General features: G+C 31.6%; 6 protein-coding genes and 1 long non-coding RNA gene across 8 annotated transcripts; 2 read left to right on the forward strand and 5 right to left on the reverse strand.

Annotated features, from left to right (window-relative positions):
* Positions 1-1,132: 1,132 nt before the first annotated feature.
* Positions 1,133-2,737, forward strand: LOC106350494 (transcription factor MYB114-like). The gene is made up of 3 exons (XM_013790375.3): positions 1,133-1,355; positions 1,861-1,990; positions 2,154-2,737. Exons 1-3 carry the CDS (start codon positions 1,235-1,237, stop codon positions 2,644-2,646), a joined length of 744 nt encoding a protein of 247 aa, XP_013645829.2. The 5' UTR covers positions 1,133-1,234; the 3' UTR covers positions 2,647-2,737.
* A 33,855-nt stretch (positions 2,738-36,592) lies between these two features.
* Positions 36,593-40,062, reverse strand: LOC125588522. Its single transcript, XM_048759911.1, has 3 exons — positions 39,903-40,062; positions 36,947-37,089; positions 36,593-36,862 (listed from the first exon to the last, which is right to left on the reverse strand). The coding sequence occupies exons 1-3, from the start codon at positions 40,060-40,062 to the stop codon at positions 36,593-36,595; spliced, it is 573 nt and encodes a 190-aa protein (XP_048615868.1).
* Positions 40,063-40,191: 129 nt separating this feature from the next.
* Positions 40,192-42,143, reverse strand: LOC125588861. 2 transcript variants are annotated; one of them, XR_007325066.1, is made up of 4 exons: positions 41,823-42,143; positions 41,515-41,748; positions 41,107-41,164; positions 40,192-40,437 (listed from the first exon to the last, which is right to left on the reverse strand). It is a non-coding gene; the product is annotated as an uncharacterized LOC125588861 (long non-coding RNA). The 2 variants fall into 2 exon arrangements; XR_007325065.1 differs by having other exon boundaries at positions 41,515-41,729; positions 41,823-42,100.
* Positions 42,144-43,171: 1,028 nt separating this feature from the next.
* LOC106351956 (calcium-binding protein CML24) lies at positions 43,172-44,011 on the reverse strand. The gene has a single exon (XM_013791661.3). It carries the CDS (start codon positions 43,852-43,854, stop codon positions 43,393-43,395), a length of 462 nt encoding a protein of 153 aa, XP_013647115.1. The 5' UTR covers positions 43,855-44,011; the 3' UTR covers positions 43,172-43,392.
* Positions 44,012-50,523: 6,512 nt separating this feature from the next.
* LOC106348200 (calmodulin-1) lies at positions 50,524-51,756 on the reverse strand. Its single transcript, XM_013787883.3, has 2 exons — positions 51,559-51,756; positions 50,524-51,081 (listed from the first exon to the last, which is right to left on the reverse strand). Exons 1-2 carry the CDS (start codon positions 51,632-51,634, stop codon positions 50,708-50,710), a joined length of 450 nt encoding a protein of 149 aa, XP_013643337.1. The 5' UTR covers positions 51,635-51,756; the 3' UTR covers positions 50,524-50,707.
* Positions 51,757-54,574: 2,818 nt separating this feature from the next.
* Positions 54,575-57,315, forward strand: LOC106348198 (probable serine/threonine-protein kinase PBL7). The gene is made up of 6 exons (XM_013787881.3): positions 54,575-55,414; positions 55,500-55,757; positions 55,855-56,036; positions 56,111-56,190; positions 56,284-56,431; positions 56,833-57,315. The coding sequence occupies exons 1-6, from the start codon at positions 55,015-55,017 to the stop codon at positions 57,187-57,189; spliced, it is 1,425 nt and encodes a 474-aa protein (XP_013643335.1). The 5' UTR covers positions 54,575-55,014; the 3' UTR covers positions 57,190-57,315.
* LOC106348199 (probable fructokinase-6, chloroplastic) lies at positions 57,289-59,409 on the reverse strand. The gene is made up of 6 exons (XM_013787882.3): positions 59,136-59,409; positions 58,735-58,937; positions 58,445-58,657; positions 58,017-58,352; positions 57,801-57,917; positions 57,289-57,618 (listed from the first exon to the last, which is right to left on the reverse strand). Exons 1-6 carry the CDS (start codon positions 59,296-59,298, stop codon positions 57,484-57,486), a joined length of 1,167 nt encoding a protein of 388 aa, XP_013643336.1. The 5' UTR covers positions 59,299-59,409; the 3' UTR covers positions 57,289-57,483.
* Positions 59,410-72,089: the final 12,680 nt, after the last annotated feature.

A 72,089-nucleotide genomic window follows, 5' to 3' on the forward strand; every position in this document is an offset into this window, starting at 1 on the left:
AGAGGGAGGATGAAGATATGGAGTGAATGAAGAGGAAGAGGAGTGCTTGTATTTATAGTTTAAATCTTGCCGACAGACCGAGGAAATTCCGACGGAATTCCGACGGAAAAGGCTAGTTCGTCGGAATTTCCTCGGAATTTTGTAAAATCCCCCAACGGCTCTCCAACGGCTATAATATTTCCTCGGAATTCATCGGTTTTTTCCGAGGAACCCATTTTTCCTCGGAATTTCCTCAGAATATTCCGACGGATTGATATTTCCTCGGAATTCCGTCGGTATATTCCGAGGAAATTCCGAGGAAACCCAATTTTGTGTTTCCTCGGAATTTCCTCGGAAATTCCTCGGGATATTCCGAGGATTTCATTTTCCGTCGGAATGTCCGTCAGAATACCGATGTTTTCTTGTAGTGAGAATCACTCCATATTTGACTTTGCTTTCCAATCTTTACTGCTTTATGTAACTTGTTAACTAGTCTGATCTGGTTTGGGCTCGCTTCATTTCACCTAACAAAAAGGCTAACGTTAAATATGAAAATCTCTAATCAAATGATTATGATGAATTTCACCAATTTTATTGTTTTAATATCAAATGATGTATTATATTTTGAACTCTCTGCCAAACGTACATACTCAACAACGTTAAAATACGGAACAATTTAGATATCTTACAACAATTTGCAAAATAGTGATTTGTGTACTCATAATAATTCTAGCTGATATTTGTGTACACAAATTTGTTGACAGAAAAAAATAGTACACTGCAAATTGTGTTCTCATACATCCACCCCTCTCCTAATTCTATTATAACTCTGGTGCGTGAAGTTGTTCCATCTTTTAGTCATATAAACCATCTTCCACCAATCATTAATAGTACTTTCTCTCCTAATTGTTAGGAGACATGTTTTTTCTTTAAAGTCCTGAAAAAGATGAAGATACTAGGTGCTATGAACCTTTTCTCTATTTAGTCTAAATTTTTTTTTGTCGGCTATTTAGTCTAAATCAGTAGCAGAACATAAATAGCGAAATTAGCAAATTAAACACGACAACAAAACATTAAATGTGGATGTTAGACATGCACGTCATTCCCCTTTGCCCGTCACTTGTATAAATAAAGTCCTCGAAGGATTTGTCAAGCCACAATAATAACCCTTTTCCTCAAGCCTTTACCTATATATATATATATATATAACTTTTATAAACTTTGGTTAGATACTTATATTATATATCGCTGGTCCATGGAGGGTATGTCCAAAGGGTTGAAAAAAGGTGCATGGACTGCTGAAGAAGATAATCTCTTGAGGCAATGCATTGATGAGTATGGAGAAGGGAAATGGCACCAAGTTCCTTTAAGAGCTGGTATGTCTTTTTTTTTGATAAAATAAGAGCTGGTATGCTACTTTTATTAATTTTCACACACACACACACACACACATATATACATATACATATAACTAATAAGTACGTATATTCTTTTTATTTTTCAGTACATTTATTCTCTTTCTCTCTGTCTACTATTAGGAAATTAATTAACACCGGGGTACACAATCATTGTTTTTCTTTTCGTTTTAATGAAGGAATCATAGATTCAAATGTTCCAATGTTTTTCATGAGAAAAAAAAAATATTTGCGTTCTTCATGTTTAAGTATAAAGCGAGAAGGCAACTCTCTTTATTGATTCGTAGTTTTTTTTGGAGAAATAGCTTTTTTTTATTTGTGAAATTTTCTGCACGAACCAGTGTGTTTGTGTGGAATATGTTGTTTATGCTGGTGTACTTTGATTCTTCATGATAAAATTTCAGGAGACGCGAATGCAGTTTTTGCTCGTTCTTTTAATAATATTAAATGTCAATCGGTTTTGTAGGTCTAAATCGGTGCAGGAAGAGTTGTAGACTAAGATGGTTGAACTATTTGAAGCCAAGTATCAAGAGAGGAAAACTCAACTCTGATGAAGTTGATCTTCTTATTCGCCTTCATAAGCTTTTAGGAAACAGGTTTACATTCAAGACACAAATTCAACTTTATTTCGTATCCTCATTCGGTCTAATCTAATCATGTGATTTGTTTTTTTTGATAAAAAGTACTTAAATTTATTTCATATGTAAATGATCCATTACTAAGTCATATATATCCCTAATTTTTCAAATGCATGCTTAGGTGGTCTTTAATTGCTGGTAGATTACCCGGTCGGACCGCCAATGACGTCAAAAATTACTGGAACACCCATTTGAGTAAGAAACATGAACCAGGTTGTAAGACCCAGATGAAAAAGAGAAACATTCCTTGCTCTTATACCACACCAGCCCAAAAAATCGACGTTTTCAAACCTCGACCTCGATCCTTCACCGTTAACAACGGCTGCAGCCATATTAATGGCATGGCAGAAGCTGACATTGTTCATCTATGCCTTGGACTCAACGACACTAATAATGTTTCTGAAAATATAATCACATGTAACAAAGATGATGATAAATTTGAGCTTGTTAGTAATTTAATGGATGGTCAGAATAGGTGGTGGGAAAGTTTGCTAGATGAGAGCCAAGATCCAGCTGCGCTCTTTCCAGAAGCTACAGCAACAAAAAAGGGCGCAACCTCCGCGTTTGACGTTGAGCAACTTTGGAGCCTGTTGGATGGAGAAACTGGAACTTGATTAGTGTTTCCACTGTTTGTTTGTGCTTGTGTGTGACATAGTGACTTTTGCATTTACTGTTGTATTGTTTCTAAATAAACCAATTAACTTATGTTTGTGACATATATATATATATATATATATTTTTTTTTTTTTTCAAATGAAAAGGATAATGTGTCATGATAAACAAGGCCTCAATTGGTATAACTGATGAGAAATCATTAGCAATATACTCAAAAAACAGTATGTTGCAAAAGTTATATGCCTTCATTAATGTATTTATTTAAATGATTGGTATAACATTAAATGATTCATATATAATTTGTTCATTTCTAAATAATATATATATATATATATATATATATATATATATATATATATATATATATATATATATTAATTCTACATATTTTATTTTAAAACAATATATCATATTTAATTATATATACTAATATATATTTTTAATTAGATATATTATTATTTTAATTGTTTTTTAAATACAATTTTTAATATGAATATAATATTTTGATATTATAATTTTTTTTTGTATTTTATAAATGAAAATGTTTAATTAAAATCTCTAAATTAAAGCATTGAATGCTTTTTTTATATGAAAACATCTTCTAATTGCTTTTCTAAATGCTTTTTCTGTAATTATTGATTAGATAATAATTAGCATAATGTTCTTGCAAGTAGTTTGCCAACTTTAACCAAGGTTTATAAGTATGTTTTGTTGCTTTGATAATTATATAGATTTTCTTCTTGGGAAATATTTTATGAGCACCATTATTCCTGTGTAAGAGTTCTTACAAAATAAAAGTATTAATATTTTATTTAGGCAAGTATGTTTTTAGTTCTTTTAATTTAATTAGGCGAATAGCTGAATAGCATATAATATGTTTAGAGTAACTAGGATTTCTCAAGAAAGAACCCCATTAAAAACTTCTTCTCTCCTCATTTATCAAAAAAAAAAACAAATATTCGTCTCTCCTCTTTCTAACTTTTTATTATTTTGTTGTATTTTGTAGGTGAAGGTGTCGGGTGAGAGAGCTTGCAGAGAGTGCCTATGATATAGGTTTTGAGGCATTGGTCTCTGGGACCTCTCATATTTGTTAATTTTGACCCCTCGGATTTACTAATACTCATAAGTAAAATGCTAATATAGTTACCAAAAAACAATGTATTCTTTTAATAATTTTGTTTCAAACATTCATCTCTATTTCTATTTATTATTGTGGACACCAACCATATTTTTAATGTTGAAAACTTCTTCTCTGTATAGAATTTATATATATATATATAAAAGAACTTTTAATGTTGAAAACTTTTTCTCTGTATATATAAATTCCCACTAAACAAATTATAACCTTTGCCATTAGAAGTTTGTATAGTTTTTCTTTCATATAATAATTTAAAATCCGAATAAATAAATAAATAACAATGATTTGGTTTATTTTTTTACATTTTAAAAGTTATTATTACACTATTATTACTATTTATGTTATAATTTAATGTAAAATAAATTATTTTTTGCCTTAGGCTCCAGCTACTCTAGGCACGGCACTGAGAGCTTGGCGTTGGAAGTGTTGACTGTCAAATCCTTCTTTAAGCAATCATGTCATGTTTGTGCAAAAGTGTTGACATCTTCGTTTACAACTTAAAGCTGTTGACTGTTGTCGTCTAACCGTGTCATCTTCTGATTACTAGTGAAGTGAATTATCCATGCAAGCAACTCCGGTGAAATAGCGACTCTTAAGGGGTCTCGATCCCCAACTCTATAATTTACTCCATAAATGAAGTGAGAAATTGAGCATGAACAAAAAATAAAAGAGTACTTTATAAATGAAGCGATTTTTTAGTTTTTGTTTATATTCTATTTACCGCTTTTTTTTTGGAATAAATTATAAAGTGGAGATGAAAATGGTCTTATCCATGGCAATATGGACATTTGCCATGGATCCATGGATCTATAAATTTTTTTGTATTATTTTAAAATTCCATTTTAATCTGTTAAATTATCAAAAAAATCTATAATTAAATAAACTTAATTTATTTATCAAAAAAATAAAACAATAAGAAATTTTTATTCTCACTATTAGCTTTGGGGATATTATTTTCTATTTGTTTCACGTCTTAGAAATTAAGTTAAAAGAAATGCAATGAAAAAATATAGAGAATATTTATAAAAAGATCCATATTCAGTGTTTCGTCCGTGGATATTATATTGGTCAAGACGAAGACGGTACTGCTGAATCCAGCTTCTTTGGAAAATATGTCCATTTGAATAGATTTGTTGACTATTCCACCATAGACGTTTTTATGTAATGTCAAATTATAATTTGTTGATATTGGTACCATATATATATATATATAATATTTTTTTTTTAAGTATGTGAATTATCATTGAAAATGATGCAGTGCAAATATTTCCTCAATATTAACAAAAGTTCACGCTCCCTAACAATTTGTAGCTCCCGGTTTAAAATTATCCAGTGGTGTCAATTTAATTTATCATGTAGCACCGAGATCAATAACAGTACAGTAGCATATGCAAGCAGTTATGAGTGTTATTTTTTTTTTTTGGTCAAAGCATTTGTGAGTGTTATTATTCGGAATCTTTATTGTAAAAATCATTATATTTCTGTGAAATCATATGGTGACCTAGATGTATAATTTGAATCATACAAGAAATAATTTTTATACATATCTTTTACCAAAAAAAATACAAGACAGATTTATGCGTAAATTTCTAGACCCTATGATCAATTTTACATTATGTTGAAATCAACATCAGCCTAAACCAAAAAATATATCTACTTCTATATATATATATATATGTAATAATGATATACTATATTTTTATCAAAATAAATAAAGAATCTATATTATTACTAAGAAGTGATTTTTTCGCATTTGAACTCTCATGTTAAAAGTTAGATTGATTAAAGTCTATGTTACCCTTAATAAATTTCTATATATAATTTATTATTTAATTAAAAAATAAATTTATATTAATAATAATAATTTTATATGTTTTATTAGGTAACTGATCATAATTAGTATAATAAAATTATCAAAAATGCATATCTAAGAAAATGAGAATTTTATATTGTGTTATTATCTAGAAATAATATTTTCTATTATAAATTTAAAATTAAGATATTAAACATTTTACTATTAAATATTAATCAAATAAAAACATTTTATAAAGATATTTTCTAAAATTTATAAAATGTGAGTAATTTTCAAATTTCAACACAATAGTAAATATATATTTTGATGAAAAAACTATGTCATATATAAATAATTTGAAGTTTGATCAAAATTGTTTGAGAAAATTATGATTAATAAGACATCGTCTATTAATTAGTCATAGGAAAATTATGTCCGCACATACGGACAAATACTTAGTATACTATATAACCAAAAATTATACACGATAGAACAAAATGCTGTTGTTCCGTATTTACCATCTTTCTTGTTGTAGTAGCCTTACTTTACTGTTTTTAAGAAAATACTAGATTTTGATCCGCGCAACCGCGCAGATATTTGTTTTCTTTTTCCTATATATAAATTATTGTTTTAGAGCATAAGTCGTATATATTTTTAACGGTAATCATATACTTAAATGTTTATATAACTATTTCAAATACAATAATTTTATAATTTACATGTTATAATTAATCAATTTTTTAAAACCGTATGTATTTGTCACTTTTTATTAATATATTCATGAGAAAACATATTTGAAAATTATTTTGTATTTAATTTATGCTAAATTTGACTCATCTTTCAAAGCTTGATTTCTTTTACCAATATTTTTAAGCTTATTCATTTTAGATAATATATTAATTTTTAGACATGTATTTTATAGTTTGTTAATTTTAACCCGTTCTATCATCATATTATATTTTTAAAATAAATAGTTAATATTTATGAAAATAAATTTATAAATTTATCAATTGAATATAATTTTATCATATTTATTTAAGTAAATAATTGTATTTTAACATGATCATGACTATAAAGTAGATAAAATAGGATATAATTTATTTATTTTTCATTTTATAAACGATAACTTAAAATACTTTAAGTTATTGTTAAAATATTTACACACAGATTTATTAGAATTTTTAAAATATAATATATAAATTTAATACAATTTTATTATATTTAGCTCAATATAATAATTTCTTTTAATATGATTGATTATGATTATATAATAGATAAAATATTATAGAATTTTTTATTTTCATTTTATAAACGATAATTGAATATATTAATGTATAATAATATTTCAAACTAAGTTCAAAATTAGTGAGAATATTTAAATATAATTTCGAAAATGAAGATCTTGTAAAAATCTTTTAAAACAGATTTGTTAGAATTTTAAAATAAATATATTTATATTTAAAATGAAAAGATATTATAATTAAAATGTTTTAAATATTCTATGTATTATCACACATGAAAGAAGCGATGATTTCTATTTTAATATATAAGATTGTAAAATTCTATCCATATTTTTGTTAACTTAACATATATATTTAATGTCAATCTATGAAATATTGAAATAATTCAAAAAAATTCACTTAAAACTTGGGAAATTGCTTCAAATACCTTATTCATAGTATCACTTTTCATGTTTACACTAATCACTTTTATCCTAACTTTTAATGAAGGATAAAAGACACTTATACCCCTAGGGTTAACTAATCTAGACTTATGGTTTAGAGTTCAGAAGTGGGGTAGGGTTTTTGAAATGTGAAATTTAGAATTCTAATAAATATATAAATAAATACTTAATTTTTTTTTTTTAAATATAGTTTCAAACATAATTTTCGATTTTCAAAAAAAAAAATTTGAAAAAAATAAAAAAGTTCAAAAAAAAAAATTCAATAAAAAAATTTTATAAAAGAAATCGAATTTGAAAAAGTATAATTCGAAAACATAAAAAAGTTATTTATTATTTATTTTTATTTTTATTATTTAAATAATAATTTATTACATATATATATAACAAGAATATTCTTTTGCCGCTTAATAAATAAGATATTTTTGAAAATGTCTTTTTAGTGGTGGTAAAGATGAAAAATAGTACCATGAAAATGGTAAACATAAAATTTTCCCATAAAACTTCACGCTCACTAAATTTCACATTCTCAATTCTTTTTTTAATATATATTTACAAAATAATTCAGAAAAATACATTTTACTCTCTTTCTGAAATCTCCCAAAAGTATATTCTCCGTATCTTAGAAATCTGAATTATTTTCCAAATTTGTCACTGATAAATATCCAGAAATAATTAGTGGATTTTGTTTCTGCTCTACATGTGATACAATATTTTTTATTCTTTAATTTCGTTGTGACTTATAATCATCCTAGTATCGCTTATGATACGTATAAGAATAAACTTAATTTTAATACAGTTCCTACAGAAAATTATCTCCAAACAATAGTAAAAAATATTTTAATACAATTCAACTGAAATTTATGAACCTTCAACTGAAAAAAGAAACTTATTTTTAATACAATTCCTTCAGAATATTACCTCGAACAATAACAAAAAAAAAATTTTTGGTTAATTACAGAAATAGTATAAGAAGTTTAGTCTATGGGTATCTTATAGTAATTAAACTTTTCCCCAAGATCCATTTTCTTCGGAGTGACCATAAATGCATGGGACAAAAACAAAAATGCATTGAAACTTTCGCCATCTTTTTTGTATCTTTGTTCGTTGCTAACCCATTGTCGTTACTACTATAGGTTATGGACGGGAACCGGTTATGGACCATGTAAGTTATTGAAGTTGTCTTGTATGAAATTAATTATATACCATACGTGTATTTGTATTGCGCATAATGAAGCAGTAGGGGTATAACATCCGGAAACGTATATATCATTTTGACAGGACATGCCAACTTGTTCTAGTCGTTCGATCATAATTGACGTTCTGCAACTTTTCTTTTGTGTCAAAATTTATGACTTTCACAAAAGTTTATACAACTAATAATAAGAAAAGTCTTTTTTTTTTCTACAAAAAAATAAGAAAAGTCTTTTTGTATCTTTATAAAACGAGTTGGGATGGGATCTGGTGCATTAGTTTGGTGCATTAGTGCTGGTATGATCGATCCCCACAGACGGCGTTACTTAACCCTTTTTCCTACTAATGCTCAAATTACAATTATTCAAAAAAAAAAAACGAGTTGGGATCAACATCTTTTGCTAAATAATTATCTCTAGTAACAATGATATGACAAATTAAACAATAAACACTAATGAAAAGGTTAAGATATCTATTACATTAGGAGTGTGATTGGTGGACAACAGCTGAACTCAGAGTACATGAAAAGGGAAATAATAAAGGGAAGAGAAATGTTAAAATATCGGTTGCGCCACGTTTTTCTACATGTACGTGGAGTGAAACTCTTTCTAAAAAGTAGCTAACTTGAGAATTTTTATGCTTTTATTATTTTATCTTTTCTATCTGATTGGTGTGAAAACAGAGTAAGTCAGCGTTAATTTTTGTTATCCCATATTTGTTACGCTACAAGCCTTGTTCGGAAACTCGCTAAGCGCTGTACGTACGTTCGGGTTGGGCCTAGCAAGTTGTGAAAAAATCGGAGATTAATCGGAGATTGGTTTTGTGTGTTATTGTTATATATCTAATTATATGTATACGTTTACCAATTATTTAGCGTTGTCTATCGGTTTGTTTTACCTAAATTTCAGTGACATAACCCGGGTTCAAGAGAGAAAGATGTTTTTTTTTCTGTTTTTTTACCTTTTTTCTTTAATGAACACAATTTATTAAAATGTCCCTGTCTTCTTCTTTTCGTCTGTCGAACCAGAAACCTTAAGTGCCGCATTCTACCTCTGTTATTCTTTTATTTTCAACTGTTTTCAATGTTTTTTGATCTGATTATGCCAGATTTTTACCCAATCACAAGATTATGACCGTACAATTTCTAAAAAAGATATTTTTTTGCTAAGGAACCGAGTTTTTAAGCGAATTGGATCAAATCACCACGGCTCCTTACCGAATAGCGTTTAAACGCCGATTAAACAGGCAAGACGGCCGCGTTTTAGAACAAGGGCTACAAGTGCTTTTCAGTCACACCCTATTTTTTTAATTGGTGTAAAATGTCGTAGAACGACTCAGGGAGTATTTATTAGCAATGACGGATATTTAATTAGATTTAAACGCATGTGCATAGTGCACGTATAATAATACAATACTATAAGTGAATTGGCACGTTTCATGAGTTTTGCTAATATGAGCTTGTGATTGAATAGTGGTTTATTGACTTAAAAGATTACACGTGTCTCGCAACTGGATGTCCAGATCTACCAAATAATTCCAACTAGATTAAGATCCACACCTTGCGCGGGATAAAAATTATATATAAAAATTATTTTATGTATTATATGTTCTTACATATTATGAAAAAATAAATATATATTGAATAATTAAAAGTCAGTAACTATTACATATATAATTAAATTGGTGCGAACGTATAAATCAATTTTATTAATCCAAACAATTTTTTAAAAAAATTTGATAGGATATGTACTTAAATTTAAATGATATTAACATATATAGTATATTTTTAATATTAATGTCTATATTTTATTTTTTTAAATGATGCTTTCTACTCATATATTTTTTTGATCATTTGTATCTTTAATAGCAAAAACTTTAAATTACTCATAACAAAATTTTCATTGTGGGATTAATAATTTTAGTAATTGATAATTTTAAAAAAATTTATCAATGTTAGTTCAAAACTTTTATCAGAAAAAAATTATTCAAAGTAAATTTTGAAACTAAAATATTTATTTATTCAATATGGTTTATAGTTTAATTTAGAATGATATATATACATATATATTTTAAATCTTAATGATTAATTAAATTAGAATTTTACTTATATGATTTTGTAATTATTTGTATTTTGTCATAACAAAAATTTTAAACCATGGATCGCAAAATTTGAATGTGAGACTTTTAACAGTTTTAGTAATTTATAGTCATTTTTTAAAATTCAAAATATAAAATATACAGAAAAATCTAAATTTTTATAATATGGTTATTGTGTTTTTTAAAAGTTATTTTAATAGTTTTAAATTAAAAAAATTTGATAGAAGATACATTTTTTTATCAGATCTTTATTATTCAAAATCATTAATTGTCATATATACTTTATCCACATTAGGCAATTCCGTAATCTTTATTTAAGGAAATAATAAATGACATTAATAATGAATTTATGGTTAGTTTAATAAAAAGTTTATTATATAATTAGATGGACCAACCTATTTCTCTAGTAATTCTAAGAATCATCCTAGTGATGACATGTGGCTACAAAAAGAAGTTGTAATGTTTCACAAATAATATATAGGGGATATGTTCAACCTCCAGGGCCATTAGCCCGTAAGTTCGGTTTTTTCGGTTAATTCGGGTTGGTTAGTTCAGAACTCGTTTAGTTCGGGTTAGTCAAAATCTCGTCGAAGTGAACCCAACAAAATTCAGTTCGGTTCGATTTTTGGTTAGTTTGGGTTCCAAATTTTTTACTGAAATTTTGGTTTGCGGTTAGCTCAGTTAAATTTTAGGTTTAAATTGAATAAAATGCAGAAATTTTCAATTAATTTGGGTTATTTTGGCTAGTTTGGTTGTTCTGATTTGAATTTCGATTAGTTCCGTTAGTTCAATTTGGAATTCCGGTTAAGATCGGTACTGCTTCGAATATTTTTTTTAAACTGAACTAACATATTACCGAACAAAACCGAAAACTAAATTTTTTTTAGTTGCCGAACTAACCGAAAACTGAACATTTCTGGTCGGTTCGGTTCAGGTAATAACCGTAGGCCTAGCCATGCTCATGTGTAGAAATGCCTCAAGCCTCCACTTAGTATATTTAATTTTGGACCCCAACTTTTATATTTCTATTATTTTCATTTGGTTTTGAAATATCGTATTATTTTTTACTTTTAAATTTTAGGGTGAATTTGCCTACGAACCATTATGAGAACAAAAATTAAGGAAATATCCATTAGGCTTGAATTTGACAGGTATGCACATGAATAGACGTTCTTCCCCTTCAGCAAGTGAATGCGTAATACTATTCTATTTTTGTGTAGAAATATAATAGTTTTGAAGGGGAAATACAAGAAAACAAAAAGAAAACAAAAAAGACATTACACATACTTATACATATGTAAGGGTATTATAGCAATTAATATATATTGTATAGCCTATACTCTAACCATCACCTTCCTTATGTTCATTTACTTAATTATAATTTTTTTTTTGTGTCATACAATCAAATTTTCCTTTTTAATAACAGTTTTTACAAATATGTTTGTCTTCTTATATTTCCTATCTTAATATGTACTAGATTTTAGCGCGGATGTTTATTTTCATTTTTCTATACATAAATTATTGTTTTAGAACATAAGTGCTATATCTACTAATAATAGCAATTCCAATTAATTCCAAAAGTTGTGAATCCACTTATGTTGAAAGGTTGTGTCTTTTGTAAAATATGTGTAAAAAGTTGTGTCTTTTCTAAACGTTTTATGTTGGAAGGTTGTATATTTTCCTAAAATTGTCTAAAAATTGTGACTATTCATATAAGTATCTTTTAAAAAGTGAAAAATTGGGACTATTCTTATAAGTATCTTTTCAAAATAACTACTTTTAAATTAGAAGAATGTAACTATTCAAATCGAAGGGTTGTCACTATTTAAATAGATTTTAAAATATATAAATAGTCTCTACCTTTAAATCTTTTCAATTTTGATGTTATCTGTCCAGCATTAAAGCTCTTACTTGCAAAAGATATAAGAATAGAAGCATACAAATGATTCTTTTTTCTTTTTCACTTGAGTATATATATGTTTATATCAAATTCGTATATTACATTATTTTTGGAAATGAAATTTAGTTGTTATGACTATCTTTGTATTCAACATATATATTAAAATATGTGGATATTTATTTTTATAAAATGAGTTTCCGTGCGACATTGCACGGGTTTCTTACTTAGTATTTTTAACGTAAATCATATACTTAAATATTTATATAACTATTTAAAATACAATAATTTTATAATTTATATGTTATAATTAATCAATTGTTTAAAACCGTATGTATTTGTCACTTCAAATTATATATTTATCATATTGTATTTGCATTTAGTTATTAAACAAATTAATATATTTATGAGAAAACATATTTAAAAATTATTTTGTATTTAATTTATGCTAAATTCTGATCCGTCTTTCAAAGCTGGATTTCTTTTTACTAATATTTTTATGCTTATTCATTTTAGATAATATATTATTGTATATACAAAAGTCTAAGATATGTTAATTTTTAGATATGTATTATATAGTTTACTAATTTTAAGCCATTCTACCATCATATTATATTTTTAAAATAAATAGTTTATATTTATGAAAATAAAAATTTATAAATTTATCAATTGAATATACTTTTATCATATTTATTTAAGTATAATAATTGTATTTTAACATGATCATGACTATAAAGTAGATAAAATATGATATAATTTATTTATTTTTTATTTTATAAACGATAACTTAAAATACATTAAGTTATTGTTAAAATATTTTTACACAGATTTATTAGAATTTTTAAAATTTAATATATAAATATATATTATATTTAAAATGAAAATATATTATGATTAAATTAGTTACAAAGATTTTATATTATTAGCTTTAAAGAAATACATGTTAATGTTTCTACATGTATTATATAATTTGCTAATGTCAGCTCATCTTACCAACGTATTAGATTTTATTTTTGAACATAAATATTTTATACTTACAAAAATAAAATTTATAAATTTATAAATTTAATTCAATCTTATTATATTTAGCTCAATATAATAATTTCTTTTAATATGATTGATTATAATTATATAATAGATAAAATATTATAGAATTTTTTATTTTTCATTTTATAAACGATAACTGAATATATTAATGTATAATAATATTTCAAACTAATTTCAAAATTAGTTAAAATATTTAAATATAATTTCAAAAATGAAGATTTTGTAAAAATATTTTAAAACAGATTTGTTAGAATTTTAAAATAAATATATTTATATTTAAAATGAAAAGAATATTATGATTAAAGTATTTTAAAGATTCTATATATTATTAGTCTTAATAAAATACATTTAATATAATTTTTAAGTGATGGTACAAATTAAAAAATCACACATAAAAAAAATCATGACTTCTATTTTAATATATAAGATTGTATCTAGGGATTCAACGAATATAAGAAGTGAGAACATTTCAATACAAATTAATATATTATTTTGAATTGATGATATATTGCGTGAGATATTCTTCTTTTCAAAATCTAATAACTATTACTTTAACTTTTTGAACGAAAAAAAAACATTTCTTGGGTAAGATTACCTTCGTGGGATGAAGCCAAAATGAAATCTTGAAAGAAATCAACGATCACACAAAAATGGAGACTTTTATATCATTATATGATGTCGACGTGACACCTTATAGCTTTTATGAGAAATGTCTCATTTGGAACATTGTCCGTGGACGATGAGCATGCACGTTCCTTTCCCTTTGTCTACAAGAAAAAAGAAACAAGTAATTAACTCTTAGTATTTCCTTAAAAAAATGCTAATGTATCATTTTCATGAACTGTATATTATTTCACAATAATACATAAATAGTTTGTTAAAACCTCACTTGTTTTAGTGTTAGACCTCGCATAACTTTGAGATATATATGGAAATAGCATTGTCATATTAAAAATATCATGTTATGAGAAATATATTAGGTAAAAAGATATATATATATATATATATATATATATATATATAATGTTTAAAAAAAGAAGAGAAATATACCAGATATATTTTGTATTTAAAGAACAAGTATAGCGTGTATGCTTTCAAAAAAAAAAAAAAACAAGTATAGCGTGTTAAACCTTTAACCATTTGAACGTATTTTGTAATTCATCTACCTCTATAATTATTTACATAGTAGTTTTACCAAAAAAAAATAAGACTATAGTTTTGATTTTATTTAACTTCTATGTTGAGAGTGACACAAACGTAACACCGATTGACGTCTGAAGAAGTCGACGTACGATTTCGAGACAAAATAATAATTAATGAACTGTCTTCATATTATTGCAATCTCCGCTCACAGTCCATTCTCATTGTTGACACAGAACACGCTTCTTGGATTTTTGTTGGTAACAGTCTCTGTCGACCATAAGCGGTGGTTTTGGTCTGTTGTGGCCCTTTTTTTGTTGGTGACACGACATTTTTAATATGACATTGCTATTTCTGTTATAAAAATAAAAAAAAAATTATCTTTATTCATAACATAAAAGTTCATTATATATGAGATTACACCGTCGTAGATAAATGAAAAGATTACAAATCATAATCTCTTGGTTATGAACCATCCACAATCTGGTTCATAACACTCCACCTTGGATGCCATAACCATTTAGAGCTTGTAATGTGTTTTAATGTTGTCTCATTAAAACCTTACCAGAAAAACCCAATTGAGACAAAACCATGGTGAAGAAAAAATAGTACAACACACATTACTCCCCCTGATTTGGACATTACTGAAGGTCCCTTGGACCTCTCCAATTTTCTGCAATCCGTGGGTGATGAAGATCTTGGGCAGAATATGCTTCGTCCTCGAACATGATAGTTGGTTCTTTTTTACCATCGGCCATGCCACAATCTGATCGAACATATTGAGTCATCGACCTCAAATACACATACACGAAATCTTGGATGATGTTGCTGTGATATGCGTGTACCACCATGTGTAAAATATAACCTGTCTGAAAACAAATCAACAAAACCAAATAACCACTCTTTGGGCTGGTTAGTATAAAATAAACCAAAATCAAAGGCTTCTTCATCGTCCTTCTTATGGACCAATCAGATCGGTGTCTAAAACAAGACTTCTGCATCGTCCATCTCAGGACTAAATGAACTTCTTTATCGTCCACCTTTGGACTGAATGGATAAGTGTCCAAAACAAGTGATCTCACGCCCATGTACTAGATAATGTGTGAGACTGGTCCATATTAAATCTCTTGGGTACCCTTTTCTGTATATACTATTTGATGCACAAGGATTTCATAGTTAATGTATTCAAGCTGTAATCCCAAACAAAACTTTGTTTTCCAAGATCTTTCATCTCAAACTCTTTCTTGAGATATTCAACTGTTTGGGAAATTGTATCCAGAGGTTCCTAGGATATTCAGATCATATACTTTGATGATTATCAATATTGTTCTCGAGAACTTGTTGTACTTTCAGCTCAATACCCTCTAGTACTTTCATTATCCAGTGGACCATATAAATATGCAGTCACTACATCAACTTGCTGCAAGTCTAATTTTCTCTCTTATATAGCCAGACTTATGAGAAATCTAAAAGTAGTTGCATCCACCACATGGGAGTATGTCTCCTCATAATCTATTACTGGTCTTTGTGAGAATCCTTGTGCAACATCAGCTTTATATCTCACGATTTCTATTCCTCACAAGACCCATTTATATCCACTGGTTTTAACATCATATGGCGTCTTAATCATATGGTCAAATACGCCTTTCTTCCTTAAACTATTTAACCCACGTTTCCATTCAATCCAATATGTTCTACGAGTGCGCACTCTTATATTGACGTGGGTTCATGATCCTCGCTTATATTCATAAATTCAAGTGCTACCTTGTATGCAAATAAATCATCTTATGTCGACATTCCTTATTGGTTCCATTATGTTCCAGACATGGTATAATCGATTGAGATTCATTATTATCAGAACCTTTAATACTTTGCAGCTTGGCATCCCAAGCTACATTGTTTGGTACCTGTACCTTAGAGCCGATCGGCCTTATCTCCATGTCTGGGATGGTTTCCTTAGTAATCTCGGATTTGGATTTTGATTATCATTCTCTGCACCTTTCTTTTGCTTCCGAGGATTCTTATCTTTTGGAACCTATTGGTCTACCACGTTTCATACGTTGTCCAGACTCTGTAGCAACTTGACTGTGTCTCTTCTTGGACATCAAATTCATTGGTGCTTTACAAGCTGGTTTATATATGACTTAGTCATTCTTTTTCGGGTCAGCAAATGTGTCTGGCATTTGATTAGCTAGCTTTGTGAATGTAAAATCTTTGGACGTCTTTTTCACATTCTTTAGTCCGAGGATCTTGCCAAGACATTGATGGTTGATTTCATTCTATTTCTTTTACCAGCTTTATTATTTTTCTCCTCCTGGTCTTAAAATAATCTGTGTACTTGGCCTCGAATATAATCACCCATAGTTGGCTCAAAGTACTTTATTATTCTGGGAGAATCATATCCAACATATATCCCCATCCTCCTTTTGAGGTCCCATCTTAGTTCTCTGTGGTGGAGCAATTAGTACATAGACAGCACATCCAAATGTCTTATGATGGGGTATGTCTGGCTCTTGACCCGTTAATAATTGTGATAGGGGATATCTATGCTCACTAAATGGCCTGATGCGTATTAACTTAGGTGCATGTAAATTTCGTGTGGCCCAAGCTACGAATGGGAGTTTTGACCTCATAAGTTATGGTCTATCAATCAGCTATTTGCGTTTTAAAAGATTTCGGCCAAGCCGTTCTTGGTATGGACATGTATCACAGAATTGTCCACACTTACCCCCATGGACATACCATAATCATTTAAACGCTTGGAACATGTATTCACCAGTATTATCTAGACATATAGTCTTTATTATGAAAAAGGGGCTCGTAGCTGTTTTACTGGTGATGGCCTAATGAGTTTCCCTTGCGTACATGCTACACACGTGAGATTCTTTGGGATAACTCTTCTTATCTTTTAATGTGTGCCTTTTGAATATCAATTTTTGCATCATGTCTAGACCAGGATGGCCAATCCGGTCGTGCCATAAAGTGTATATTTTCGCAGGCTTTTAGCCTCTATCATACTGATCTATGCATTGTCTAGGTCAGTAGAGAATGCAGGTATAGTCTTTAGGACTTATTATGGCCTTGGGCGATTTTATACATATATCTGAAGGAACTCTTTGTTTCCTTCGCCAATTGTTTCAATATGGAAACCATTCATTCTTATATCTTTAAAACTCAATAGGCTGCTCTTGCTCTTAGAGCTGGGTGAATATAAGGCATCATTGATTTCTAGATGCATACCCTTATGCAATAATATATTAGCATAGCCATAGTCTTCTTTCAGACTGGCGATACCTGCTTTAGTACTTATATTGGCGTTTTTCAGTGTACTCATATAGAAAAATCATTCATTCATTTAATCTAAGCAGACAATGTAATAGAAATAAATTCAAGGAGATAAAAATCAGAGAAAGCATACAAGCAAAGCAATCACACAAGTTTGATGTCGAAATCAGATTATCAACTTGATTCTTTTAGGCAATCATAAGTCTCATATTCCATAAGATCATCTTGATCATGTTCGAAATTATTTTCACCATCTTTATAGACCAAGTGGATTTCAAGATTCTTCCCTTTCAGACTCTCTTTGGGAGTCCTTCATATCTTAGCCCAATGGTTTCTCATTCCACATCTATGGTACACTAATTTGGTCAAGCTTTGTGGTTTAAAGGATATACCACGGCCACTGCCTTGACCATGTCTCAAATTGGGTTGATACCCACGGCCTCTACCATAGTGATTCCCACCGCCAAATGTGTTATAGTGGCCATGGCCACGTCCTTTCCACCCTCCACGGCCATGACCGTGTGGTCTATCATTCTGGATGTGGTTACCTCTTCTTTTTTCTTCTGTGGCTTTATTGGTATCAGGTAATGAGGTTAATCCAGGAGGTCTCAATTCATTGTTTCTCATCAGTAATCCATTATTTTGCCCAGCTAGCAATAGACTCATCCACAGACTTATAGTCTTGGATTCTGGGATTCCTCCAATCAAATAGGGTCTTTGGTAATAACACCGTTCTTTGGTGATCATATCTCAATTTTTAACTCTGTCCAAAGGTCTAGAGGATTCTCTATAGTCAGATACTGATCTTTGAGACTCTTAATAAGATGATGGCTAATAATTAATATTGCCATGTATTAATCTTTCTCATTGGCATTATTGCCTTCTATGATATATTCACCAAGTCTTTTTGATTTTAGGATAATCTTTGTATCCAATGCCCACCGTAAATAATTATCTCCAGAGAGATTTATGGCAGCAAAATCCAGGTTGATTTTCAACATCTCAAATCATATATCACTCAATATTTAGGTATAATTTCATGCGGCCTTACTCTTAAAAACAATCAATTCGGATTTCAATCTTGTGAGGACAATGAGACTATCAATCTTAAAGGCATTTAATCAATCAATCAATTTCTAGCAAGTCTCAGCAATACTATTTCTATGTGCTCATAATATTATAGTTTATCAAGACTAGCAAAAACGGATTCAATTAATCATGCAATTAGGGTTTAACAATCAATGAATTTTAGCAAGACTAGTAAAAAGATTTATTAATCACTCAATCAGTTTCAAGGCTGATTTTAGCAATACTAGAATATAGATTTCAAGCATGAATTTCAATGAATCAGTTTCAAGGCTGATTTTAGCAATACTAGAATATAGATTTCAAGCATGAATTTCAATGAATCAGTTTCAAGGCTGATTGGTATTTAGCATAAACCATGTGTAAATAATTTATCTAGTATCCGAATTTATCAAACCTCAAAAACATATAATCAGATCAATCGATTTAATCGAACTTAGCATACAATCTTAAACCTCAAGACATTAGATTTTATCATGAATCTATCAACATACGGATTCTCAATTCTCAAAGACATCCAAATCAGATCAATATAACCTATCATACATATTATTTAGGGTTTCTATTTAAAACAGATCAGATTACAAAACTATCAATATTAGCAGATGATATTAAACCTCAAGAATCATGCAATCAGATCATTCTGATTTTAAACAAGTAAACCTCAATCAATCTATCAACCTATCGAATTATATAAGCAAAGCAAGCTAGCAACCTATCGGATTCAATCAATGTTTTAACAGACTGGTCGGTTTAAACAACTTTAAATCAGATGAACAATTAACCAAGCAGGATGAGAAAATAAATCTATCAATTTAACGGTCAAACAATTCTAGCAACATAGCATCAGATTCAATCAGATTTAAAACCTCAATGATCAAAACCGAAAACAATTTTGATTTCAAAATATTCGATTAGGGTTTTAATATGTGATTTGATAATTATAGTATAATTAATTCTGATACTTATATTATTTAGGGTTTATAGATATAGGGTTAGGGTTTATCGGATTTTAACTTGTAAAAACCGATTTGGGGTTTTAATCATGTAGGAACATGATTTAGGGTTTGGGGTATCGAACTTTTAGAGTTTCGATTTACTCAATTAGGATTTTTGATCTATTATCCTATGGTTTTGATTCATAAAGATTAGAGTTTTAGGGTTTCATTCTTTATCAATCAATCCATGTTCAATTATGGGTTCTTAGGTTTTGAATTACCTTTTAACCTTAGATGATTGTTGAATCGGACCACCAAAGGAGTTGAGCCGCGAGCTGGACACGAACTGGAATGGATCGAGTCGCTTCTATCGGATCGCGGACGTCCTTTGTTGCTTGATCGGGAACGCCTTGATCATCGGACGCGAGCTGTCTGATGATGTCGCGAACGAGGAAGAGATCGCGTGCTGGAGCTGCTTTCGGGTCGCGAACGTCTGAGCTAGGATCAGGAACGCCTTGGGCTGAAGCTGATCAGGGACGCGAGCTGGAACAGATGCGGGAACAAGAGACACGATCAGGGTTTAGGGTTCGTCGGATCGCCGGCTACGGTTAGGGTTTTAGGGTTTTTCGATTTGGGTATTAGCTTAGGGATTTAGAGTTTCGTGCTGATAACGTGTTATAAAAGTAATGGAAAAGTCTATCTTTATTCTTAACATAGAGGTTCCTTATATAGGAGATTACACCGTCATAGATAAATGGAAAGATTACAAATCATAATCTCTTGGTTATGAGCCATTTACAATCTGGTTCAAAACAATTTCCCTTTTTTGTGGCTCTTTTTTGTAAGTGACCATTAAACTCTGTTTTTTCTGTTATGTTAAATTGTTACCGTCAAATTCTTTTCTTTTGTACTATTTTCACGTAAAATTAAAGTTAATTTGGTCCAAAAAAATTATAGTTATTAATTTCACAGTATAGGTAATCCATTTCTCACTATTTTTTGAAATAGATATTCGGAATATATCACCAGAATAAGCCATTATTAAGAAGAAAAAAAATTCAACAGAGCCAATATGTAAGTATCATCCATATGTTTCATGCAACGTTAGCAAAGCAGGTTTCAAAAAAATAAAAAAACGTTAGCAAAGAACTACTATAACTGAGAAATAACTTTACGGCATTATTTATGATCATCTTTGAATTAAAAATATATGTTTTCAACATCAATCACATATTTTTATTTATAGGTGATTCTTTGCTAAGAAGTATATAGTTATTTCAAAATCTGGTTTCCCTAAAGTTTAAAGAATCTATTTTGCAAAATTCTTGATTGGTAAAAAAATAGTTTTTATAAAATCAAAAACTATTTTAAAAACTGCAAACAGTTAACCTCTAATTGTCATTGTTACATTTTAGTTGAAAATATTTATTCTGTCATTTTGGAAATAACAAAATTGTTAAAGATTTCAATTTTTTTTTTGAACACAACATATATTCAACTTGAAACCACCTTCGAAATCTAGGGTGGGATAGAAGTAGCAGTACAAAGAATGGCTTTAGCGAGATGATCTGGTAGAGTGTTTAACAATCTCGCAATAAACTTAAAAGAAACAGAAGTGAAACTAAGTGATATGTGTTCGATGTCGTGGATGATTCCGAAGAGGTCAGTCGGAGGAAACTTCGAAGAAATTTCTGCTAAGAGCAGTTTGCAGTCTCTGTTAAAACAGATGCTATGATAACCCTGGGACAGGGCGATGGTGATTGTCCATCTGAGTGCTAATGCTTCAGCGATGAGGAGAGGCGATGAGGCATGTCTCACTTTTTCTCAAAAAAAAGTATAAAATAAAGTTTTTATTGATTTTAAGAGAGTGACATATCATCTCTCACAAGCATTTTCCAAGCAACACGTCAACATCGTCAGTGTTTATAACTTTATCTTAAAACAACAATGGTTGGTTAATTAATTTCATTTTTACCCAATAATAATTCAATTAGGTTAATACACACGTCTTGGGGGGATAAATATTTTATATACAAATTATATTTATGTGCTATTACTTATTTTATGTTTGTGGATATTATGAAATAACAAAATAACAAAAAAAATATTGAATAATTGAGAAATCAATAACTATAATTAAATTGGTGCACACATATAAATCAATCAACCACTCTTGTTTATTTACGATCATTTTATGTAATTGTATATGCTATATAATTAAATTTCAATGATATTAACATAAATATGTAGTATATTTTAATATTGCTATTTATTAAATGAGGTTCCTAGTCATATGATTTTATGATTATTTGCATCTTTAATAACAAAATATTAAAACAATTGATAAACTTTTTGAATGTGAGATGTTTAATAGTTATAGTAATTTATAATCATTTTAGAAAATTCAATGCAAATTTTAAAATTAAAATATTAAGTTCTCAATATATTCAGGGAAAATCTCAAAATATAAGTATGTATTTTTATATAGTAGATATTTTAATTTAAACGATATGAAATATATATATACATATTAATATAAACACGTATAAATACTACTTCTTATTCATATGGTTTTATAATCATTTGTATCTTATTATAACAAAAAAAATTAACAATTGATCACAAAATTTTTTGTGACTTTCAACAATTTTACTCGTTTTTAAAAATTCAAAATACAACATATAGGAAAAAAATAAAATTTTATTATATAGTTTATGTAATTATGTTATTTATTTTAATAATAACGAATTAAAGAAAAAATGATAGAGAGTATACAAATTGTTAGCAAATATTTATTATTCAGAATCATTAATTGTCATATATATTGTAATCACATTAGGTAATTTCGTAGTGTTTATTTAGGAAAGAATAGAGAATAACTATTTACATTAATAATTAATTTTATCGTTAATTTAATAAAACTATAGTTTTTATTTTGATGGACCAACTTATTAATCTAAGGACTCTGAGAATCATTCTCATGACGACATGTGTCTTGACTCAAATGTTGTAATGTTTTTCCTTTAATATATAAGCGAAGCGATATAGCAAAGCTAACTGAGAATACAACTTTTTTGTTAACTAAGAGGTGTTTGAGCGTTATGCCTAAATAATCTCCTCATGCCGGGAAACTTATGATAAATAAAATTTGTTTCCGTATTGAAGCCGCTGCTTCCCCAATGAGCATTCTGAGTTGGAACTGTCAAGGTGCTGGTAGTGTCGAGACAGTTCATCATCTCCGGGGACTACGTAGAAAGTACTTTCCGGACTTTGTGTGTTTGATGGAAACTAAACAAAAGTATGAGTATGTTTTGGGTTTGAAGAAAATCTTGGGTTACAATCATTTAGTGACTGTGGAACCGGTTGGCCTAAGTGGTGGTCTTGCGGTTATGTGGAAGGACAGTTTTCAGGTGGAGGTTTTGTCGAGTGACAAAAGAATAATCGATTTAAAAGTGAAGTTTGGCTCATCTAGTTTCTTCTTGACTTGTATTTACGGAGATCCGGTGGTTGCAAGAAGGCAGGAAGTGTGAGATCGCTTAGTGAATATTGGACTAAGAAGGGATGAGGCATGTGTGCTTGCAGGTGATTTTAATGAGATACCATCCAATGATGAGAAGTGTGGAGGGGTGGTTCGTGAGGAATCAACGTTTTGGAATTTCTGTAACTTGATCCAAAACTGTAAGCTGAAGGAGATAAGATACACTGGGAACTGCTTATCGTGGACATGAAAGAGCGAAACTGGGTGGGTGCAATGCACACTGGATCGAGGTTTTGGGAATAGCGAGTGGTTCTCTTTATTCCAGTGTGCTAATGTCGAATATTTGGAGCTTTTGGCTTAGCTTTAGGCTTCAGATCATCGTGCCATCAGATTATGTTTTTCTCTTGAAAAGGATGATCCTAGCAAGAGGATATTTTTATTTGATAAACGCATGATTTCGAGAAAAAGGGTTTGAGGATATGGTGCGACTGAGCTGGGAAGATCGTTATGGTGATAATACCAAAACCATGGATCGTATAAGTCACTGTCGTCGGAAATTATGGAGTGGAAGAAACTTTCGGATATGAACTCCAGAGATAAGATAATTCGTCTAAAAACTGCTCTCGAGACAAAGGTCTCCATGCAGAGGCTGTCGTTCAGTAGAATGCAGAACCTGAGACAGGAACTAGCAGAAGCTCTCAAGGAAGAAGAGCTTTTCTGGAGGCAAAAATGCAGAGAAGAGTGGCTCAAAGCAGGGGACCGAAACACTAAATATTTTCACAATTGCATCAAAGAGAGGCGAATGCAAAACCGCATCCTTACGTTGCTAGATGAGATGGGGAACGAACATTTCTCAGAAGGAGAAAAAGGTAACCTAGCTGTTGAGTTCTTTTGAGAGCTTTTCACGAGCTCAAATCCCCATGATCTGGAAAAGGGGCGAAGCCACTCTTAGAGTTAGGTGTGCTCGTGCACCCATAAAAATATGGATTATTAAAATTTTGTAGGTTAAATTTGTATAATTCTATTAGATAATGTGGTTAGAATCATCTAGTGCACCCACGATTAACTCAGGTTTGATCCTTAACATAGTGTTTTTATATTTTAAATTAAATGGGCACCCAGTCTAAAAGTGTTCTGCATTTGCCCCTGATCTGGAATCGCTGTTTAATGGTTTCCAAACCAGAGTCACGGAACCAATGAATGCCTTTCTCACGAAACCCATCACTGCAGACGAGATTAAGGACACAGCTTTTAACATCAAAAGAAGTAGCGCGCCAGGAGAAGACGGTCTCACAGGAATTTTCTACCAGAAATTCTGGCATATAGTAAGTCCAAGTCTATCGCAGGAGATTCAAGATTTCTTCAAGAGCACTATATTTCCAGATGGGTGGAACCATACTCAGCTTAGTCTACTGCTGAAAATTGTGCATCCTCAGCGGGTGCATGACATGAGACCTATCAGTCTTTGGTCAGTACAATATAAGATTATTTCCAAAATCTTATGCAATCGGTTGAAGGTCTTTCTTCCTGAGATTATTTCAGACACACAAGGAGCATTTGTCTCAGGCCGTTTGATATCAGATAATGTGATCATTGCCCATGAAATGATCCATGGTCTCCGAACTGGTGACAAAATTGTTGAGGAGTGGATGGCGATTAAAACTGACATGCCTAAAGCGTATGACAGAGTCGAGTGGAACTTTCTTGAGATCCTCATGGAAAAGATGGGCTTTGATCGGGTTTGGGTACGTTGGATTATGGCTTGTGTGAGCACAATGTCTTTCTCGGTATTACTGAATGGCAACTCACATGGTTTCATTAGACCGGAGCGGGGGATTCGCCAAGGAGATCCACTATCCCCTTTTCTTTTCATTTTATGTGATGAAGCTCTAGTTAGTTTTTTGAATCGTGCGGAGGAAGATGGTAGATTGCATGGCATCAAACTCGCAACCTCCTGTCCAGCAATCCATCATTTGTTGTTTGCTGACGATAGTATATTGCTATGCAAAACAAATCGAGCCGAAGCGGAGGAGATAATGGCTTGCTTGCGTCTTTACGGTGAGGCATCAGGCCAGAGAGTGAATCCGAATAAGTCCTCTGTTATTTTCAGATCCAATTTCGGAGGCCGTTAAAGAGGAGGTAAAAGAAGTATTGGGAATTCAAAAAGAAGGTGGGGAAGGAACATATTTGGGACTCTCATAATTTTTAGTGGGTCGAAACGTAAACTCATGAGCTTCATCAGGGATAAACTCCAAAGGCATCTGAAAGGATGGTTCTCAAAAGCTATGTCGGAAGGAGGCAAAGAAGTATTGTTAAAATCGATAGCGCTAGCTCTCTATGTCTATGCGATGTCATGTTTTAAATTGCAACAAGAGGTTTGTGCCAAGACCACAAGTGTTATGATAGAGTTTTGGTCGAGCAGTAGGAGTAACAAGAAGAAGACTCCTTGGGTAGCTTGGCAAAAACTCTGTAAAGATAAAGAGATGGGAGGATTAGGCTTTCATGACATTGAGAAGTTCAATCAGTCCTTACTTGCCAAACAGGCATGGAGAATATGGGAGCGACTTACCTCGTTGGTAAATAGAATCTTAAAAGCTCGTTATTTCCCACGCTCATCTCTTATGGATGGAAATATGGGAGAAGACCATCATACGCTTAGCGTAGTATCATGCATGGGCGTGACCTTTTGGGTCAGGGGTTGCTCAAGGAAATTGGCAATGGAGAAAAAAACTAAAGTTTGGTTGGATAATTGGATCCTGGATCCCATTCCTAAGCCTCCTACTTACAATCCTGAAGCAATGGTGGACTTTACTCTGTCAGTCAGGGACTTGATAGATCAGCGCTCAGGTAGTTTGGATGTGCCACTGATTAATCAACTCATTGCAGTAGAGGACGTGGGGAAAGTACTCGCTATCAAGCCTAATGGACGAAGGTCAGATAAGATAAAGTGGGGCTTTACAAAGAATGGAAATTATGACTCCAAGTCTGGGTACAAACTCCTGCAAAAAATTCAAGAGAGCCAGGATCCGGCTACAAGTACACTTTCCCCTCTGGAAAAAAAACTCTGGCGCACTTTATGGAAGACAAAAAATTCTCCCAAGCTACGACATTTTCTATGGAGATCACTTTCTGGTGCCTTAGCAGTCAAGCAACAACTCCGATCACGAGGTATCCAGGTGGATACAACTTGCTCCATATGCGGTCTTGGTCCAGAAAGTATTAACCATATGCTGTTCCACTGCCCTAGAGAAAAAGAAGTCTGGGAACTCTCCATGGCACCACTACCACTCTGCATGTAGCAAGAACAGAGGCCTAGACCTCAACCTACGTCTCTCATTCCCTTGGATTCTTTGGCATGTGTGGAAAGCAAGGAACCTTTTTTTATTTGAACAATGTAAGGATGTCAGCAGCAGAAATCTTATCAAAGGCCTTAGAGGAAGCTGCAATTTGGCTAAATCTACATAATTTGGATCAAGGGACAGCTCCCCCAGCTCCAGTGATTGCTCCATCTCCTCAGGCTGGGAGGAAACCATTGGCAGGAATGGTGAAATGCAACGTGGGATGCTCATGGACAGAGGCGTCTAATACTTGCGGAGGGGAATGGATTGTTAGAGATTCTGACGGCAAAGCCCTTTGTCACAGTAGACGAATGTTTGGTGGGATAAGCTCTTGTCTTCAAGCGGAACAAGTTACTTTCTCATGGGCATTAGCTGCGATGCAGGATCTAAAGGAAACAACGAGTGATAAAGGAAATCTCCTCCCCCATGATACATAACCTCCTCTTCCATCCAAGTGGGATACTGGATCAATCTCCATGGTCCATCGAGGTACGCAACGCCCTCCTCTCTTTTGAGCTGGGATGTGTTAATCTGGTGTCCGCTGGAACTAATGTCGTTGCTAACGAAATAGCTACGAGTGTCACAAGAGACTTTAGACCGCAATCGTATGTTGCATACAAAGGTTCGGCGTGGCTAGAAGCTTGTATCCTCATGGAGGCAACATCAGCTAGATAACATCTCTGGCTCAGCATCGCTAGAAAGGGAGAACTTGACGTCATCACTGTCCTATGTTCGTCAAGTCTTACTTTACACTCCCTTGGGAGTTTTATTGTTTTATTTCTCTTGCACCTATTGGTTGCTTTCTTTAATGTTGTTTGGATCCTAAGTCTTTTGACTTCGAACCTTTGAATGATATTTCAATTTGACAAAAAAAAAGGGTAAAATTTGTTTCCAAATCTATATAAATGAAGTTCTTACTTCTCTTAAGAGAATGACATCTTATCTCGCAATCATTCTCCAACCAACACATCAGCCTGATTTTTAATGGGTTTATAATTATTTTAACCAACCATGTTTGGTTAATTTATTTCACTCTCATAGCAAAGCACATTGACAATACAACATATGATAACTTAGAGTTCGTTTCCAAATTGCCAGTAACACACACATACTGCCAAAAAACAATGACATTTCTTCTGTTTGTTCTTGCATCACACATGTTCTCTATAGGGAAAACAGAATTGGAGTTATATAACAAAGTTTTCTAACTAAAACCATGTTAGAAGTAACTACCTAATGCGGCGTACGATGGAGTAATAGTCCAATAAAATCCATCTCTTATAGCTGCCACGTTCTGGTACCGTTAGCAAATCATATTGCTTCTGCAAATCTGAATTCATGGTTTCTAACATAAGAACGATCCGAACGATCCTATCACTGAGATGCTTCTCATAAGCTTCTCTCAGCATCTTGGACATGCGTCTTACATTTTTCAGGAAGAACCTTTTCTAAGACAAATAGCATTGTACAAACTCTTAACAAAATGAATATAAATTATACAGTTTCTCAATACATAAATTATACAGTTTCTACTAAAAATCATCTAATATTATACCACTGTGAAATTTCGACGTTGAGATTTTGATAAGCTTAGTGAAGTCTTCATTCGTTGAGCTGGCATTTGAGGAGATACTCTACTTGCTTCAGAGACTTTTCAGTTGAACAAGAATCAAGTATAAAAGCACATCATCGGCTTTCCGGTAAGATAGCTTTGGATTTGGACTGAGTCGAGAGACTTGAAGAGAGCAGCTGGGTTAGGCCAATGTTCTTGAGGAGATTGTTCTCGGGTTAAGCCGACACATCTCAACGGTTCGTGATCCAAATTGTAATACGTTTCTTCTTCATTCTATAGATCGGTTACGAGCTTGCGATTGAGTTTAGAGAAGTGATTGTAAGAGAATCTGTACCTAAACTCTTATCAGATTTCTAATAGAGAAAGTACAAATTGTTGTGAATGAAGAGGGGAACTTGTTTTTATTATTAGGTCGACCAACTGGTCTTTATATACATATGGTAATGACGGTCTAAGTACAGGATCGACATGAGATCGTACTTATCCTTAACTAGATAATGACTAGCAATACGTAAGATAAACACCAACTATAATGTGGATAAACACAAGAGTAGATAGGCGCCAGTATGATCCTGCGGATGGGCTTGGCCCGTCTTGCTACACGGGTTGATAAATGGGTCGATCACTAAATGGTTTATAACACTCCCCCTTGATCGACACATCCGGTCAAGGTTCATTCATGCTTTGGATGTTGCCTCATTAAAACCTCTCTTGACAAACCCAAAACCCAATGTGGTAAAAGAGAAAACAAGACAGGAAAAAGAGTACAACACATGAACTCCCCCTGATGAATGCATCACTGTAGTAGACTCATTCCCATCTGATATCCGAGTCTTCTTGAACGTTGAAGTTGCCTATGACTTGGTGAAGATGATCAGCTGGATTCTCCTTGAATGAACTTGTAAGTCTTGGACGTTGGTATGTCTTTTGGAACTCCATTAAGATGTGGTCAGGATGTACATCTTTGCTGCTGATCACTCCATGTCTTGGTTGAACTGATGGTGCTTCAAACGGTGCTCGGATGGACTTTATAATCTGCAATAAAACTTTACTTGCAGGTCCTTTTTCATGTCCCACGGATTCTCTTTGGTTATATGGCTTTCCCAAAATGTGGACATTCAATATATATTGAGTCATAGACCCAGAACACATACGAACAACTTTACTTCATATCTTTCGTTCATTCGGACTTATATCTCTTCGTATGTGCCAATGGCTTTATCCATTGTAACCAATCATTCTTTATTTTCTTTTGTCGATCCATGTTGAGCTATAGACCTTGTCTATATTCGTTCATAATCATGAGTGTCTAAGGTCATACCATCAATAATTATTTGCTGCAATGAAACTCATCACACAATGAATTCGCAGTCATACACTCATGTCCTTTGTACATGGTTATCGATCTTTTCTTGCTTTAGCAATGCTTATAATCATTAAGCCACGACCAGACATCCTTCTGGTCACTATCCTGGTTTATGGTTCTCACTTAGGCGTGCTGACTTAATCATACACACACACACACGGCTATGATTTTTCTACAGACTTTCCATATGTAAAACATAGCCTGTTTAATCAATCGATAACTTGTATCATTGAACCTTTGAACCATTAAACCTTTTTCTCTCAGTTGGTCTTTATTATGATCACAAGGAATTATAATATTTTCTGTATGGACTGACTGCACTAAATACTTAGTCTTTCATATTACTTACAGCTGCTGTATATTACAATCCATAAACAACTTAGGAACAAAGCTTGTTCTATGAGAATTTCTTTCTCATATTTCTATGGTACGTTGATACCTTTATCCAGTGATCCATTTGCTGCTTACTACACCATTATTTCTTTAGTAAATGTCCAGACAAAATCAAACTTGATTTTCTGTAGTAGCATCCACCATATAGGAGCATATCTCTTTATAAATTGTTCCTTGGTCCTTGTGAGTATCCTTGTGTAATCAAGCTATACTTGAACGTTATTTAGAAGGAACATGGACACACTATACCATGTGGTCATGTCCTTTAATCTCACAAAATTTCTTATCTCACAAGATCCATTAACTGGTTTCTTTCTTAGATGGTTTTTATGTATGTACATGGTTACTACGCTCATTTGTCTTATAATTACTTTGAATTCTTTGAACACCCCACGTTCCTATATAGGTTTTATGAGTACTCTACGTGGGTTCATGATCCTCAGGTTATATCCTTCAAATCCCAAGTACTACAATCTTTTATGAGCTCTTATGTATGTAAATACATCTTTGGTGTTAACACTCTTTATCTTCAGTTTCATACTGTTCCAGACATGATCTAATTAGATTTTGAGATCTTATTATCCAAGACCTTTATACCTTGCAGTTTGGCATCCCAAACTACACGATCTGGTACCTTAGATGTGTGGTTGCGCAACCTTATTTCTCTGTCTGAACTGGTTTCTCTTATGAACTCGGATTTGTACGATTCTGAGCACCTTTCATTACTTTCCGAGGTTCCTTATTATTTGGAACTTATTTGTCTATCTCTAATAGACATTGTAGCAACTTTATTGTGTCTCTTAGACATCAAATTCGTGGTGCTTAAGCTGGTATGACATAGTCATTTTTTTTCTTTTCGGGTCAGTGTGTCTGACATATATTTCTGCTAGCTTTTATATCTTTTGATCATATTCTTTTAGAACGTCTAGATCATAATCTTTGGTCTGAGGATCTTGCCAAGACAACTATGGTTGATACCATTATATTTCTCTTTTACTCTTTACTCTTTATCAGCCTGATAACTTTCTCCTTTCAAAGTTGGATAATCAGATTACTATCTTTTGTAATCTGTGTTCTTGGCCACTTGATTAAATCATCCATGTTTGGCACAAGATACATTATAGTTTCGTGGAGGAAGTCTTATTTATCTAATATATATTCTCAATCCTCATCTGAGGTTCCATCTTAAATGGCACACATATATGTGGTGGAATATTCGTATTTTCTTAAGATGGTTTGTGTATATGTCTGGTTTATGACCCTTAATCATTCAGAGGTGGGAATGTCTATGCTTACATGTATGGCCTGATGTAAATCAATATTTATATACATAATGTCCTTAAGCTTTAGGCTGGACGTGGGTGATGTACCATTAGTGAGAGCTTTAAAGCTTTCCAGCCGTGTATATTATGGTTGTAAACCATGGAATCCGAATTTATGATATGATCATGGACTGTGGGTTTTAGTCCTCTCTCCCCCTCATGAACATACTCATAATTTCGTAGTGCTTAGGACAGTGGAGCCTTAATTATTTTAGTGATTTTCCCTTTTGTGTACTTATAACACATTGTGAGATTTTATGGGATCACTTTTGTGCCTTAATTAATTTTTCATCATGTTTTGGATCAAGATGGCTAATCTGGTCATGCCATAAGTGTTTATTTCGTGGTGAACCATACTGGTTACCATGGCTTTATGCCTCTTTCATATTGATCCTTAGCATAAAATAAATCAGTAGAAAATATGGGTATAGGCATTCATAATGCTTTTCGGCGATTTTTCAAAAATCTGAAAGGAATCGTTTTTTCTTTGCTCACTGGTTCAATGTAGAAAACATTGAATTTTTTTTTTTAAAATCTTTATAACTCAATGGGTCTGAATAATGTCGTGTCTTTTGCCATTGTCAGTACCAATTAATTGATTTCAAGTGATTGTAGGAAGGTAAAGTTGAACCTATACAATCAAGATGAAGTTAATTCTATGCGAGAAATCAATCTATCAGTGAACTGACTCATTAGTCTACACCCAACAATTGATTTTATGTGATTGCAGGAAGGTAAAGTTAAACCTATACAATCAAGGTAAAGTTAAACCATGCATGAAATCAACTATCAGTGGACTGATTATCCTTTTATTAAGGTTTTATTTGTTATTTAATCAAGAATCATCAAGCAAGACCAAGCAAGATAATATATAAAAAAAAATCGTGAATCATCAAGTAGGTCAAAAGCAAATCACAAAATCATAGACTTAAAATAAAATTATCATGTCGAGATCTTTCTTTTAGTCAATGTATAAGCCGGCCTCACAATCTATATTACTCCACACGGCTTTCTTGGATTCATCCTGATCCAATGCCTCAGGATATCTCATCTCACTGTTTTGTTCCTCAATGCATCTTTTCTGAAGTTTCTCAAATCTGTCAATGGTATCTTTAATTTTCTGCTTTCTTTGCTCAGTTGCCAATAGGTATGACAATAGGTCATTATAGGTTGTGAAACCTTTAGCTGTATATGATAGCAACCGATCCTTTGGATTGAATGTGGAATATGTTTTATACAGTAGATCATTATCTGTAACCACTTCATCACATAGTTCAAGACTATGGGCGATTTTCATTAGAGCAGAATCGTATTCTTCCACGGATTTAAAATCCTGGAACCTGAGTATCTTCCAATCATTCATGGCCTTTCGCCATAATTCCATTGAGTATATGGATTTTAGTTTTATCCAAAGATCATAAGGATCCTCAATACTTTCGTACTTATTTCTCAGTTCCTCAGTGAGATGATAGCGCATAATTGTTATGGCTCTATGCTTTTCACTTTCAACTTCATCATTTCTTTCAATGATACATTTCCCGAGTCCTCTAGACTTCAGGGCAATTGAAGTGTTCATTTCCCATTCTGGATAATTATCTCCAGAGATATCTAGGGCAGCATAATCCGAAGGCTCAAATCTCGACATCTGAAATCATTAATAAATTCATGATTTAAAATTCTTGCAACCAATTCAAATAATTAGTGCATATGATTTCATAAGTCTATCTATAATACTTTAGGCTACACGGCTCATGTTTTGTGATGCTTAGGCCTTACGGCTTTAATCTCAATCAAGGGCACAAGGCCGCATGTATGAACCAATGCATTATGCCTCACGGCCATTCAGTATAATTGATAACAAAAACACAATGCCACACGATCCATATCAATCAAATAATCTAGCAACCTAACTCTCATTCAATATGTAAATTCTTTATATCAATCTTTCAGGTTTTAAGTAATGAGAGATTTAAGGTTTCAAGGCCTTTAAGAATATCAATCAAGATTAAGGGTTTAAGAATATCAATCAAGATTAAGGGTTTCAAGGCCTTAAGGATTTCGAATCTTGAGATTATATCTATTAATCAATTTATCAATCCTAACATCTCAGATCATCAATCATCAAACAAAGACATTTTAAAACCGAATTAAACTTTTAGGGTTTCAGATTGAGTGATTTAGATTCGAATTTAAACAATCTTATCAATAGCTCTAGGTGATCAAACAATCAAAGTTTAAATCAAACAATTTAAAACCGATTTTCCAAAATTAGGGTTTTTAGGAGATTTCGAAAAACTTTGATCTTTGATCAAGGAGATTTGATTTGAGATTCAAAATCATTAAGACTTTGATTTTAATTGATCAATGGATCAATCTCGAATTATGGTTTAGGGGATCAGACTTATTCGAGCTCCGATTTACTCTTTAGGGTTTGATCTATTTTCCCTATGGCTTTCATCTTTAGAGTTCTGATTTTAGGGTTTCAATCTTTACAAAACAACCATGTTCAATTCATGTTCTCAGAATTAGGATTAACTTTGTTTTGCAGATTGTAGAAACCGGACCACCAAGATGAACCTCGAACGGACGCAGGCTGGCTGCTTCGGGATCGCGAGCTGAGAGGATGCGATCGGGTTAGGTTTGTTAGGTCGCGATCGCCTTGGTTGTCTCTCGCGAACGGGTTGAGGCTGATCGTCGGATCGAGCTGAGGTAGTGACGGGAACGCGAGACGGGATTGAGTTCAAGGGTTCGTCTGAGCTGAGATCGGGATGAAGCTGAGACGGTAATGCTTGCTGGAACGGAATCAAGAACGAATTAGGGTTCTTCGGGATTAGGGTTCCAAAAGACCAAGGTGGCGCCGTCTATTGTTTCTGCGATTGTGGGCGCGTCTGAGATCGGATTGACGAACGGTTTTCGCTGATAGATTCGTCTTGTCCAGAGCTTCAATTTAATATGTGGCTCGTCGTCTGTTTTCTCGGGGTTTGAGAGATATATTGATTTTAAGTTACGCCTGGATTAGGGTTTATGTGTGACGGATTTTAGGTTAGGTTTTGTCTCAGGGTTTTGGAGTCTATTGTGCTGATAACGTGTTGTGAATGAAGAGGGGAACTTGTTTTTATTATTAGGTCGACCAACTGGTCTTTATATACATATGGTAATGACGGTCTAAGTACTGGATCGACATGAGATCGTATTTATCCTTAACTAGATAATGACTAGCAATACGTAAGATAAACACCAACTATAATATGGATAAACACAAGAGTAGATAGGCGCCAGTATGATCCTGCGGATGGGCTTGGCCCGTCTTGGTTTATAACACAAATAATTTAATGAAATTTCCAACACAAACAATATATATATAACGATCATGTGATAATAATTATCATTTTAATGTTAAAAAATGTTACAATACAGTCTAGTCTATACATATTTTTATGAGTTTTAGCCCAGTTTATCCAATCAAGCCCAAAAGAAACACGCAAGGAAAGGAATTAGAGCGGGTGATACTTATCGAATCTCGCATAGATTGCTTCCTGAATCGATGTCAAAGAAAGAATGGTTACCTGAATCATGTCGTTGATAAGGAAGAATTAGATGTAGAGGCGAAAGCATCATTTGAGTCCCGGTAACTTGCGATTCAATTTCAATGTAGCGGAAGCTTTATAGGATAGAACTAGAGATACGTTGATTCTGAGAATATTCGGAAAACTAGAATAACACAAGGATCTTATTTAGTCTATGAATGCCTAAGATCAATGTCTTCTTAAATTCGTTGAGATCACCTATGATCTACCGAAAACAAGGAACAAATGATAAATCTAGAATATTCGGAAAACTAGAATAACACAAGGATCTTATTTAGTCTATGAATGCCTAAGATTAATGTCTTCTTAAATTCGTTGAGATCACCTATGATCTACCGAAAACAAGGAACAAATGATAAATCTCTTTAACTTTTATTAATAATCAATCAACTCATAAATTGAATACAAACTTAAACCTAAACGACTATATATAAAAAAGCCATCAACCCCTAAAACCATTAAAGATAATTATCTAAATAATTAATAAAACAAATAATATATAAAATATTTGGAAATATTCCAAATTCTTATCTACATCATTTTCTACGGGTAGGAGAAGATTTGTCCTCGAATCTTGAATCTTGAATCTTGAATCTTGAATCTTGATGGGTGTTTCTCTCTTTTTTTCTTTCTTTTCCGTTGACTATAATTTCTAAATAAGAAAATAATAATCAACATTAGAGCAAACGATTTTAAGTCTTCCTGCTCCTCATCATGATGACGTGTTGAGTATTGTTTTGAGCTCATCTTTTCAAAAGCCCTGTTGTCCATATAATCTTCAAAACGTGAATTGCTTTGATCCAAATTTCGTGCTCCGCCGTTAGATCTCAATGTTCCATTGTTTATGGAACCCATGAAATATTTCACGTATGCATGCATAGTCTTGAAAGCACCCTCTCTGAATACAAAATCCATTGGCTCCACAATCATCACGTCTTCACCATATGTATCATAAATCGGAGGACCACTAATATTTTTGTACTTCCCGTACAAATCCTCCGTCGAACTAAACGGATATTCATCAAAGTAATAATAACACCCAAGCGACATAGTTAAGAAAACAGAATCAAACTTCGATTAAGAAATCAAAGTGCTGGCTCTGATACCAACTGATGTAGCGGAAGCTTTATAGGATAGAACTAGAGATCCGTTGATTCTGAGAATACTCGGAAAATTAGAATAACACAAGGATGTTATTTAGTCTAAGAATGCCTAAGATCAATGTCTTCTTAAATTCGTTGAGATCACCTATGATCTACCGAAAACAAGGAACAAATGATAAATCTCTTTAACTTTTATTAATAATCAATCAACTCATAAATTGAATACAAACTTAAACCTAAACGACTATATATAAAAAAACCATAAACCCCTAAAAACATTAAAGATAATTATCTAAATAATTAATAAAACAAATAATAAGATATTTGGAAATATTCCAAATTCTTATCTGCATCAAATTTCTAAGTTGGTAGGAGGATCTAAAATTCTGACGACTCAAGAAATGGTTCTCAAAGGAACAAAGAAAACCGTCAGTAGACGGCATTACAGAGCGTCTCTCCCTTCCATGGAGGACACGAAGACGAAGGGAAGTTAGTGATTGGAGTTAAAAGCTTCCTGATCCAAGAGACCCTGCAGCCAAGAAGGACCTCCGGTGGCTACATAGGACTGATAACGGTGATCTCTAGTAATAGCAATCAAGGAAGCTACTCTGTTTCTGTCCTGTCCCACATGTTCCAATCTCCATTCCCTGAAGCCTTTAAGACGATGGAAAATCTCTGAGACCAGAAGACAGATGGACTGATGCGTCGATGGATGTAAGAAGGAGTCTCTTAGAACCTCAGATGAGGTTTCGGAAAACACCTTTACCACTCGTAAACTAGTCATAGCTTAAGCTTCCACAGACCAGAGGAGACAAGAAAGATCAGGTAGGAGAGAGTGTTCAACCCTGAAGAAGGACCGTCTGCTATGAAAATTCACAACACCTGCAGAATCTCTTGCAACCCAAGCACCTCCACTATTACTTATACCATTTGTCCACGATGCTGCAACATCACACTTAATCCAACCACTAGGCGGTTTGGACCATCCTACAGGACCCAAGGCAAGAATATATGATGTTTTTTTTTATAGTGGCGAGTACAATTGATTTTGATCTGGCACTTCAGATATAAAAGAATTCATGAGGCACGTTTAGAAGGAGGAAGAAAAATTTGGCCGTCCATACAAATAATAAACTGTAGAGGTTTTGCATGCTTTGAAGGAAAATATAGGAAACTTTGTCTTTTGTTCCTCTCTATTTGACAAAGAAAGATCTAGGGTTTGAATTTTGCTAAATACATAATATAACAAAAAGATACATAATATAACAAAAAAAATTGAAATTTCAAAAAAAATATATAATAAAATTCAGAAGGATAAAAATTGGGAGAATTCATCAACAGTATTGTTTATTTCATATGTTTCAACAAAATAAGGTTAACGAAATTTTAAAAAGAGTGAATCTAATTTTTTTCCCTTTTTTATCATTAAGCTCAAGTTAAGGAAAGCTAACAAAAATATTGAGGAAAACCACAACAAGGAATTACTACATAATTAAAACAAAGATTTCAAAAAAATATTTAGAAAATAATATAACAAATAAATAAACATTAAAATAAAATTTTTATTTTCATTATATATATGAAAGATTAAAGTTTTTGTATAGGAAAAATGTGGAATTTTTATAAAAATGTCATGAGATTCTTGAGACTGAAAAGGTTGTAGAATCATGTTGAATGTGGACTTTGTTGCAAACATCTCTTCTTTGAAGTCAGCCTTCAATGTAAGAGTAACGGTCTTGACTTCATCAATTGTGTTCTCCAAGCTGTAAGGCGCATCTCCATATCCAGATTGCACTTCAGAGAGAAAAGAACATATTCAGGAGTGGAGTCCTCGTAATGAACACCACCGAGCCCACGCCACCTAACACCAAAACCTAACCCAACTTTATCAAAAAAAAAAAACATGTGCTTAATTTGGTGGAAAGCTTATGTTTTTTAGCCATTTTATTAACACTGAAATTCTTCTACTCCAGAGACGGATCTACTTAGTCCAACATGGGGCAGCTGGCGTCGGTCAATTTGTAAGATTAGTGCAAATTATAAAGACATCAAATTGGTGTCTCCACTCATAATTCTATTTCTGCACCCATAACCAATTTTTTATATATAAAAAATGGAATTTGAACCCAAAAATTAATTAGTTGTTCAAAAAAAAAAAAAAAAAGAACCCAAAAATTAATAGCCCATTACTCTTGTCAAATGTTAATTCCCATATAAATGACATTAATTTCTGATGATATTAATTTTCCTTATTCCAGTCTTCATATGGTAATTTACCAAAACCTAGTTCTCGAGTTATATTTTTGCCAATTTTATAAATTTTCTTATCTGGTTGAATTATTACTGTTTTCATTTATTTATATACTCTATATATATAAATCTTCATATATATTAATTGAAAAGTCACTTAATTAAGTTTTGCTTAGGTGTCAATCATATATAAAGTTTAAGAAGAATTGTTATAATTTGATTGGTTGATAATTTTAAACTTTTATTATTTTAATCATGTTGCCAAACAATCAAAAAAAAGTTATTTAAAAGAAAAATAACTATATAACAATTTACATCAGTTGACAAACAATGAAAACAATTTTATAAAATAAAATAAAATATCTTTAAATTTATGACATATTTGTTGTCAAACTTATTCAATACTGAAAAAATTAATTTGAAATATTCAATTTAAAAAGAATCGTTCAAATACTTTGCATTTTTGAACATTCAAAACTTAGAGCCATATTATATCATTTTAAACAAAATATAAAAAATTTAATATGTTTGAATATTTCTGATTATAAAAATCAATCGGATGAAAATCAAATCGGATACAAATGTATCTTAATTTTTTTTTTCAAGAAATGACTAAGATTATTGCGAACAAAAATATTCAAATTTCTATAACTGAAACTTTTTATATCAGTTTACGTTAGAAATATATAAATATGTTATAAAATCAAAATCAATGGCAAAATAGCCATAAACAAACTTAGCTACCAAACAACTCAACCACCTAGTTGTGAATGTTTGGTTGGGTTATAACGGTAAAACATTTGCAGTAGAATTTAGAAAGTAAGTTTTTATTTCTGTATATAAATATTTTGTAAATGTAAAAATTAAATGAAATTTTTTAAATGAAAGGTATGTCTACATCGTTGACAAAAAAAAAAGGTATGTCTACATCCATTTTTTTGCTCAAAAAAAATTTCCTCTAACCAGTTTTATTTTTTTCTAATGTATATTTAAATAAAATATAATGGATTATTGATAAATTAAGTCCATATATAAAATTTTAAATGTAAAGATATGTCTTACATATCAACCAATCACTCAATTACCCCCATTAAAAAAATTTATTTGTAAATAAATATCAATTATATGGACTAGCATTCTTATATACTTTTCTTTGGATGATATATATTTGATATATGAATTATGGTTAAAATGTAAAATATTTTATAATAAAAAAGATTTCAAATAAATATGCAAAAAATATATGATATATCCATATAATGTTCTACCCAACACTATATAGGTGATTGATTGTACCTGTAGATGCTCTAGACAACTAAAATTTAGTCTGAAACTTGTTAACCATTCAAGCAGAAATATCTCTAGAAAATTAAAAAAAAAAATTGCACTAGCATTCATACAAATTATAATTAGGAATCTAACTAAAAAATAAAAAGTCTTTAACATTTCTACGATATATACTATATTGCCCTCACTGTTTATCTCTTTCATTTTTTGTTTTATTTTTTTCCGGTAACTACTTCTCCTAACCATTATTGCTTCCTCCGTACCCACATATATCACTTCATCTTTCACCACCATATCATCACCATGGCCACCAGCATAGTGCCTCTCTATATCCATGATCGCGGTTTCTTCCAAAACCACAACCACCAATTGCTTTATAACCACCACCGCCGATCCGGTAATCGTCGCCACTCCGGTAACCATTGTCACTACTGTAATCATCACCACCACATGTTTCCCTACCGTCAATTAAACCATCACCTCTTCCTCTGTAACAACCATCAACTATTCTGTGACACCCGTCACTTTCGAAATAGTAAAAATACTTCGATAAATACAAATATCTTAAATATCCATATATAAATATTTGAAAGTCCACATCCACGCATGAATTCCATAATATAAAATAAAATCCGAAACATAAGGTACGACATAAACCGAGAATCCAAAATACGAAATACCATAACGATAAAAGTCCAAAGGCCTAGAGGCCCGATAACGATAAAATCGATAAAACGATAGAAGCCCAAAAGCCCAATAGCACCGGTCCGAAAAATCACTCCTGCTCATCGGTCTCACCTGAAAGGGGGAAATAAGGAGGGGTGAGCGACAGGGGAATCGCCCAGTGAGGTATGGGATGCTAAACCGCAAACCACTGACTCAGTTCATAGCACTACAACTATGTAGGCCTAGCTCTAGCATGAGACAATCACGGTGCCTATTACACCACACAGAACAATCACATATATGTCTAGTGGACTAGACATGATACAACCAATGCGATAATAGCATATCACATTTCCTCATAAGGATAAAAATATATATAACTCTACAGGCGTCGCTAGCACAGTAGTCCACACTGCACCCCGCAAATCTCTAAGGCGTCGTAAGTACAAACGTCTCTGTACCCCCGCAAATCTCCACAAACATGGCAGCCAGTGCAAACGTCTCTGCACCCCGCAAAACTCCTCAAACATAGGCAGCCAGTGCAAACGTCTCTGCACCCCGCAAATCTCCAAAACATGGACTCGCATATATATACACATATATAACAATTCTTAACATCAATCATTTCAATCAACCGTTGAATCCTCTATTATCCTATTTCCGGTTTAACAATCAATAATAATAATAAACAAGCAAGACTCTCAAACAGACTCGATTCACAGAGACGGATCATGTTTCGAAACTAAACTTTCCATAACGGTAGTACTAAACTAGCTCGGGATTTAACGGAGTAGCCCTCACCTTAGCAATGAAGAGAAGTGGTATATATGAACTCCAGCTGTTCAAATGGACTCCAAATCTGAAATCAGATCGAAATTTCGAGTCAGAACGTCTTTCGAACGGTTTAAAACGGGTATTTACGGAAAAGTCAACCCGCTGGTCAAAGATTAATTATTTAATTAATTAATTAATTAATTAATTAATTAATTATTTAATTAATTAATCCGGTTTATCCTAACCGATTTCCAATTGATTTAAACCGACCGGTTTAGCCTAACCGAATTGAAATCAATTCAAACCGGCAACCCAACCGGTTAACCGAGTCAACCGAGTTGACTCACCGGGTCGACTCGGCCGAGTTGGCGAGTCGCCGGCGAGTCACCGGTGTCGGTTACCGGCGGCGACGGCAGAGCTACGGCGGCGGCTTACCGGTAAGTTGGCCGGCGGCGACGGCGGAGCTGCGGCGGATAACGGTGGTCCGGCGGCGGCGCTGCGGCGGAGGACGGTGGTCCGGCGGCGGCGCGTGGAACTCACGCGCGCGCAGAGGCGAATCTTCGGGGGGCGCGTACGGCTTCGTCCAGGCTCCGATCTTGACGCGGTTGGTGTCTACGGCTTCGTCTTGACGAGAGGAACACGATGATGGCCTTGGATGCACGAGATTCACTACGGTTAGAAAGTTATGATCGATTTACTAAAATGACCGAAACATAACTCAAAACATGGCGGTTTCCGGTTACCTCGAGCTGCGGTTGATGGTGATGACGAGCTTGATGACGTCCTGGCGTGCGGTGGCTCCGGCGAGGACTCTTGGTGAGCTTCTTCCCTCTCTCTCTCTCTCTCTCTCTCTCTAAAGAAAAATGACTTGACCCTTGGGCAAAGCCTAGGGTTGGGGTCATTACATATTCCGTAATCACCATCAACTCCTTCATGAACACATCCATCACACGTCCACCATCATCATAGCCACCACGACCATCACTAACTCTGTAACCTCCGCTACATCTTTCCAATCTACCCACCGATTCTTCATAACCACCATCACATCTTAATATATTAAGCGACTGTAAAATTGATTTTTATCCTATTTTCTAATTTAACATATACATAGTCTAGTATTTTTAGACCATCTGATAATTAAATCAATATTTACTATACTATTTCGTCTATTCCATTTTATTTATATTTTCATTTGCATAATCTTGTACGATGGAAGAGTGTTCACATGCGTAATTTATAATTTTGTTTCATCTTGTCTAATATTCTATTGGATACATCTGATTTTTGGAAGCAACTTTTAAATGTCCACAAATAAACAAAATCTATTTTCAAATAAAACATTCTATTTAAATTAAAATGTAGTATACCATTTGATATGTTCTATTCAATTTTTATTATAAGTATTTCAAATTTTAATTTTATTTAAAATATTATAAGTATATATTGTATTTTATAATTAGGTTTGCGGTTTATTAATTATGATTTAGGATTTAGTATCGAAGGGAGATGGGACTTAAGATCTATAGAGTTTTTATACAGTGTTTCTATCAAATCACAATAGATTCTATATTATTTTTATATGATGTTCAAGTATATTAATCTACGTATGTAAATAGAATAGAACATATATTATGTACTATTTATATAGTCTACTTTGTTTAATTTCTTCTCTATAAAAAGATGTTTTCAATTATCATGCATTGTGGTTTCACCATTTGTTGCACCGTCTTTAGTTCAAGAAACAGAGCTTTTATATGTGGTGATTAATTGAGTGATGGTATTTTATATGTTTAATTTGATTTTAGTTTTTATCTTGGCAAAAAATCTACAACTCATTACAATCACCCTTTATTCTTTGGGCTATATATTTTATAAAATAATAATTAAAAACAAATTTTATATTTATATAATAATAACAATTTATCATTGACGATTTTTTTGTTTTTTTAATTAATAAAATAAAAGATCGTATCATGAGTAACGTGTTATTAATGCGCCAGCGAGATACCGGAGAAACAGTTAACAGGATCACATGGGATCGTGAAGTATAACTGTATCTTTAACCGATCCACACAACACAAGATGCACATGATCAAACCATCTTTATAATTTAACCATACTAATAAATAATTATTAAAATAAAAAAATCGATTAAACCTTACAATTAAGAAATAAAAATCCCTAATTAATCCATAAGATTAAAAAACCAAAGGAAAAACAAAGATTAATCCAGTTTAATCGATAAAACCTAAAACTAAAAATTGAATATATACAAAAAAAAAAAAAAGGAAACGATTCCTCGCCGTTAAGTCAAGCAGTAGCTCTGCCGTTCATCATCATCTTCTTAAACTCTTCAAAGTTAACACAACCGTCACCGTCAGCATCAACTTTGCTAATGATCCTCTTGCAATCCTCAACCGAACACTTCTCGCCGAGATTCTTCATCACCGAGTGAAGCTCGTTCACAGAGATCCGTCCGTTTCCATCCAAATCGTACAGATCAAACGCTTCCTTCAGATCTCGAATATCGCCACCGTCTTCGGTTTGGAACAGAGCGACGAACTCGTCCATGTCGATGTATCCGTTACCGTCGAGATCGAACTCCTTCATCATCAACGTCGTTTCTTCCGGCGACGCCGTGGGACTGAGAGCTCCGATCACGTCTTTGAGCTCGTCGATGGAGATTTTCCCGTCTCCGTTTTTGTCGAAGCGCTGGAATACTGCTCGGATGTCTTCCATTGATCCTAAGCAATATCTTCCGCTCTTCGACATTGCAACAGAGAGAGAGATAAACTGAGAGAGGAGGAGAAGGTAGTTTGTTATATATAGGGGAATGAGGAATGGTAACGCGGTTTTGAAATCGCGTTAAAGATTGCGTGGGATAGAGTACAGAGTATTAATTCTGATTTTTTAATATGACTTTAACTATACTATATATATATACATATATTTACTTATTTATTTCCTGTTACGGTTGTGATTTTATGTCTACAGGATTCTCTTTAGATTCTTTGACATTTTCTCTTGATAGCACATTCTATTTTTATATCTTTAAGGTTCTGATTATAGTAAATATATCTTAGGTAAAGATAATGGTATATTAGATCTTTTATGTTAAGTTGAATATATTTTAGTTAGTATAGAAGATTTGTTTAGATTCTACGAAATTTTTGGTATTAGATCTTTAAAATGGTTTTGATTATGATTTATTGCCAATATAATATTTTTAGTTTAAATTCTAGTATACTAATTCTGTTTAGATTCTAAGAGCATTTTCCTATTAAAATCTTGATAATTCATCATTTATAATTCAGATATAGTAAATAATCGTAAGATAATAATATATTAGATTTTTATGTCAATGGGATATCTTTTAATTTAAAATCTTATTACATAAAGCTTGGTTTTTCAAAGTTGCTAATTAACATGACGATGACACATGACGATGACACATGACAATTAAAAATTTAAGATGATGACATGTGTTAAAATCTATCATAATTAATAATATAATCTTATTATATAAAGTTTGGTTTTTCAAAGTTGCTAATTAACATGACGATGACACATGACAATTAAAAATTTAAGATGATGACATGTGTTAAAATCTATCATAATTAATAATATAAATATAATAAAATAATAACACAAAAGAATTATTTAATGGTAATTTTCCTTTTTTTATTATATAAAGCTTGGTTTTTCAAAGTTGCTAATTAACATAACGATGACACATGGCAATTAAAAATTTAAGATGATGACATGTGTTAAAATCTATAATAATTAATAATATAAATATAATAAGATAATAACACAAAAGAATTTTCCTTTTCTTAAATACTAAACAAAGATAATAATAGCAAAAGATTATTTGATGGTTTTTAGTTGACAATAATTTCTTTTTTCTAATTTTTCTTCCTTTTTACAATTCCTAAACAAAAAAATATGTATAATAATTTACTTATTACTAATTTTCGTTTTGTAAAATCGTTGTTTTAAATACTAAATAAAGATAATAGCAAAAGATTATTTGATAGTTTTATTTAGTTGACAATAATTTCATTTTTATATTTTTTTTCCTTTCTACAATTCCTAAAACAACATATGTATAATAATTTACTTAATACTAATTTTTATTTTCTAAAATAAAAAAAAATATAATTGTGAAAATTTGTTTGATAGTAATTATCCGTTTATAAAATCTTCAACAAAAGAAAATTGTTAAAGAGTGTTTAATTGTAGTTTTTTTCTTCAAATGTAAAAATAAAAAATAAAAAAATAAGTAGTTCAAATATTTTCATATAATAATATAGACTCTATTATTTAAATAGTAAATTTTCTGTTTAAGAAATCATAATCCAAAAAGGATTACAATTTTTTTGTAACTGAGAAGATTACAATTATTCACATCTATATGTAAGATTAATTCTCATATATTTTGTCACCAAACATAATTGCTTAATACATCATAATTAATAATATAGGTATAATAAGATAATAACACAAGAATTATTTAATAGCAATTTTCCCTTTTTAAAATCTTAAACAAAGATAATAGCAAAAGATTATTTGATAGTTTTTATTTGACAATAATTTCTTTTTCCTAATTTAAGGATTACAATTTTTTTTTGTAATTGAAAAGATTACAATTATTCACATCTATACGTAAGATTAAACTCTCATATATTTTGTCACCAAACATAATTGCTTAATATATCATAATTAATAATATAAGTATAATAAGATAATAACACAAGAATTATTTAATATCAATTTTTCTTTTTTAAAATCTTAAACAAAGATAATAGCAAAAGATTATTTGATAGTTTTTAGCTGACAAAAAAATATGTATAATAATTTACTTAATACTAATTTTCGTTTTATAAAATTATAAAGAAAATATAATTGTAAAAATTTGTTTGATAGTAATTATCCTTTTATAAAATCTTCTACAAAATAAAATTGTTAAAGACAGTTTAACTGTAGTTTTCTTTTTTCTTCAAATCTAAACAAAAAAATGTAAAACAAAAATTTATTTCCATATAATAATAAACTTTCTTATTTAAATAGTAAATTTTATGTTTAAGAAATCATAATCCAAAAAGGATTACAATTATTCCTAGGGCTGGGCAAATAAACCGAACCCGAAAACCCGAACCGAATCCGATCCGATAAAAATGAATCCGAACCGATCCGAACCCGACGTAAATACCGAATGGATCTTGTTATGTGGTATTTCGGGTTATGGGTATTATCCGAACCGAATCCGAATCTAAATGGATATCCGATAGAATCCGAAACATTCAAAACCTCGAAAAGATCTTGTACCAAACATGATCTCAATTCCTAATATGTATCCAAAATACACTAAGAAATATTGAACATCTAAGACACTTATATATTACATGAAGGTTGGTGGTTCTATTACATGAAGGTTGATGGTTGAAGATGGCCGTTGAATCTTGAAGTATTTTGATTTTGATTTTGTTTTCGTTAAACAATGTTTCTCATTTCATGAGAACTTTGTTTTCGTTTTATGCTTTTATTTATTTGGTTTTCTTTTTATCAGTAAATACGTTTACTTTTCGTTTGATTTTGAATGATCACGGTTGATGTTCCTTATTTTTTATTTTACTTAAGTTTTGGTTACAAAATAGGTACAAATCAGGTATTTTAAAATTGAAGAACCGATTTTACTCATGTTTTGGTTATAAAATAGGTAAAAATCAGGTATTTTTAAACCGAAAAACGGATTGGGACCCGAACCCGAAAGTATATTGGGTTTTACCGGTTCTTTGAAGATTTACTAACCCCGACCCGAACCCGATAGAACCCGAACCGGTCCCGAACCGAACTTTCATATAATCCGAATGGGGATGATTTTGATAAACCCGAAAAACCGAAACCCGATTGGATAAAACCGAAACCCGATTGAGACTCCGAATACTCAGACCTAATTATTCCTTTTTTGTAACTGAAAGGATTACAATTATTCACATCTATATATAAGATTAAACTCTCATATATTTTGTCACCAAACATAATTGATTAAAATCAGAAACTCTCTCGTACAAGAAAAACATTAGGTACGTTTTTTTTATATAACTTTAAATTGTTTTACCTTTATCCTTACTAGAGAGTAAAGACTGTCATAATTATCATAAAATATGATGATGTGCCTAAGTTATTGGCACTATCATGTGTGTTAATTTCAACAGACGATATAAAATTAGTTATTCTGTCATATTAAGTCAATGTCAACATCAATTTATTATGTTACGTCAACAACGATTGACCAATGCAGTATAAATAGTTTATTATGGTTATGCGAGTTAGATAATAATTTTAAAATCAACAACAATTGTTATGATTTTGATTGTCATCGGGGTTTAGTCAAAAGGTTAACTAGATACTTCTTACAACAAGACTATGTTTGAAAAAAAAAAGATATTTACTATTTTCTAACCGAAATTGTTATTTAATTTGCTATCATGCATTATCAAGGTAACAATGAATTTAGAAGATTATTTAACATTAAATCAGTTAAAAATATTAAAAGGTAGGAAATTTGAAAAAAAAAAGAATAATGAACTTATAGGAAGGAATATCTCATACTTAATAAAGGTAATTTTTAAAAAGAAAATCTTCTATAACTTTTTATTCAAATTGATTTTTTATTATATAGGAAAATACAATCAAGGTTGTGTGCATCATTCTCTTCTTGAAAAGCTTGGAGATGAACTATGTGAAGGAATTATTATCGACATCTTCTATTTATAATGTGCAAGATTGCAGTAAGAAATATAAAATATTCAATCATAAATTTCAGATAAGAGTGATTGAGAGAACAACAACTGCTTATGTGTGAAACAACCATTACCTCAAATACTCTGTGAAAAAAAATCGATTTCAACTACAAAGATTTTGCTCAACTTAAAGATACAAGAAACTATTAATTAGATGTATATATATATATAAACTTTTTTTGTTACAGATGTGTAATTGGTACATCAATAATATGAAAAACCGATGTTCATAGTCAGACTACACCCGTCCTCTAAAGAGTTACTCTAACTTAATTGTTAAGGAGGTATTTTTCTATAAATAACTGTAGCATTTTTTCTCTATGAATTATTAGTCCAATTCCATTAAGCAATTTCAGTTTTTTTTTCTACAAAAACTCTATTATATATAGTGAAAATGAAATACAAGCAACATTATAAGCTGGACAAGTAGAACTATTTGAAGATATATATCGCGCTGTGAAATGTGATAACATTGATATTATCATGAAAGTCTTTTATCAAGAGATATCAAGGTGTAATTTTTTTATTAGCATCTTCTCAACTAAATTCTAATAAAAAAATTGGATGTTTATTTTATTATTTAACTCTAATTAGTCGAAGAAAATTTAATATACTAATTTTTATTATTTTTATTAGTTTCAGCTATGATGATGGTTGCTTGGTTAATCTTGGCCATATGATTGAAAATCATTAAATGAATTATGAAGTTTATGAAGCTCAATATTATTTAACATATATATATTTATGTTAACTTATATGAGTTAACTATATTTAGTTAACATAAAAAAATTAAAAAAAATTAAGTATTTATTTATATATTTATTAGAATCCTAAATTTCATATTATAAAACCTACCACACCCCTCAATTATAAACCCTTAGTCTAGATTAGTTAACCTTAGGATTATAAGTGTTTTTTTTTTCTTTTTAAAAGTGAGATTAAAAGTGGTATTAAGAATATGATTTTTTTGTAATTTCCCGTATAATATTGTCAATAACTAGATTGACCTTATTTAGCTTTCAGTTTTTTCATTTTAATTTTTACTTTGGTTGAGTTTGGTTTAAATTTTTAGGTATGAGTGTTTTCTCTAGCCTTAAATACAAAGTTGATAACAATTTATCATGCACCATGATTATAAATACAAATACTAATTGGAATTTACGTATGTAAATGAGTTTGTAATTATAAAATAAATATCTCACAGCTTATGCAAACAAAAAAAATCCTCAATCTATAAGGACAATTTTCCTAAATAGACTATTTTCAAGTTTTGGTCACAAAAATAGACACAAGGAGTAAAATGACTAAAATATTTTATTTAATAGGTAAAAAGACCTTAATACCCTAGATATATATAAAAATTTTTTTTATAGTTTTAGATTATATGTTTTCAAAATTGAACTTTTTTATAAAAAAAATTTCGAAAATTTGTTTTTATTTTTTTTTCAAATTTTCTTTTTGTAATTCGAAATTACTTTTTGAAACTATTTTTATTTTCAAATTTTTAATATTTATTTTTTATTTTATAAAATTTTAAACCTCAATCTCAAATCCCTTCCCCCTCCTTAACTTAAACCCTATAAGTTTTGGATTAGTTAACCTAGGGGTATAAATATATATTTAGCTCTTCAATGAAACATTTTGGTCATTTTGATCCTTAGAATCTATATTTGTGACAAGAACTTTTTAAGGTGCTATCCTAGAGTATTTCTCAATCTATAATAAAATGATTTTTTATTTTTATTTTTTTACTAAAACATCAAACAAAATCCCTTGCAACGCACAGGCGTTATCTAGTTAGTATATAAAAATCAGTATTAGACTCTTTATAACATAAGCCATGCGCATACTGGATTATTGATTTGAAAAGATTTCATTTAAAAAATTCTCCCTTCCATTAAAATTTATAAAAAAATTGATATATCAACTTATTAATTTATAGATTTTCATCAATAAAATCTATCAAATAATATTTGATTAGGTATAAAAGGCAAATTTTAGTTAAAATTAATGAATAAAAATACCAGATTTTATCATAGTATTTGAATTTTTAACGTAAGATATTCATATATAAAAAACATAAAATTTTCATTATTATTTTTAGTTTTAATATTCACAAATACAAAACTTTGTAAATGAGATGATCTTTTGTCTTATGGCTCCACATCAATCCTGAGAAATCCCATAATCTCAAGTCCGCTGATTCTTATTATCTACGTAAGAGCAAATTATCATAGGAAAACTTGAGATAATTAGTTTATTGCTCGGAGGATTTCAAGGCGATCTTTTATAAACAAACCTATATGTTTGTCATTATTTAATATGCTCGTTTTGAATAAGATGTGATGATGATAAAGAATCACCATGTCATAGACTTGTTTCACACCACTATGTCACAGACTCCATCCTTCTCTAAATCCCAACTTTCTAAAAAAGTGCTATGAGCCACCATTCGAGCATATTGTATATTATTATGTGACATCGCAAAATCAGCAAATCAGTTTGCGTGGTTATTAGTATGGTGAATTAGTTCATATGTCGTACTCGTACGTAATTCGTGTAATTGGGGCCCTCTTCCCGCAGAAAGTTTTTTGGCGATACACTCATAACACTAGCTACCAATATCTAAAAAACATGTCAGCAAAGAAAAAACCCACAAAATAAATATTTGTTAACCAACAAAGTCTGTTAAGGTTAAAACCTTGAAAACTACTAAGCTCAATCAACAGATCGATTTTTTTTTCTAGACAATAAAAGGTTATATCATCACCACCTTTCTTCTTAGTTTCTTCTTACCATACCATATATATATATATATATCACTTAGCCATCATAATCTTGACAAACTCCTCGTAGTTTATCTGACCATCTCCATCAACATCAGCTTCACGGACCATCTCATCAACTTCTTCATCAGTAAGCTTCTCGCCTAGATTCGTCATAACATGGCGGAGCTCTGCAGCGGATATGAACCCGTTCTGGTCTTTGTCGAACACCCTGAAAGCTTCTTTGAGCTCTTCCTCCGAGTCCGTGTCTTTCATCTTTTTAGCCATGAGGTTTAGGAACTCAGGGAAGTCAATGGTGCCGTTGCCGTCCGCGTCCACCTCGTTGATCATGTCCTGGAGCTCAGCTTCTGTTGGGTTCTGTCCTAGAGACCTCATCACTGTCCCCAGCTCCTTGGTGGTGATGCAACCTGTTCCCAAATAATACAAGCAAGTATGAAAGAATCAGATTGATATACAGATGAAAACATGATTTAAGCAAACAATGCAGAATACACACAAAGACCACCTGAATCTGGTTACAAGCAAACTGTTGAATGAATCGAATCGCAGTAATTATTCTTCCAAGTGGGAAGTGAGAGACCAAAAGAGAGATCATATATTCACTAAGCCAATAGGATCCGCATTCAACACAACCGCAGCTTCTAAAGAAACATCATTGATAGAACAATCAAGAAAGATAGAACATGAAGCAATAACAAGTGAACATCATCAACCAAATCTAGACCCAAACACGACATCAAACGAGACTTAAAATCAATCGATTCAATCACAATAAGCAATGAAGGCAAACCACACGAATCAGAGTATATAAGATATGAATCTGAGGACGATAAAGCATCGATCGGAACAGCGAGAGAGAGAGAGGAGGATGAGAAGAGACGAACCATCGCCATCCTTGTCGAAGAGGCTAAACGCTTCCTTGAACTCGGAGATCTGTTCGTCCGTTAGCTGATCCGCCATTTCTTTTGATTTTGGTGGGTTTTCGCTTCAGAGACGACGAAATGCTCTTTTTCTTTTCTCGGACGCTGTGAAACAAATATCTCAGCAAACCGACAAATATTATACGACGACTAAGGAGAAAAGGTTAAAAAGGACAGTAATAATTTTAAAAGCTAGGAAATTGTACACTAGTATTATGTGGACCTTGTTCTTCTGCACTATAACTTTTCACAATATTGAGATTAGATCTTAATGTATTTATGTAATCTAAGAAATGTAATTTTCCTATGGAGGAGACATCTGTATACAAAAACTCTATAAATTAATAAACATTACAAATTAATAAATTTCTCCAAACCCAAATTGGATCGGCTCAAAATATGATATAAATCGATAAAATAATAAGATAATAATATTTTTAAAAATCTTATGTAAATATATGGTCCGGTTAAAATCATAAATTAATAATTTTTGTATATATATATATTTTATATAAGTACAAACAAAAATGTTGCATTATTTGATTTATTCCGCAACAGAGTTATCTCTTTATTTTCTTAATATTTCAATATATTTTGCTAATATTTAGTAAAATTAAATCTAAACCATATTTAAATTTTATAAAACATATTTTATATACACTAAAAATAAAATAAAAATAAGTTGAAAATCAAATTTCCAAAAATTTAATTAATGTATATACGGTAAATTCAATTATTTTTTTATCTTTAAAAGATATTATAAAATATAAAAAAATCCAGAAATTTTTTTCTATAAATTAATAACTCTATAAAGTAATAAAATATTATAGTTTCAATATTATTAATTTATAGAGTTTCACTATATATGGTTACGGAAGAATCTAAGGATATTAAATGGGCTTCGTAACGGAAAAATCTAAGGACATTAAATGGGCTTTGTAACGGAAAAATAACACAAGAGATAAAACTTTTTTCCAGAGAGATTTTTTTTTTGAGAACTGACTTTCTTCTTAGAGGAATATTCATGTATACTGTAAGAACTCTATAAATTAGTATTGTTGGGACTTTAATATTTTATTACTTTATAGAATTATTAATTTATTGAAAAATTTAGTTCTTTTTTAATTTTAAGATATATTTTTATAAAATAAAAAAATTTGATTTTATCGTATATACATTAATTAACTTTTGAAATTCGAAATTTATATTAGTTTTATTATATTATTTGGTGTGTATAAAAAATGTTTCACAGAATTTAAATGGGATTTTAGATATAATTTTACAAAATCTCATCAAATTATATTAATTTTTTTAAAAAAATATAAAGATAATTTCATTGTGAATATAAAACAATTAATATAATGATTAGGTTGTGCTTATATAAAATGTCTATGCATATAAATTATTAATTTATAATTTTAATGGGACCATATATTTACATAAATTTTCTAAGAAAAATTTATCTTATTGTTTTATCGATTTGTGTCATATTTTGAGCCGGATAACTTGGGATCAGAAAAATTTATTAATTTACGGAGTATTAATTTATAGAATTTATTTACTTCAAGATGGGCCAAAACTTAGGTGTCATTGTCATAGAGTGTTTGAAAGACTGCAAAGTAAATTTAACTTTTTACCAAAAGAGAGACTGCATAGTAAAAAAAATTTAAGTGAGACTGTTCGTTATTCTGTTTTGTGTGTGGCGAGAAGGGTAGACTCATATAGAATGCCTTTGTCCGAACATAGGTATCAGTATTTGGCACCAAACTTGTAATTCTATGTGTTTTTGTTTTTGATCCGTATGTGGAGCTTGAGAGAAAATCTTGAATCCATGCTTCAAGCTGTGCAGTTAGTATAAAACTTGCCGACAATCTAAACTTCATCAATTTAGCTCAACTTAGAGCCAATACTTTTGACGATTTGTTATGTGTATCAGTCTATGATGATATGATGCTAGAAGATGTTAGGTATGTTATTTATCTGAATAAACGATAGTTTGGTCGGGCACAATGAGAAGCCCTTGAGTCGATCTTGGTCGAGGACCAGGAGGGACATACAGGTCAAGCTTGGTCGAAGACCATAACATGAGGGAGCTTCCGGTCGAGCTTTGTTGATGACCATGAGTCCATGACTGACCTTCGGCTGTAGTGGTTTTAACCCGTATGTTGGCTTCATGCCATATGATCTGGAACATAAGTGGTATTCAGGGTCAGAAATGTGTATAGAAATAACTAAGTATTCAAAAATAGCTGAGTGGATGAAAAATGACTAAATATGAAAATGAAAACAGATTAACAGATGAATAAAATGAATCTTAGAGCTTGACAAAGCTGTCCGTTATATTGTGTTGCATGCGAGTGATAATGAGCGCTATCACTAAGTAATTGTATATTCATGCTTTTTTTTTTTTTTTTTTGGTAAAAATGTTAAGAAAAAAAAAAATGTTAAGTATTCATGCTTTCTTTTTTTGTGATGCAAGTGAAGATCAATTGTTTGGTCTCGAGCAAGAGATTAATTATTGAAATCATTGAGAATCGAGTGTTATGAACTTGGATGTACTCATTTAATATAATTGTACTATATATGCTTCCAGTATTAGGCGTTATGTTATTTAGTAAAATCTTCTAAGCTTTTACTTAGAATTTTCAATGGATTTTTTTGAAAATTTTGGATCGAGGCGTTTCAAAAAAAACATTTTGATTTGTTATAGTAACTTTAAAATTCTGATCCCACCAAGAAAGAGAGAAGAAAACATAAAGATATAGGATGATGAACATATCAAAAACATTGTTTTTCAGCAAATAAACATATTAAATCATTTTAACCATTTGATTGACTGTAACTCTTTGCAAATGTAAATGTGTATTTGAGAAAGAAAAAAAATTGAGTCAGAACTAATTAGTCTAGTTTTCCATAATTGATTATGACCCTCATCATCTCGTGGTCGTGGGCTCTGGTCTTGTCCCTCTTTTAGCATTTAACAACCTCTTTAGTCTTTACCAACTAATCTTTCTGTATTACCATCTAACAATTATTCAAACAATTATTTAATACCCAATTATCGTCTTCCAACTGTAAGCCTAACAATTATTCAAAATAATTAATATATTCACAATTATCTTCCCCCTCCACTCTTTTTCTTTGCTCCAACATCACACCAACATCAAACAATACACTGACGATTTAATTCATCTTTCTTCTTCTTGAAACTTTTCTTTTATTTTATAAATGCAAAGAGTGCTATAAGCAAAAGCATTAAAGAATCAACTTTTCACTTTTCAAAAATTTAAAGAGAAAACTTGTCACTTTCTTTCTGCCTCCCTTTTCTTTTTGTTCTTGTTTTCTGGGGTATTGGATTTGTGATCTTCTTCAGATCTCTTCAGTAATCAAAACCCATTTTGATAAAAAAAAAAAAAAAAAATGATTCTTGATTTGGGTTTCGCTTGTTTCCTCTCTGGTCGAACCACAGAGAGCTCTCATGAGCATAACAAAGCTTGGCTTTTGGAGGAAACAAGACCAACGTTTATTGAGTCAGACCCATATTCAGGACAGTCGTCATTTAGGTTTAGTCTTTGCTCACAGGTGGAGCTGGAGAAGATGAGAAGGGAGGAACCATCATCTTCTTGTCAGTCTTTTCAGGTGTCTGAAGGATCGACGACGGTTCTTCTGGTGAATGAGGTTAGGGAGACAGATAAACCGACGGTTGAGATGAACTGGTCGACGGCTCTTTCGCTTGAGAAGAGCATTTCTCCAGTGACCAGTACCTTGATCCGGTTTAGCTACAGTGAAATTGTCACCGCCACTCGCAATTTCTCAAAAGGTAAACCCTAAACCCCAAAACATATGAAAACACACCTACTTGAAAGTTGATGAGTTATGTGATTCTCTGATGTAATTTTGGTTAGGAAGAGTGTTGGGAAGAGGAGCTTGTAGCTGTGTATATAGGGGCAGAATGGGGATTTGGAGAAAAGCCTTGGCTATCAAAAGACTTGACAAAGAAGATACAGAATCTCCAAAGTCGTTTTGCAGAGAGTTGATGATTGCAAGCTCTCTTCAGTGCCCTAACATTGTGCCTCTTCTAGGGTTCTGTATCGATCCCGAACAAGGGCCTTTCTTGGTATACAAGTATGTCTCTGGTGGCAGCCTCGAGCACTATTTACACGGTAACTACCCTTCAGCGGATCTTTTCTCTTTCCACAACCATTGAATTGCAAGCTGTGTTAGAGATTGATTATTATTTTTCCTTGCTTTCTGAATTAGATAAGAAAAATAAGAAGAGAGGTGTGAAGGTTCCCTTTTGTTTGCCTTGGTCAACAAGGTACAAGATCGCCTTAGGGATTGCAGATGCCATAGCCTATTTACATAACGGCACTGAACAATGCGTTGTGCATAGAGACATCAAACCCTCTAACATTCTTCTTTCCTCAAACAAAAAGCCAAAGGTAAAGAGACTTAACCACTCTTTGTGGTCATTGATCAGTGTACTGTTTAATCACAATTTCCATATTTGTTTCAGTTGTGTGATTTTGGGTTGGCGACTTGGACAGCTGCACCTTCGGTTCCTTTCCTGTGTAAGACCGTGAAAGGAACATTCGGGTATCTAGCTTGAAAAACCTTTAAGATCCCATAAAGTCATTACTATATATAGAAATAAAAAGTAATGCAAACATTTTGGGAAACTTGTTGTAGTTATCTAGCTCCAGAGTATTTTCAACACGGCAAGATATCAGACAAGACAGATGTGTACGCGTTTGGAGTCGTGTTGCTTGAGCTAATAACGGGTCGAAAGCCAATTGAAGTAAGAAGACCATCTGGTGAAGAAAATTTGGTAGTTTGGGTAAGTGTCTTCTTATCTTTTATTTTCAGATAATTACTAGTAAACCAAAACTATTGACTTGTAGCAACTTAAATTCCACAAGCTTCCCCACTAACTTATTTCTAAATATGGTAAATTAAATAGTAATTTCCAACCAAATGCCATTTAATTTGTGACATTAGCCTGCTAAATTCAGGTTTCGGTCAAGCTTGGTTGAACTACAAAATTATGGTTCAACTGTTCATGGTTCACCAGAATCTGTATATATATATATTTTTTAATATCATGGGGTTCGAGACCCCATCGTGTAATATTAGTTTCGTCCAAGTAGTCACTCGAACCGGGTCTACGACCAAAGTACTTGTCAAATACATGAACGTTCAAGTGTAGTTAAACTTGTGTAATAACCGTATTTTTGGCAGGCGAAACCGTTGTTACGTAGAGGGATGGAGGCTATAGAGGAGTTGCTAGATCCAAGGCTGACACGTACTAGAAAGAACTCGGTTGCAATGGAGCGTATGATCCAAGCAGCAAGAGCATGTGTGAACGATGAGGAGTCACGTAGACCTGGAGTGAAAGAGATTGTTTCGATTTTGAAAGGAGGTGAAAGCAGGAAAGTAGAGCTAAGGACGTTTCCAAGCAGGACGAAGTCAAATCTTTCGAGTTTAATGGACTGTTATCCGCAGTTGCAACGGACAAAATCTGAGATGAAGAGTCATCTTGCTCTTGCCATGCTCGGAGTAACAGAGTTTGAAGACGATGATGATGTTCTTTTGTAGGCAAAGGTAATAGATAGTCCAAGAACTAAAGAAGATGATAAAAAGTGATTTTTTTTCCGTCTGTGTAAATGTTTTAAACTTAATTTCTTCTTTATAAAATGCAAAGAAATACTAGTTTTTTCTTTATTTAAATACCTCGTGACTTGACAAAACAGGCTAGTTTAGTTATCTGCTAGCATAATAACAATGTGAGGATACACTAATGACATACAGCTATGTTACAACAAACAACCAATACAGATTTGGTGAACAAAAATCTGAATCTGCTTTCTCACTTTGTTCTTGTTTTTGATGTTAGACGACGGCTTTGAGTAGGGCGTCAAGTACAGCTTCTTTCGTAGGAAGTGCCGGTATTGCACCTCTCTCCTTTACGGTTAAGGCACCACACGCATTCGCAAACATTAGAGCCTCTCTCAGTCTTTCTTCGTCCTGCGTCAAACAATGACCATAACTCTGATAAGCTTTGAAAATTCTATTCTTATAACTCTAGGCTCTAACCAACTCAACACCACTACAATCTACTACATTAACTCCTAGGCTGATTACTATAGCTTAAACTTCATCTTAGCTTATCAACGCTCAAAACCCAAAAGACAAGAATCAAAGTTTACCTGAAGCAATGAGAGATCACATGCTAGCTGAGATAGTATTCCGGCAACAAACGCATCTCCAGCACCTGTCGTGTCCACTACTTCCACCTTCAATCCATGCACTCTCCCGCTAAAATCCTGTAAAATCGAAAATAACCTTTGAGTATCAAGACTAAGGCTACATAGTTTAGTTTGGATCAAAATCAAAAGAAGGAGAGGGAGAGGGACTCTTCACACCTTTGTGTAGTACCGACAACCTTCAGGGCCTTCAGTGACAAGGAGTAGTTTCAGCTTAGGATGGAACAGCTTCCTGACGACAGAATCATCATAAGGATCTTCTCCTTTCGTTAGAAACTCAATCTCCTCTTCGCTGATCTTAATGATATCAGCAGTATCCCAAACGCTGAGGATTTCATCTCTAGCGTTGTCAGCAGAAGGCCACAAGGGGAGCCTGAGGTTAGGGTCATACGAAAGAATCACACCAGCTTCCTTAGCTGCCTTTGCCGCAGCTATGTGAGCTGACTTGCACGGCTCTGTGATTAGACTTATCGAACCGTAATGGAATATCTTCGCCTGGCCACACACAAACACAAAATGATTGATTTTCATAAAAAAGTAAAATGTTTCAAAGTAACAACTAAAAAAATGTTTATAAGTTAGTTTACCTTTTTAATCAAATCCAAATCAAGCTCAGATTCTTCTAACAGCATGTCGGCGCTGGGGTTACGATAGAACATGAACTCACGTTCGCCTTCATTTGTCAGAGTGACGAAAGCTAATGCAGTTCTGGCTCCAGGATCAAAACGCATGCCTTCATTGTTCACGTTGTTCTCCTTGAGGATGTTTGCAAGCATATAACCAAACTCATCTTCACCGACCTGTTAGCACAAAACAACAACACATTCACAAATTGTTCAAGAAAAACTCAAAATAGGACGCAGAGGTGTTGTCTCACCTTGCCAATGAAAGCTGAAGAGCCACCGAGACGAGCGATACCAACAGCAACATTAGCAGGGGCGCCACCTGGAGCCTTTTTGAAAGCTGGTGCTTGGGCCAAGGAAAGCCCACTTGTTGTTGGTACGAAGTCGATAAGCATTTCTCCGAAACAGACCACGGAGGGAGACTCTTGCGTTGAGCCATCACTAGCAAAGGCTCTTCCTTTTTACCATTAAAAAATGTGAACTTTGTTATTAATGATTATACAATGCTATATACATTCATAAGACTTTACTGTTCAGTAACATTATACAGTTAGATCCAGAAGATTTCATGAGGGACAGTCCTGAACAATCTAGGGATCAACGAAAGTTTATTTTTTTAATCATTTCAAAAAATTCAAGTGAAGAAAAGGTTAACCTTTGAGATTAGATCGTGAAAGGGAGAGGAGGGGAGGAGAAGAGAGTCCTGAAGAAGAAGCTTTGATGGAGATACGACGCTTTGAGGTCAATGCATGAGGAGGAGTTGATCGGAAAGTAGGAGCGGAGAAGGAGAACGTAGTAGTAGTGGCTTGGAGAGCCATTGTCGGAGAGATTCGGAAGATGCGTTTTGGAGACGCGTTCTTGTTTTTTTGATGCGTTTAAAGAGGAATCTGAGAGCGAGCGGAGGAACCGAAGGCAATGATTGACGTTTTAAATTTGGAACCAAGGAGTTAATGTTTTTGTATCTGTTAGTTAAATTTTTTTTTTTAACGTTCGGTAATTACGCTGTTACAACTATGAGAAATATTACAGACAATTTTACGGTCGATAATTTTACCTGCCGTATGATGATTCACGCCTGACTGTATCACATGAGCCGTCCTAAGAAATCCACGTTTGACGGTACTCCTTGGCCATATTACATATCTTTTGTAAGCTTTTTTCTCTCTTAATTCGCATAATTTTGCTTTTTCTAGGAATTAAAACTCCGACTTCCTGTTGTAGAAGTATTAATGAATTTTTGGTCAAAACCACCGGACCAAAAGTACTTACACGGTTACTTAATTTCAGTCTTGTGTTTAATAAGAGAGAGTTATTTAGCTAAACATTTTTCTAAAATGAATTGCCGACAACAAAAGTTGAAAAAAACTATGTCGTGACGTACTTTTATTTTCTCTATTTACTCTTTTACATACCCTGGTGTGAGATATTTTGATGTGATTTACCAAAAAAATCCTTTTAACCAAACTGATCGAAGAATCAAAATTTGAGCTACACACTTTTTTTTTTTTTTTATAATCCAGGGGTTCCCCACTTACGTGGATCATTCCCCTGAACCCGGTTAGGCAGCGGTCCACTTCACCCGGGAGGCTTTACCTGGGTTGGAGACAAGGCCCAACATTCAGTACCGCATTTGATGACAGGATGGACAGTTTCCCTCCGCCTGGCGTCGAACCCAGGAGCATGACAATTGGCCCCCAAGACCTATACCAAGCTACAACATCCCGTCCACTTCTTCTTCTTCTCGATAGCAATTATCATTCTTTTTCTTCTCTCCCTATTTTTTCACCATAATTCTCCACACTAAGGGCACCAGTATTAGGAGTTCATAGGGGGGGTTCACACGCTTTCCGAAAAAAAATTATTAAAATATGCTACAGTCACGACTCTGTCTCGCAACACTCCTTCTGCATGAACCCGGGTCGTTACTGTTCAGCGGGCTCCACGCCACGTGGCGGCCTGCTATTGGTCAATTTTTTTTTTTTTTCAAAAAAAAAATCAAACGAAAAATAAATAAAAAAAAATAAAAAATTCACATGATGAACCCCAACCGGGGGTTCATTAATACGGCTGCTTTAAGATTTTTTTCTTTTTTTCTCCACCGCAATTCTCTATCCCGTCAAAGATTTCATCGTCGCAGACAATAGCGATAATGATGGCTCCCAGTCTGACTCGCCGAGTAACCGTAATCAGCGGTCATGTATAGAACCCGCTTTCTTCCCACACCATCTCAGAAACAAACTGTTGATTCTAAACAGTATCGGCTCTAGGGGAGTGCACAGAGTGCAACAGCACAGGGTTCCACATTTGTGGTCAAAATTTCTTTACTTTTTAGGGCCCTAAAGTTTTAGTTATTATAGTTTTAGTCAATGTTTCTTTATTCAGTAGGATCCTAATTGTTTTAGTTTTTACATGGAAAGTTTCAACTTCAAATTCACTAAATTAGAAAAAAAAATGGCACAGGGCCCCACTATTTTTGAGCAGGCCCTGATTCTAACCCCATCCACTATAACTTGAACCATCCACTATAACTTGAACCATGACCACAAAACCATCTTAATCCTAAGATTTTTTTTTTTGTCATCTATAGATTATATTAAACATAAAAACAACAATTCTTACAAACTAGAGCCGACAAAGAATACATTCCTTCCAGAGCCATAAGCCGGCGAGGTAACATGTACCACCCGGAGCCAAAAGATGGATACAACACAAACCCATTAAAAACTAACAAAGACACGAAGTCGAGAGGCAGATGAGTAAAACAGAAATTCAGGAGAGGAGTGCTCCACCTTGCGCTCAAAGACGAGCTTACCGAAATAGAACTCATCAACCATTAACACAATATGAGAGGAGCAGCGAGATAGACTAGATGCACACGAACATCACCAAACATATAAACTGAATCGAGAGAGGTTAGAATCCTTAACCGTCGATGTAAACACCCTTCAATCCCAACTAAGTCTCTCCATTGGATCTTGAGTGTGCTCTCCACGCGCCTCATATGCACCATCACCCCACGGCAAAGCCTATAAAGTTTTCCGGGGAACGTCTTATTCACACAGCCGGTAACTGGATAATAACCACTCCAAATCCATGACAAACACGATCAAGACGACGCCAATCGACCGACAATGAATCAATCGCTCCGATATACATCTATCTCCTTCCGATCCTCTCAAAACTAAGGTTGAACCGTGAACATACTGCAACCTGTCCTGCTCCCAGCAGCGACACTGCACCGTCAACAGATCCTCAATCTGACATATGGCGCCAGACTCACCACAGAACCCAACTCTCCGGACGAAAACTGAACCTGAACTACCATCAAAACGAGATACACCCCACAAGCAAGGAAACCAGATCGGAGGAAACAACGATAATGCACAACAAATTTAACAATCCAAACCCTAGCTACCATAGGTAGCCTACCATAACCATCGAATCCTCACTAAAACCTCAACCAATTCTCGATAAACCGCAAGGGAGAAAGGAGAAGACTTATCCAAAACGTGAAGCTAGGTCGCGTTGTGGTGATAGGGAGTCACAGTAACATCCAGATCTGCACATCACGACCCATGACAGAAACAAAAGACAAGACCAAAGCTAGAAGACGACTAGGCGAATCCATCCCCGGTGGCGGTGAGAAATACTGCCCACCGAGGAGGGAGATCGGGAGAAGACTACCTGCTCCGCTCTTTATGTCGCAGAGGAGAGGCGCCGCTCAGAGGCTAAGATTCGTCCTTTTTGGAAATTCGACATCTTAATCCTAAGATTAGAAGCTCAGAGTATAAACAATTAAATTATGAAAAAAAAATTGCAATAATTATGAAATCTTTTTTTTCTTAATTTGATATTTTTTTTTCCTAATTTGATCTCTTGTTTGACTGATTTGGTAGTGTTTTCTCTATTTAGAAATTTTGTTTATGTGATCTTTACAACTTTTTTTTTTTTTTGATAATCTAGGGGTTCCCCGCTTCGCGGGTCATTTCCCTGGGCCCGGTCAGGCAGCGGTCCACTTCACCCGGGAGGGCTGTACCTGGGCTGGATCGAACCCAGTACCGCTTTGGTGTCCAGAAGAGGCAGGGTAGTTTCCGCATGGGAGGGAATCGAACCTGGATGGTAGTTGCCACCATAGGCCCGTCCTGCCACTTGGGCTACCTCGTCCGGACTACCCGGACTACAACTTTTTTCTTACAACCATTGTTTTGAACCCAAAAAGTAATCTTGCCAACATAGTGAGATTTCATTAAGATTTGGTTCCCTACCAAATAGTTTTTGTAATTGTTTATTTTATGAAAATATTTTTAACCAAAGAAAAAAAGCTTACAAAGCTACTGACAATTTATTTTTTTCGACATAATTTGATCAGTTTCTCGAATTTGGCTAGTTCAATACCATAAATCACTATCTTAATTGGACTCTAAGGGATTATTGACAGTTTAATTTAAAATGAGTTAGTTTATATTTAGGGTTGGAGATTTAAAAATTCGTAAGGAATTTTTCATATTTGCAGAAAATTTTGAATAGTTCTCAAATATTGCTATTGTGATTTTTTCATCAAAAAAAAGGATTTGGTGATTTATGATTTGAAAGAATTTTTCCCTTATTAAATTTAATATTAATAAAAATTGTTCAAAATTCCAAATTATACCAAAATTTAGTTTGAATTATTTGGTAAGTGACTTCACGTAAACTTTTAGTGCATAGAAATATATCTTATGAAATGGTATTTGATAAAATTGAACGGGTCTTTCTTTCTTCGTTTGAACATTCATATATGCCACACACAAAATAAATTCTAATCATGGAGGAGAACAAGTTCAGAAGCTGTCACACACACACACACAAAAAAAAATTGGATTATTTTTCTTATCTTGATATTGCTATGACCCAATCTTTAACATTTTGAACCTTTAATGTCATTTTGAAGATATGACCCAATAAGAAAATATGGCCGAATCTTTGACATTTTGAAGAAGCAAGCTCTGTCTTTCAGTCTCGAGAAGGAAATGGAGTGGCAAATATAGTAGCAACGGAATGTCTTTCATTCTTGAATTATATGCTCCTTAGTTGTATCTATAGTGTCAAATTGGGTTAAAACACAAATACAACAGGACAATTCTTTGTAATCTTCTATTAAAAAGGTACGGTTGTGAGAGCAAGTTGATATCAGAATTTTGCTAGACTCCAAGAAAATGAGTGGTAAAACCTGAAAAAGGTGTTCCTCCGACAGGGATTGAAGTCACATGTCAACTATAGTTTCAAATCGATGAAATGTATCTTTCAACACTGTAGTTTTGATTATATTTTCCTATTAGATTCAAAATCGATGAATATTTATCTATCATGTAGGTTATTTCCTGTTAATATAATGACATTTTGTCTTTTATTTATCACTTTAGTTTTATTTTTATCTTATTACTTTTATATTTTAATTATTAGTATTAGTTGGGGTCTTAAATATTATAACCAGAATCAGGTTTTGGATTTATATAAGTAGTGACACCTTGACTTGTATTACTGAATACAAAGAGATTTCATCTTTTTCAATTTTTGTTACAACTACAACTGAGGTTAAACAGAATTTTGAACATTAACAAACTAAATGAGATACTGTTCAGAAAAAACAAACTAACTAAATGAGATTTTTCGTTTCTACCTTCCGGTACTCTGTTTTTTGTTGAAAGAGTTTACTGCACTATTTTTTGTTTTGAACTTATAATATGGTTTCGACCGACTTGGCGACTTATGAGAGAAATATATATCATAATATTCGAATTTATCAATTCGATTATTATTATGATCAAAATACACTACGTGTTCTTCCGAAAAGAGAAATATATATACTACGTAAGAAACTATCCGTCTTGCTGATTCTTGGGTTTTAGCCGGGTGTTGTCCACACAAAAAAAAGGTTATAGCCGGTTTTGTGATCCTTGATCCGTATTTGGTCGGTCCACAATGTCTTTTTTTTTTTTGCTAAAAAGGTCGGTCCACAATGTCCTTAAATTAAAAATAAATTATTAATAACTAAGTTGTTTTTTTCTCTAGCAAATTAACAAATATACTGCTTTATAATGTATAGTAGAAAATTTATAAATTTCTCGATAAATTAGTTAATATGATTCCAATACAAATAATTTTTTCTTATAAATATATGATTCCAATACAAATTAAAAATTAATAAATATGTATATAAATATAATTATTCTTTATTTTTATTCACAGCTAAATGCATTTTACTTTTTTTTAACATTTAAAAATATTTTGATGTTATTTTATCATTTCACACATGAAAATGCATCTATATTTTAAACAAGCCTGAAAAAAAAATCAAATCAATATTTCAGTAAAGGCACTAATCCATTCCAGTATCAAAATACTATTTTCAGCTTATATATAGGTCGAAATTAAAACAAACTAGATTAATAGATATGCAGTATATGTTGACCAGAGAAAGATATGCAGTATATTACTCCAAAGTCGACGTGTCGATAAAAGAAATGAAAGTAAGAAGCAGCTTCGGGGGGGAAATGAATCATCGAAACAATTGCAATACAAATGGGAATCAAAAAGACGTGCAGATTAGCGGCAGATACGGCGATGCTTTTGCTTCTATGTTCTCTGTTTCTCTTAATTAATAAACATTTTGTAGTTATATAAGTCTGAGTTCATTAATTTCACCTTACTGCCAGCTAACAATCCCGATGAATTACTCATAAATAAAGTAATACTAGGATAAGATCCGCGCCTTGCGCGGAATTAAGTTATTATTTTTATTATATTTTGGAGAATGAAACAATAGTTTGGCTTCATTTGGATTAGGGGTGTTCAATCCAGATATCGGGTTGGTTTCGATTCGGTTCGGTTTTTTTCGGTATTTTGGTTAGTAAAATATAACTACTATTCTAAATCCATATTTACTTTGACTTTAATCTTTCACGTACTTTTGAAAGATTTCAACTGGACAACTAAATTGATCAGCCAATCTTGTTGCTTTAAATCATTAGTATATATATATATATTATTTAGTTTGAATATTTATTAAATAAAAATTCATATGCGTTATATTTTATGATAATTTGTAACTTATTATAACAAAAAAATAATCTATTGATCACAAAATTTTCAGAGTGAGAATCTTCAAATTTTTAATAATATATAGACGTTTTGAAAAATTCAAAATATAACATATAAGAAAAAATATAAATGTTTTTATTATATATTTAATGTGATTTTTTTAATATCTTTTAATAATATAAAATTAAAAAAAGAACTAAGATACCAAAATTGTTATCAAATATTTATTATTCATAATAATTAATTTTCATATATACGTTAATCATATTAGGTAATTTTGTAGCTTCTAATTAAGGAAAGTGCAAAAACAATATTTGGTAGATTATTTATCAATTTGAATATTCGATAGTTAGTTTAATAAAAAATATAATGTAAGTTAAGATGGACCAACCTATTTTTTTTAAGAATAGTATATTTTATATAGTCATTTATTAAATGAGAATTTATAATCATACACTTCTATGATCATTCATATCGTTTTATAACTGAATATTTAAATCATCGATAACAAAATTTTCAATGTGAAATCTTTAATAAGTTTATAATTTATAAATGTTTTTGAAAATTCATTGAAAGTTTTAATATTAAAATATTTATGTAATCTTATGGTATATAGTTTAATCTATATATATATATATGTTTTATTATTAAATGATATTTTTTACTCATATGGTTTTAAAATCATGTGTATCTTCTTATAATATTGAATAAAAGTTCATATTAATACAATTTTATGATCATTTGTAACTTATTATGACAAAAAAAATAATCTATTGATCACAAAATTTTAAGAGTGGTGATCTTCAAATTTCTAATAATTTATAGACGTTTTGAAAAATTCAAAATATAACATATAAAAAAATATAAATGTTTTTTATTATATATTTAATTTGATTTTTAATATCTTTTAATAATATAAAAATTTTAAAAAGAACTAAGATACAAAAATTGTTATCAAATATTTATTATTCATAATAATTAATTTTCACATATATGTTAATCATATTAGGTAATTTCGTAGCTTTTATTTAAGGAAAGTGCAAAATATTTTTTGGTACGTTATTTATCAATTCGATAGTTAGTTTAATAAAAAGTGTAATATAAGTTAAGATGGACCAACCTATTTTTCTAAGAATAGTATATTTTATATAGTTATTTATTAAATAAGAATTTATAATCATACGGTTCTATGATCATTCATATCATTTTATAACAAAATATTTAAATCATCGATAACAAAATTTTCAATTTGAAATCTTTAATAAGTTTATAATTTATAAATGTTCTTGAAAATTCATTGAAACTTTTAATATTAAAATATTTATGTAATCCTATGGTATATAGTGTTTAATCTATATATATATATATTTTATTATTAAATGATATTTTTTACTCATATGGTTTTAAAATCATGTGTATCTTCTTATAATAAAAATGTTAAACCATTGATCATTAATTTTTAACATAATAATTTTAATAGTTTTAGTCATTTGTTGTCGTTTTTAAAAATTCAAAATATAACATATACGAAAAAATCTAAATTTTACTTTTATAGCTAATTTGATTGTTTAATTTATTTTAATAATATAAAATTAAACAAAAAATGATGGAGGAGATATAAATTGTTATCAAATCTTTATTATTAAAATCATTAATTGTCATATATATATTAGTCATTTATGGTAATTCCGTAGGTTTGATTTAAGGAAAGAAAATAACATATCATATCATTATATCATATAGTTTGACCAACTTATGTATCTAACAACATATAAAAATCGAATGTGGACCTACTTATTTTTTAATTGAATGTAATTGACTACCTAATTGAGTGCCACCTATGCATTAGGGCCTATTTTAATTAATACAAAATTGAGGTTACATCTTTTCAAATGTTCCTCAATTAATATATAGGGGATACAACACTTTCGTTTACATTCATTCGTACTATTTTTATCACTCTATAAGATAATGATGCATATGATATGAGATCCATACGTTTCCTCGACATCTAGATTTTTCTCTATACCAAATTATAAATTAGTAATTCGTAAGTTTAAGTGTTGATCATGTGCATTTTTACAGTGGTTAATCGTATTTGATGACAAATTTTCCACCACTTTTATTACCAAAACACCGAACTGCTAAACTGTTTGCAATAAGTAACTTATTGATGACACCAAGATTAATTGTTTAACGTTTGGAGTTTGTTATAAATGGTACAGACATGATCCAATTGATTTAAACTTTTTGAGGTAGATATTCTATTTATAGTACAATCATATACGATAATTGCAAGTATAGGATTTAATTTCCTTGCAATAAATAATGTAATTTCCTTTTATGTGAAATTATGTAAATATATATGAAATATACTAACTAAATTAAAAGGAACCCTTAGGAAATAATTTAAAATTATTTTCACAAGATATTTCAAATTTCAGTTAACTAAAATTTTTTTTTTGATCAAACAACAGTTTTATAAATCATTAGTCCCCATTGCTGAAGAAATTGTTTACAATAAGCAATAACAAAGCCAAACCGGCTAAAACATCTGCTGCTACCATAACAAAGCAAAGCAATGAGATATAACACCATAAGATAGGAGCAAACATAACACATAAACAACACATAATGTCGCTGAGCAGTCCTCGAAACTCAACGCCAATCGTGCTAAGAAGTGAAATGAAGCTTTGGGAATTGGAGAGCAAAAGTACTGGTCTAACGCCCGGGATTGAAACCGCAACAGAAGCAGCTTTAACAATCAGAAGTTCGGCATCACAAGCAGAGGCGACAAAGCACCAAATGGATGAGCCTTTGAACAAAACAAACATGGAAGCATACATAATCTTGGGCACACTACTCCCTGCAACAGAGCCACTCAAACCGAATGGAACATATGAGAGGCAATCATACTTCACAAAGGATAAACAATCCAGAAACACTGAAAAAATAGAAACAACAAGTGTTTCCTTACGAATCTGCCACAAGCGATGAGGAAGCAACTTAAAACTATCATTTAGTGGAGTGAAACCAGAAACTAGACTGCATACTGCAGAGAATCGCACAGAGGCGAGCGCGCCGTAACAAGGCACGAAAGAACACTAAGAGGACATCATCGAAGCAAGCAAGATAGAAACAGAAAGTTTCAAATCTATAATCTGCAGGGATGTATCCGTGGTTAACTAAATCTAAGGAATTAAAGAAACCGTGGTGAGTCATGTTGGTTAGACAAAAATGTACTAAGTTTTACTATATTAAAAAAATCTCAAACGGTTTCAAATAATTAGAGCAAAACAAACTTAGTATCTGTATAAAAAAATATAGCTAATAGGAGCAAAGAACATAACAAGTGTGGTTAAGTAGGACGAAATCGAAAAAATGGGTGAAAGAAACGCAACAAAACTATATTTATGTGCGTGTAGATGTTTTTGTCGTGTGTCTCGACTGCTGATATCGGTGTTTACCAAAGGTAATTGTTTTTAGGTGGAATAGTTAAAGAATGGATGATAAGTATGCATTTAGGGATATAGAGTATTTATTTTCGTTGTCAATCTGTTTTCTAAACGGGTTAACTTTACCTTTTCTCCCGATTTTTCATTGTTTGCCGATTTGGATAAAAGCACCCAGTTAATAGGTTTGTAGCCGAGTTAAGACGCATCCCGTCTGTTGCAACACATATTCATTCACTTTTTCTTTAAAAGAGAGAGACATTCGGGCCTATGTTAAAAGGGACAGAATAACTCCAATCTATACTAATAAAAGAGAGCTTTTGAGGCTCCATAGGGCGTCCACATCAGCGGAAAAAACTTCTTCTAAAAGATGACACGTGACATTAACAAAAAATAAAAATAAAAATACATATAAAGAAAAATAAATAATAAGTAAATATATAATATAAGAAATAGAAATGTTACATTAAACAATAATAAGTAAATATACAATATAAAGAAAATAAATAAAAAGTAAATATACAATATGAGAAATAGAAATATTACATTAAACATCTATCATAATTTATAATCTGATATAAAAGCAAGAAAATTAGAAAACGTAAATATATAATAAAAGAGAGCTTTTGAGGCTCCATAGGGCGTCCACATCAGCGGAAAAAACTTCTTCTAAAAAGATGACACGTGGCATTAACAAAAAAATAAAAATAAAAATACATATAAAGAAAAATAAATAATAAGTAAATATATAATATAAGAAATAGAAATGTTACATTAAACAATAATAAGTAAATATACAATATAAGGAAAATAAATAAAAAGTAAATATACAATATGAGAAATAGAAATATTACATTAAACATCTATCATAATTTATAATCTGATATAAAAACAAGAAAATTAGAAAACGTAAATATATAATTAAAAAATGAAAAAACTAAATTAAATATCTATCTGAAAAATGTATCTATACTAATAAAATGGAGCTCTATACTAATAAAAGAGAGCTTTTGAGGCTCCATAGGACGTCCACATCAGCGGAAAAAACTTCTTCTAAAAGATGACACGTGGCATTAACAAAAAAATAAAAATACAATTTTTAAAATATGGAAAGAGTACATTAAATATTAAACATCTATCTTAAAATGTAAAATATAGATATAAAGTAAATATAAAGTATAAGAAAAAAAAAATACACAACTTAAAAACAATAGAAAAAGTATATTAATATTTAAACATCTATCTTAAAATGTAAAATATAGATATTACGCAAATAGAAAGTATAAGAAAAGGAAATACACAATTTAAAAAAATGAAAAAACTACATTAGTATTTAAACATCTATCTTAAAATGTAAATCTATCTTAAAATATAAAATTATTAGTAAATAGAAAGTATACGAAATAGAAATACACAATATAAAGAAAAATAAATAATAAGTAAATATATAATATAAGTAAATACACAGTTTAAAAATGAAAAATTACATTAAGATTTAAAAATATATCTTAAAATTTAAAATATAGATATTACGTAAATAGAAAGTATAACAAATGGAAATATACAATTTAAAGAAAATGGAAAATGTACATTAAGATTTAAACATCTATCTTAAAATGTAAATTAGAGATATTAAGTAAATAAAAAGTACAAGAAATGAAAATACATATACAGGAAAATAAATAATAAGTAAATAATGTAAATATATAATATATGAATTATATATATAATAATAAGTAAAAACATAATTTTTTTTTAAAAATAGAAAAAGTTCATTAAGCATTAAACATCTATCTTAAAATGTAAAATATATAATATAAGTAAATACACAATTTTAAAAAATGGAAAAAGTACATTAATATTCAAATATCTATTTTAAAATATAAAATATAGATATTACGTAAATAAAAATATATGAAATGAAAATAAACATTTTAAAAAATGGAAAAAGTACATTAAGATTTAAACATCTATCTTAAAATGTACATCTATCTTAAAATGGTAGTAAATTATATAAAAATGGAAATACCACATTAAACAAAAAAAATAAAAATGTATAGTGTTACATCAAGAAAGTTTCTATAAAATTCATTATTCCATCAACATCAACATCACACTATCAAGAAAAACTTCAAAGCACTCGAGCAAAAAAATGGTTCCACCATCAACTCTTGCCGTCCCAAAAACCTTTAATGACCTTTAAGGAGATTTTTTATAACAACGAACTTTTTGTTAGGTGGATTCATTGTTGGGAAACCCGCAACTTCCAAAATCCAAACTTATTCATGAGAATTGAATTGCTTTTCATAGACTCAAAGGTATTCTTACAAATTTAAATTAATCTAATCCATAATTTTATTGTTAATATTCATACTAACTCTTTCATGATCAAACCATTATAGTTAATAATCATTCAAGCGTTTATCCCGAAACACTTCTTTCCTCGCCGAATTAGGTATTAGTTCAAGTTGGTTTAGTATTATTTTTGGTTTATTAACCGGTTTAGGATGGTCCTATTGTAAATATAATTTAAGTTGGTTTAGCATATATTATGCTTAAAATAACTTAAATTAAATAATAGTAATATTATGCTTAAAATATAATTTTAGGAAATTTTCAAATATAGTTTACAGAACATTATAGGTGATGAATTTAATTTATTAAATTCATTTATTACTTAAAACTAAGTTTTTTAAAAAACATATTGAGTTATAAATATCAATGCTGGATTGGTGAGTATAACATGAAGACAAAAATATAAATATTTCATTTTCAAGATAAGAAATCCAGCTTTTATTCAGTTACTCAATATATAATATCTTAAATTATTTTTAAAAAAATATACATAATTTATATATATAGATTAATCTTCCAAACTTAAACTATTATATTATATATGAATAATGTTTTTAAATAAAAATAATTTCTGATTTAAAAAAAAATAAAAACAACAAATGGTTATTTTCAAATAATGGATGTAATTTACATTATACTATCATTTAACAAGTATTTGATACGTTTTGATATATCATTATTTTCTATTTCCAGAATCTAATAAATTGTTAAACATCAATACC

The sequence above is a fragment of the Brassica napus genome, chromosome C6 (assembly GCF_020379485.1).
Source record: "Brassica napus cultivar Da-Ae chromosome C6, Da-Ae, whole genome shotgun sequence".
NCBI lineage: Eukaryota > Viridiplantae > Streptophyta > Magnoliopsida > Brassicales > Brassicaceae > Brassica > Brassica napus.

Bases quoted from the DNA above. Each gene is read 5' to 3' on its own strand.
- LOC106348200 (XM_013787883.3), bottom strand. From the start codon at position 51,634: ATGGCGGATCAGCTAACGGACGAACAGATCTCCGAGTTCAAGGAAGCG. The intron at 51,082-51,558 runs GTTCGTCTCTTC...ATTTGGGAACAG, and splicing joins CTTCGACAAGGATGGCGATG to GTTGCATCACCACCAAGGAG.
- LOC106348199 (XM_013787882.3), bottom strand. From the start codon at position 59,298: ATGGCTCTCCAAGCCACTACTACTACGTTCTCCTTCTCCGCTCCTACT. The intron at 58,658-58,734 runs GTGAGACAACAC...TTGTGCTAACAG, and splicing joins CTTCAGCTTTCATTGGCAAG to GTCGGTGAAGATGAGTTTGG. The intron at 58,353-58,444 runs GTAAACTAACTT...GTGTGTGGCCAG, and splicing joins ATTTGGATTTGATTAAAAAG to GCGAAGATATTCCATTACGG.
- LOC106351956 (XM_013791661.3), bottom strand. From the start codon at position 43,854: ATGTCGAAGAGCGGAAGATATTGCTTAGGATCAATGGAAGACATCCGA.
- LOC106348198 (XM_013787881.3), top strand. From the start codon at position 55,015: ATGATTCTTGATTTGGGTTTCGCTTGTTTCCTCTCTGGTCGAACCACA. The intron at 55,415-55,499 runs GTAAACCCTAAA...AATTTTGGTTAG, and splicing joins CACTCGCAATTTCTCAAAAG to GAAGAGTGTTGGGAAGAGGA. The intron at 55,758-55,854 runs GTAACTACCCTT...TTTCTGAATTAG, and splicing joins CCTCGAGCACTATTTACACG to ATAAGAAAAATAAGAAGAGA.
- LOC125588522 (XM_048759911.1), bottom strand. From the start codon at position 40,062: ATGGTTACCGGAGTGGCGACGATTACCGGATCGGCGGTGGTGGTTATA. The intron at 37,090-39,902 runs GTACGGAGGAAG...TGGGTCCTGTAG, and splicing joins AGATGAAGTGATATATGTGG to GATGGTCCAAACCGCCTAGT. The intron at 36,863-36,946 runs GTTGAACACTCT...CGAGTGGTAAAG, and splicing joins GCAGACGGTCCTTCTTCAGG to GTGTTTTCCGAAACCTCATC.
- LOC106350494 (XM_013790375.3), top strand. From the start codon at position 1,235: ATGGAGGGTATGTCCAAAGGGTTGAAAAAAGGTGCATGGACTGCTGAA. The intron at 1,356-1,860 runs GTATGTCTTTTT...TCGGTTTTGTAG, and splicing joins CCAAGTTCCTTTAAGAGCTG to GTCTAAATCGGTGCAGGAAG. The intron at 1,991-2,153 runs GTTTACATTCAA...ATGCATGCTTAG, and splicing joins CATAAGCTTTTAGGAAACAG to GTGGTCTTTAATTGCTGGTA.